Source organism: Larus michahellis, chromosome Z, assembly GCF_964199755.1.
Source record: "Larus michahellis chromosome Z, bLarMic1.1, whole genome shotgun sequence".
NCBI lineage: Eukaryota > Metazoa > Chordata > Aves > Charadriiformes > Laridae > Larus > Larus michahellis.
In genome coordinates this window covers 49,999,937-50,072,025 of record NC_133930.1, presented here as the reverse complement: position 1 = coordinate 50,072,025, position 72,089 = coordinate 49,999,937, and the positions used below count along the sequence as shown (strand labels likewise).

Below are 72,089 nucleotides of genomic sequence, written 5' to 3'. Positions count from 1 at the left end.
TACAGTGAGGTCAGCAGTCCTCCTGACAGTCCTTCGACATGACTCTCATGGTTAAGGACTCCACGCCATGCAACTGTTTGGCTGTCATGTTTTTCATTTGTTTTTTTGGCTGCACCACATGAAATCAATTCCAAGCAACAAAATAAAATCTTTTTGAAAGCAGAAAACTGTCAGAAGTTTTATGTACGTACTACAATTCTTTTATTTATAAGAATACATATTACAATGACAAATAAATGCAGAGTCCAGAAGGGAGTGCTGAGAATTAAGGCTCAAAGCTTCTGGGCCTTATCTAACCAAAAACATGCAAAAACACTGAACCAGTTCTATTTCTCACTCTGTCTTTTAAAAGGAAGTAATACTAAGCAACATCATAGGAATGCTGCAAGCTTTGGTTACCTGATACTCTGAAGAGCTTCAGTATTCTTAGAAGCATCAAAATGTTCTTATTTCTTTTAAGATTAAAAATTCCCTTTTTCTTTAAGAATGTATGTCTCTCCAGTAGACAAATTGGCTCCTTATGGGAAAAGCGTGTGCAAGAGGCAGTGAACACAATGGCATAAATTAAGAGTAATGTTAAGGAACCTTACAAATGATTGTAAAACAGTTAACAAACGTGATCTTTTGCTGTAGGTTGTTTTCTGTGGTGTGTTTCCACTTAGCAGTCAGGTTGCTCATTGCACTCAGGCAGAGCAGTTCTGTTGATGTGTGTTCCCTGAGAAGCCTGACACTGAGAGCAGGGCTTTGTCTAGCTTAGAGACAGTTGCACCAGCAAATGCACCAGTTTCACCTCGGTGCAGCATATTGCACTAGAAAATTGCTCAGCAATACATCAACATAATTACAAGAACAACTGCCTCTAACTTATCCACAGCTGGAAACCTCATGCCACATTATCTAAATTTTATTCCCTTAGACCATCGCTCTTCAACATTTTTAATTGATAGATCACCTAGCCTTTTTAAAATACATGCACAAAACTGCATGCCTCTCCTGTTAAGTACCAGGCAAGACAGCTGAGGATTGCTGTGTATCATGTAAGTAAATAGAAAGTTATTACTTTATAAAATTGTGGTTTATCTCAAAATTAGAAACAATTAAATCCAGAAGACCAAAAAAAGAATGTGGTGCTTGGGCTGGGACGCAAGAAGATACCCACAGCAATCATGAATTAACTCCTAGCTTTCCTTCAGGGTACTTGCTATTTCTCTGATTGCAGTATTTTTTACAAATTATCTTCTCCTGCCTTATGAGTAAATTGTGACTTATGGACAATGGGCTAAATAACACTGCAGATGTACTTATGAGCTCCCAACAAGAGAAAGAAAGTACAGTTAGCATCTGAAATTAGGTGGGAGTGGGGACAGGAACTTAAGCCTGTTGGAGGGAGGACAGCAAGGAATACAATTACAAACCATACGCAGATCCTTAGTGTGAAAAATAGTGAAGGTATTGTTGGCTTTCGCCATAATAAGGCTATAAATCTTTGACTTATAAGGATAACTAACCTTTAGTAAATTAGGAAACATGAGAAACCTCAAAGAATTGGCCTCGGGCTGGGTATCGTGCTGGCCAAGACTTTCTTCTTTCCAGTAGGTATTATTTCCAGCTTCACTATAATTGCTCACTAGCCATTTTGGGGAAAGGGGGACAGAGGTCCATGGCCAGCTTTCCAGGCCAAATGGTCCTCCACACACCCAACAGTTAAACATATTAAACATATTGTCTACAGATTTTCCCAAGGTTACAAACTCATTTTCCCATTTGAGGGAAAAATTTGTTGCAGGGACTATTGCAGGGGCTTGTGGAACCGCGGTTAGAAAGATTCCACACTTGCTCCCCAGATCCGGACTGTCTGGTCCGAGTTCCACACACGCAGCAATCAAGCCCCAAACCCGCCCAACCAAGCGGTACTTACAGTCCTGTTTTCTTGCCTGGGTCTTCGTGCACAAGAATTATGGGCTACCGCGGTTTTTCCTGGGGAGACTTACCCCTTTTGCTTTATGAGTCCCTCCTCTCATGGGATTATTAGCTTGGAGTCTCAACAGGCACCGGGAAGTCCTCCGAGCAGGCCGCCAAAATCGGTGGGGTGCACGTCCTGCTCGGGGTCTCGGAGCCCACTGGGACCAAGTGGATTATCCCGGACGAGCCCCCAAATTGTAACAAATAGCCAGATCCCTTAAACAGAAATGGCCCTTATTTTATTATAGGGACTAAGTCAATAAAGCAAAAGCACAGCGCTGGGTACATGACTCAAGTCAGAGGCACACCAGCTAACACTTCAACCATGTCTTATGTACATTCAATATTGCATACGTATTCACTATTTTAGACAGAGTAATTGTTTATAATGACTGATTTTTATTAGTCCTTTTTCTCTTCTATTTGTGTGTTTCCTTCTGACAATTGTTTCTGAGGATCGATGATCTTCAGTTCCCTTTTCCCATGCATCTGTTTCCTTCTGGTAGGATCGATTATCATCAACTCCCTTCTCCTATGCATCTGTTTCCTTCTGTTAATCACTTGTGGAGTCTTTTGGAGAAGTTCTCTTTTGTTTCTCTCGGATGTTTTTCTTCATGATGTTTTTCTTCATAGTTGCTGTTAGTTGTTATCTTTGAGGTTTCTCATGTTTCCTAATTTACTAAAGGTTAGTTATCCTTATAAGTCAAAGATTTATAGCCTTATTATGGCAAAAGCCAACAATACCTTCACTATTTTTCACAACCAGAACTCAACAAATTTTCTGTACCTGCAACTTAACATGGATATCCTTATTAAGTATGCTGTGAATTTACACATTCATTTTCACTAACTAGGTTGGCTGTATAAAATGTTACTTTGTTAATCACTAGCAACTAGTGATAGTTTTTGTCTGGTAAATATTTTTAGAACTCTTTTTTTTCAAACTGAAAGGGGATGTTCAAATAACGAGTAGTGCATAGAATGGTATTAAAGTTCCAGTAAAAACGCTGAAGGTATACTATTGCAAGGTATTTACACGATCATGCACTACAAACAGAAGACTGGAGCTAGTTTGTTCTGAATGAGACACCCTCGTGGGAAATGGGAATCACAACACAAGCAGTGGAGGCAGCCATGACCACCCCTGTTGCAGGAAGCTACCAAACAGTACTCTGCAGTGCCTCGCAATATGTGAATCCGTCGTTCAAAGTGAAGTGCTATGAATGCTCCAACCTTTAGGCCCTTTCAAACAGCTTAAATCACTATTATATTTCATATTCTATTATTTTAGTAGAAGTTTAAAGAGGTGATAATTGTATTCTTCTTCCTTAATTGGTGACATGAGATCTGTAAGGTTAGGGATACAGAGAAGTCAACACAATAAGGACGGCTTTTCTACTACCCTACTAGTAAGCTTGAGGCTAAGCTATGGCTCAGTAAACTTTTGCTTCACACCAGAGAAGCAGAGGAACAGTAGCACCAGCAGCAGATAGATTTAACTGGATAAGGGCAATGCTAGCTGAAATTCCAACAGAGAAAATATCTGGTTTCCAGCTGTAATTTTTGATATTCACATTTTCTGTTTCTTGAGCAAATTCAGGTTTAAGTAAGTATGTTCTGCCTTCCTGGCCTTTTTCTTTACTTCAAATTGACTCCTATATTCTTTATTTCATCTATTAAATTATGCAAGCTGCTGCAAACTCTTGAACTACAGCCATTTGTGGTTGAGTGATTGTTGTGATATAAAGTGAGGAAGCAGTGCCCACTACAGTTGAGTTTTGATTTCCATCCTTCACATGTAGCCAGTAAATTCACCTGGGGCTGAGTTTATATGAAATAGGATCTGTGTTGATAACTGTCAAACACCATCTTCCTTATTTCGGTTTAAGTTTGAACTCTTGCAGTTTCTGGCACTGGCACCAGTAGCTAACCTGCCATTTCCTGCCGACAAGGATTCTTCAGCATTTTAACGTGTTGGTTTTTTTATTATTCATTTCTACTACTCTAAAACCCATAGAGAACATAGGAGATATGCATATCTGTATACGGTAGAGACAATTTTAAAATACAGAACAGTAGTAATTAAAAGTTTCCCTTATTCGTTGCAACCTGGATCTTTCTTGATGAAGCCATACTTTGATAACGCGGTAATTTTCACCATAATGTTTCTTTTCCTTTGATTACCAACTGGTCCCAAGATGTAAACACACACAAAGGCCTAGTGATAGATATGTGAGTGTCTTGGAAATATGGCATCAATGTCAACCTTGCTGCATGCCTGAAGCACCGTTGAACACATTATTTCCTTACAGAGTAACTGAAGGCACAAGAATCTACTGGAACTTCTTCTAACTCATCTCCCATAGGAAATCAGCTAAATGAGTTTCTGGACCTCCACAGGAAATCAGCTAAATGAGTTTCTGGACCTCTAAATAGTGGTCCGATTTTTTTACAGCACTGCTGTGAGCCAGCAGTATTTCCCTTGTTGCCTGTGTATGCATTCTCCTCGATGCTAACATGCCTCTTCAGACTGAAAGCATATACCATTCTGACTTATGAATAGGTGTTCCAGTTCCCTTAATTGTCCTAATGGATCACTTCAAGACCATAATAATGGTCAAACTTTCAATATTGTCCCACAGATGTAGCAGACTGTATATTATGATCTGAATCAAATGTATCAGTACCATAATTTCCGATATTCTTAAATCCCTACAATTTTCAAGTAGGAACGTAGATTTACACATTATGATTTTTGTAAAACTGTTAAGCAGTAGAATTCCATGCTAGAGGGCTCCCTTAGGCTAAAAATACCCCAAACCAATTAGAAGTAATTTTAAAAGGACACAAACATGGAATTGTCAGTTTTGAGTGAAATGGTTAAAGGTCTCGAAAATCCTACAGTGATTCAGAAAAATAATTGTCTAAATTTGCTCTTCTGACAAATCACAGCATAACAATGTATATTATACGTATCTTGTGAAGTAACTGGTGCAAGAAATGGTTAGATGCTGATCCTGGTTATCCTTAACAATAATTAAATAAATTTAATTAAATAATAATTAAATTAAAATTTAGAAGATAAATAACTGGGCCCAGTATTAATAGGTCTCATCTCATTCTTATTATTGATATCCCATGATCCCAGTGTTCCCAGTTGGAGTGTAATTTGTGACTACATTAAAAAGTAGGCATTTTTCATTGTCATATTTAGATTTTGAGGTAAAACAAGACTAGATTAGGTAGGAAACAGAATTTCTATTTAAAAGAGATATATCAATGAATGGAGCACCTTGATCCGATGTATAAATGTTGACTATCATATCGGGTATCGTACTGGTACATGTATGTAAAACATTCTACTGTCTGTATTTTTTGTGAAGTCTATTCCCAACTGCTTCTATTTGCTCTACAATAAGGGTTTGCGGAGATATGTCTATATGGAAAGGGTAAGACAATAAAACATGGAATGGTCACTTTTCCACAGCAAGGTGCATTATTCACTCAGATATACAAAGCATTCCTGAATTCCATTCCTCTCTCAGATCCCAGCTGGAGGGTTCTCTGTTATTCTTGCATTTTTAATGAAATACAGAGATCACTTTAGTAGCTCTGTTGATGACCAGACAGCCATGTGTCTCCAATTAACAATAAGTGGAGCTATTGTGCATCCTACATTTTGCAATATGGAGTTCCTAAACTGAGCAACTTTTATAATTGATATAGAAGTTGAAATAGGCAATACCACAAGGGAAAATGCTAATGCTCAACTGACTTCTCCCTAGTCCCTGCCCCTGCTATGAGGTAATTTCACTTCACGCAGCACAGAAAAACATTCAAGCCAATCAGTTATTACAAATCACCAGGAATACGATTTTTGAAAACATCTTCTTGTTAATCTTCCAGGTCTTCTCTGACTACACTAACTCCTTAATGGTAACTCTTGCTACTCATTAGCAATAACATTTTTACAGTTTTTAAGTGGACACCTACCTACGTTTGCTTAAATTAGCTATAATATATTCAGGGACTTAACAGTAAAGCACCTTGTAAAGAAATACCCCAAGACTCCTTTGAGCGGAAAACCTAAATTGATGTTTACCCCTGGCTGAATTCCAATAAAAAACAAAGGTAAAATGTGCATAACACCTTCTTCAGTTCACAGTGAACAACACTTTGTTCCTGAAAGATGACTCTCATATTTGCATATAATCTACTTGACAGCTATAAAAAATAGAAATGATGGAAAACACACCTTCATCACTGTATAGATAAATCTGAAATAAATTCATTACAAATTTTTTGAAAACTCAAGCATATCACTCTTATGACTGTACACAAACTAAAGACAAATCAAATTGAAATTAGCTTCCAAAACTATCGGTCAAAAGTGGGAAATTGCCCATATCCTGCAGCTGTGGATCACAGAATTACACAAAATTGTCTTTAAACATTTTGGCCTGAACAGTTGCACTTTACCACTCATAGGCATTTAGATAACATGGGGTTTGGAACTAGATGATCTTTAAGGTCCCTCCCAACTCAAATCATTCTATGATTCTATAATCTCATAGACTAATGTTTTAGTTTTTGTCATTAATTTTTGCTGTATGTTTTTATGTGTTACACAGCTCATCCATAACAACAGTCTATACTGCTTGATGCAATATCAAATTTTGACCTTTGCTACTTTTGTCTATGGAATTAAGGAAATGGTCTAACCAACGTGTATGTTCTTGTCTGACACAAAAAATATGCCCTTCATGTGGTATCCTCTGCAAAGTCATATCAGTGTGAGTGACCACTGACAAATAAGAATGTTATATAAGTAATGTACATGTTATACTTTCATTATTTTCAATAATAATTTCACCTTGAAATTATTGTAAAGAAGTGTTTTTTATTTGGAAAACAGCACATGCTACATCTTTTGACATGGATGCTTTTAGTAAGGAATGGATTACCTACCATCGAGGAAGAAAAATTCCTTGAGCTCCCAGCTCACCATCCTTTCTTCCCATCCTTGCTGAAACATGTCAAGTTTCTCTGCTACAATGTTGCAGAAAAACCCAAACCTCAATTATATATTATAAAAGGGATTATGAAAAACTAATTCTATATGCTAGAGAGCTGGCAGCAACAGCAAAGTGTTCTAACTACATAGAATATTTCCACAAGCATATATGAATACAGCAGGCTAGCAAATAATGACTGTTAAATGGAACCACAGAAACATAGTAGCATAGAATAGTTTTGGGTTGGAAGGGACCTTTAAAGATCATCTAGTCCAACTTCTCCTGCAATTAGCAGGGACATCTTCAACAAGATCTGGTTGCTCAGAGCCCCATCTAACCTACCTTGAACGTTTCCACAGACAGTGCATCTACCACCTCTCTGGGCAACCTGTTCTAGTGTTTTACCATCCTCATTGTAAAAAACTTCTTCCTTATATCTATTCTGAATCTACCCACGTTATTTTAAAACCATTACCCCTTGCCCCTCGTTCTTTCTTCACAGGAGAGGTGTTCCATACCTCTGATCGTTTTTGTTGCCCTCCTCTGGACCTGCTCCCAACAGGTCCATGACTTTCCTGTACTGACGACTCCAGACCTGCACACAGTACTCCAGGTGGCGTCTCACCAGAGCAGAGTAAGGGGGCAAAATCACCTCCCTCGACCTGCTAGCCACGCTTCTTTTGATGCAGCCCAGGATATAGTTGGCATTCTGGGCTGCGAGCACATACTGTCAGCTCATGTTCATCTTTTCATCCATCAGTATTCCCTAGTCCTTCTCTGCAGGAATGCTCTCAATCCTTTCATCCCCAACCTGTAATGATACTGGGGGTTGCCCTGACCCAGGTGTAGGACCTTGCATTGGGCCTTCTTGAACGTCAAGAAGTTCACATGGGGAACCTTATAGTTGGTGCCTACTACAAGCCACCTGATCAAGGGGAACCTACTGATGAAGCCTTCTTACTCCAGCTACAGGAGGCATCGCGCTTGAAGGCTCTCGTCCTGCTGGGGGATTTCAACCACCCCAACATCTGCTGGAAAAGTAACATGGCGAGCTCTAGACAACCCAGGAGGTTCCTGGAGTGCCTTGACGATAAATTCCTAAGACAGGAAATAGACAGCCCTACCCAGGGGGTTGCCATACTGGACCTCCTAGTCACCAGTGCGAGTGAGCTTATAGGGCATGTCAAGATTGGAGGCAACCTGTGCTGCAGTGACCACACACCGGTGGAGTTCACGGTCCTGAGGGATACGTGCCAGACGAGGAGCCTAGTCAGGACCCTGAATTTTAGGAAAGCAATCCTCTGGCTCTTCAAGGAGTTAGTCAATAGGAGTCCCTGTGAAACGGTCCTCAGGGAAAAGGGGACAGAACAGAACTGGCAGATCTTCAAGGACACTTTCAATAGAGCACAAGATCTCTCGATCCCCAGGTGTAAGAAATCAGCAAGAAAGGGAAGGGACTGGCATGACTGAGTTGGGACCTGCTGGTCAAACTAAAAGGCAAGAAGGAACTGCACAGGCAGTTCAAGCAGGATCAGGTGTCCTGGGAAGAGTATAGGGATGCTGCCCGGTTATGTAGGGATGAGGTCAGGAAGGCCAAGGTGCAGCTGGAGATGAACTTGGCAAGGAATGCTAAGAATAACAAGAGGGGCTTCTACAGGTATGTCAACCAGAAAAGGAAGGTTAAAGAAAGCGTATCCTCCCTGATGACCAAGAATGGCAAACTAGTAACAACAGACAAGAAGAAGGCTGAGGGTCTCAACAATTTTTTTGCCTCGGCCTTTGTGAAAGACTGGAACTTTAGAATAATTGTCTCAAAGCTTGCTTAAGCTTCTGCAAATTGACAGCAGGCTTGCGGGCTGGTAAGAAGCTTGCTTGTATCTATTTAGCACCTTCTGTAGACTATCCTCTTGCTTGCCAGTCACCACCCAAGACTGCCATCAGCTGAAGAGGGTGTGTTGCCACCCCCCAGCTGGAAAGAGTGTAGGCCTCTGGCTATCAAAGTGCCAGACTTGTATCTCAGCTTGTGGCCAATGCTGTATGTGGTTAGAAAAACACTCTCTTAAAGACGACACATTACATGTTTGAACAGGTAAAGGACTATGGGATGCCTGGCAAATAGACTACGTTGGCCCATTCCAAAGGTCTAACAGGAAACATTATGTACTAGTAGGGGTGGAAATTGTGTCAGGCCTGGTGCAAGCTGAGGTTTTTTCCCGTGCGACGGGAGAAAGCACTGTTAAGGCCTTGCAACTGTGGTTCAGTACTTTCCCTAAGCCACAGTCTATCCAGTCAGACAATGGCTCCCACTTTACTGCCAAGGTCATACAAGATTGGGCAAAAGAGAAAGGAATTCAATGGATGTTCCACACTCCGTATTATGCTCAAGCCAATGGAATAGTGGAATGCACTAATGGTCTTCTCAAATGATTCCTCATGCCCCATGAGTCAGGATCGGACGAGCGTCTTTGGGAAGCTGTCACACACATCAATAGTCAATGGGGGACAAACAGGTGTCTGAAAATTACAGCCTTCTGCCCACAAGCCCCTGCAATAGTCCCTGCAACAAATTTTTCCCTCAAATAGGAAAATGAGTTTGTAACCATGGGAAAATGAGTTTGTAACCTTGGGAAAATCTGTAGACAGTATGTTTAATATGTTTAACTGTTGGGTGTGTGGAGGACCATTTGGCCTGGAAAGCTGGCCATGGACCTCTGTCCCCCTTTCCCCAAAATGGCTAGTGAGCAATTATAGTGAAGCTGGAAACAATACCTACTGGAAAGAAGAAAGTCTTGGCCAGCACGATACCCAGCCCGAGGCCAATATTGCCTGAACTGCACCCAGCTGGGTGGTACTTTCATGGGAATTAGTAGATGTGACTGGACCTTCACATAGGCAAATCATAAGCCTCCTAATAGTACTTACGTGGTATCCACACAACAGGCCCACGGCCTCGCAGTCAATGGTGTAGCCAAGGATGCCTAATGGGCTTGGGTTAATGAAGCAGGGCATGAGAAATCATTTTCTGGCTTCTGGTCTCCAACTAATATGACCAGAAATGAAACTCATGGAGAGTGGCCATTTACTACAAAACTAAAAGTAACAAGTAAATGGAGGAATAACACAGGTGCCTGGTCATGTCATGTTGCGGGCCTTGCCTTTTTCCTTGGTTCATACGGGCCATGGCTAAATCTGACAGTCCTCAACCCTCTAGGGATGGGCAACTCAACTTATTTTCAAGTGCCCTCCACTCCCACCAGTTTATTTGAAAATGGTACTAAAGCCCTAAAACGCCACTATTGGATTTACGGACATTGCGCATATAAAGTGCTGCCAGCAAATTGGACTGCAGTATGTTATGTTGGAATAATTCGCCCCTTGTTTTTCTTACTCCCTGAAGATGGTGGTGATAATTTAGGCGTTAAACTGTATGATGATCTCATATGAAGTAAGCGATCTATTAAAACAGGTCTGACTGCCGGAAGTGGACAAAAGTGGGGCCCCCAGCGAATCACTGAACATACGGGCCAGCCACCTGGAACCCCCATGAGTGGATTAGTGGCGCTCGAGAACCTAGTTATAATCTAAACCCATATAATTCGACTGCAAGCTGTTTTAGAAATTATTACTAATGAAACTGCTCGCGCTGTGTATCTATTGGCAGACCAAGCCATGCAAATGCGAACTGCAATTTTGCAACACCACATGGTTCTCGATTACCTGCTAGCTGAGGAAGGAGGTGTTTGTGGTAAATTAAATGATTCGAACTGTTGTTTAGAATTTGATGATAATAGTCAAGTTGTTAAACAAATAACCTCTGGAATAAGAAAACTGGCCCATGTCCCTGTTTAAACCTGGAAAGGTTGGGAATTTAATCCCTTCTCATGGCTTCCAGGTGCCCCGTGGGTTATGCGTGTCCTGTTTTATATGTTGTGTGGTATAGCAATGTTGTGGGTTTTACCATGTATTGTTCCATGTTTAATACAATTAATTCAGCGTGTTGTAACCAATACACAGTTTGCTGCCACTCCACCACCAGATGGTGTCAAATATATACATGCAGTGTAACAGCCGAAGTGTTCAGTTGTAGAAATTGCATGACCAAATGCTTTTTTCCTGCTTTATTATCTTCTCCCTCTATCACCACCTCGGACCCTGAAGACAGCAACAGCAACCTTTGAGCCACAGGGTGGTGTGAAAGACTGGAACTTTAAAATAATTGCCTCAAAGCTTGCTTAAGCTTCTGCAAATTGATGGCAGGCTTGTGGGCTGGTAAGAGCTTGCTTGTACTTAGCACCTTCTGCAGACCATCCTCTTGCTTGCCAGTCACCACCCAAGACTGCCATCAGCTGAAGAGGGTATGTTGCCCTCCCCACCCCCGGCCCCGCCCCCGCCTCCCCCCACCCTCCCCCCGAGCTGGAAAGGGTGTAGGCCTCTGGCTATTAAATTGGCCAGACCCTGCCTACTCCAGAGCCCACCTGGGGCTGCGCTGTTAACTCCAAAATTGCTGAAGCACAATGTCTGTACTGAGCCAAGCACTGCCCAAGCACCAGGAGGCAGGAAAAGCTTATACAGGGACTGTGTAAAATGACAATTAGCTGGGCAAAGGCCACTGTCACACTGGTTGGTCAAGCTACAGACCAACCTGGGCTACCTGGACTATAACTGGAGCAGTGACCCACTGCAATTTGGGAATTGGGACTGAGACCCCCACCACCATCAACCATGGATCAACAAGATGCCGCTGAACTTCCAGAAGACCACTGAGACATTGTCGGGCCTGTGGTGGTGACTATACTCTTGCTACGCTCTGTAGTACTGCTTCTCCTTTCTGCCTTTCCTCTACTTGTGCCTTTATCGCTTGTCTCTGTGACTATTGCTAGGGAATAACAATAAACCTGCAGTGAGCAGCATCTGAGCTTATTTGTGTCTTAATCTCACAACTGGAATTATTGTGAACCTCTCCCGGGCCCAACATGGTCGAACTGGGAGGTAACAATACCGCCAGTGGCTGACTGGGCAGGAAAGCCACCAGACTGTAATACACTCCTGTCCTCCCTCCTCTGGCACTGAGCTGTACAGTTGTGAGCAGCCTACAGGGCAGATAAGGCAGCAAAAACACCTACCCCCAAGATGGTCTTAGCAGGAGCTGGAAGCTCCCCAAAGCCATGAACAAAGGGAGCTCTCTGTCCTTTTTCACTGCACACCCTGGGGCTGAGCTCCTGGCACTATTCCTAGTCATAGAGTGACTATGCACGAGTGGGCAGAATGCTGGTGGTGGCTGAGGAGCAGCCAGTTGAGATGGAGCTGGGAGGGGAGGGAAGGGGGCAGGGGCTGTCCATGTTGATGGAGGGTGGCTGCTTTGTAGTGCACTTGGATGTCTGGACAAGGAAGCCACCAGACCACTGTGGTGGTGCAATTTCCCACCTCCTTCAGGCCACCCAGTGCTTGGTGTGATTTCCCCCACATCTGGGCTACATAACAAGACCAGAACATTACCTGAGACACCTAACGGTCTGACACAAAAGAAAGAAAAAGGTGGAGAGTAATAGACCAGAAGATTACAGCAACCTCTTCTTGTACCTGGCTCCCATGACTCCTATCATTTGGGAACAATAACAATAATGGATCACTTCTGATAATATATGGATTGTGGCCCAAAAAGCAAGATGATAACAGAACTTCAAGATCTAGCAAGTTCAGGGCTTGTGCAATTGGTAGAAAGTACCAGAATATCCCATTGTCTGCGTTAGGATGGAGTGTAAAAGTACCTGATGAAAGTCAGTTATCTCAGACCCTATAAGTAGCAATTCTATTGAGACCCGAAATGAGCTCTTCTGGATCACAGTTGGCAGTGACCAGCATCTCCCCTGAATCGGGACGCTCCTCTGGCAGACACCTCAAGGATTAAAAGGCCAGGGCGAGGCAACCCTCTTGAGTCTCAGTTATTGTTCATTGAGGAATGTCGATGCATTGTATTTACTTCGAGCTCAAGAAATTAGTGTATGCTTACAGAAAGAGTGGAAAATACGAGCAACAGGAGAGCGATGTTCCAATAAATTCACCCACCTTTTGCAGTCAGCACCTTAGGGACTTTCTATTGCTTAATAGCCCTTAATGGAGTTTTATTACACAAATTTGTGTAATTGCCATTTAAACCACTTGTACTTTTGAACCAAAATATCCTGTGGAAATTAGGTCCATGATTTAATGAGAATTTGCCTATAAAAAAACCATTTGCTTCTGTTTGTTTTAAACTTGTTTCCTGATCATTCGATTAAGTGCCTCCTCTTCCTGCATTATAAGAATTTTAAGTAATGATAAAAGACACTTTCTCCATACCAGTCAGGATTTTATAATTGCTGTCGTACCATTCCCTGCTCTCAGTTATCTCTGACACACTGAAGCCATTCCATAACTCTGCTCATCTCAGTCTCCATGTTTTACTTTTTTTGTGGTTTTTGTTAATTCTGTTTTGAGATGGGTATGAGAACATCATAGAGACTTCACGGATGTATGATATGTTGACATAGTATTTGCAACATTTTCCTTACCTAGTTATTTCCTAATATTTTCAAAATGTCTGTTTACCTTTTTAACCACTTCTCAGAATTCAGAAAACTGTCTGTACCGTTTCTAGACTCTTTCCTAACTACAAATAGCTAATTCAGAGATCTATAAACCCAATGACTAATTTGAATTCTTTTCCCCTCAATTACCCATCTTCATTCATCAACATTTTCAGCTGACACTTTAGCATTTGCTCAAGTTCATTATATTTTTTACAACTCCTTGTTGTTTTGGTCATGCTGAATAGCATTCTGTAACAAACTTTATATCTTCATTATTAATCCCCCTCCAGATAGTTTAAAAATATTGCTTAGGAATATTCTAAAAAGCATAGAGCACAGAACTGAGAGGAACTGTAATAGTAACATCTCTTCACAAACTGAGTATTTATTCCTTCTTTTTGTTTCCAGTTATTTGGTTAACCAGTTCTTAATAAATATGATATACCTTGCTGAACTTGTGAACAAAACCCTTCCAACTTCAAATTCTGTACAGCACAAGGACATAATGACATGAAATTACTAGTCACTGTGTATAGATCCTGAATCAACAGCCATAGAAGGTGATCGAAGACTTTCTGTTGATTTGTTTATGAATTGGATAAAATAGTTAAGTGATATATGTAAATATTGTAACGCTGAAATTTTCAAAACACAATGATGATTTCAAGCAATACTTTTTACATGAACTTGATGTGGTAGCCAGAAACATGTCTACCTACAAGAGCCGATATATTAAGCCTATAAATTCATACCTTTCTAACAGAGGAAGGTGTTTGAAATAAAAAAAAAAAAATTCTCAGTATTTGGAAGCCTTTTAATTAAAAAAAAAAACAAAACAAACAAAACACACCAAAGCTAAACACACAAAACTGTAAGGGATGAAGTCCCTTGGTTTTCAAGTCAATAAAAAAATGGTCAAGTCTTCAAAGGCGCAAAAATGTTACTGTATTTTGCAGTGGTGACTACTTTTGAAGAAATTAAAGGTTTTGTACGAACTTCTATGCTACCAGAACAAAAAAAAGTGGAAAGGAAGCATGAAACTCTATACACAATTGGCTTGGGCTGGCTAAGGAAAGTAATTTTAAAGAATACATGTTGATTTACTAAACCCTATATAATAAGACAGAAAATTTTGCATGTCTATTTAATTCATGGTACTCAATTTTCCTCTTAAAATGCTGATGTCTACTCTAAGCAAGACAGAGCTTCAACGAAGAGACATGCTTTCAATACAGACATGCTTTCAAGTTAACATATGCCCATTTGCTAAAAGAGAACACGTGTTAAATTGCTGTGCAACATACCATAGAAGATAATTTTCACAATGTGCTATATTTAGCAAGTATATCTTGTTATACACTGACAAAATAGATACACAGCAAATAGAAAATGGCACTTTAAGTGAACATTTATTATTCTAGCAAACTGAAAAGTTCTGATCCTGTAAACAGCTTGGCACTTAGTGGAAAACACCTAAGGTATCAGGGAACACAAAGGCTTGACCCCAGTAACATATCAAGATGGAAGGAAACATTTGCAGGATGAAAGCCTCTCAGCATTGGCCATGCACAGACGCTCTGATCTCACTGGCAAACAGCTTACTCTGGACAGGCAGATGGCCTGCTGGACTGATTTTTTATGGTCTGTTAGCAGTCATAAGCTTTACTGTCAGCACTAAATTACCTTACACAAAATGTGTGCACATCTGCTCAACTGAGATACACACAGCTCTACTTCTTATGATAACTTATGATACTTTTGATAACCGGCTGGCCTTGTAGTACCTAAGCGCAAGGAAACCGAGCTCACAGTTACACCTGCCCAGTGACAACGGGCCAAGGCGTCCAGCAAGGTTTAACAAAGCCAGATAAGGACAGCGGTTTGGAAGAGATTCAGTTCCCCAGAGGGAAGCTGGGAGCTGCTACCGGGCGTAGCTCTGCGAGGCAGGATAAAGCTGGGCGCCTCAGCTGCTAACAGAGCATCATCCCTCCAAGCGGCCGAGCAGCTTCCGGCCGCCCGAGACAACTTCCGCCACCCTGCCTGGGCAGGGCGGCGTGCCATGGTCATGTGATTCCCCGGCGCGGCGGCGGCAGCCGCGGGAGGCCGCCCCCAGCCTGCTTCCTAGTAGCAACTTCTGCGGCCCGGCCTCTCCGGGAGGATGGTGGCAGTGAGATGAGCCCCGAGTCGGAGCCGCCGCCATCTTCGGCCCAGGAGGAAGAGGAGGAGGACGTGCCGCCGCCGCCGCTGCTGCCGCCGCCGCCGTCGTCGCTGCTGCTGCTGCTGCCGCCGCCGCCGCCTCCGCTGAGGGAGGGCAGCGGCACCAGGCGGGGCGGCTGTATCATGCTGGTGAAGAGGGTCGGCCTCAAGGTGGGCGGTGGCGCGGTGAGTGCGAGGCGGCGCCAGGGTGCGGTGAGCTCCGCCGGAGGCCGCCAGGTGCTGCCGGCCCTGGGGGTACCGCCGCGGGGCGGGCGGCCCGTGACGGCCAGCTCCCTCCCCCCTTTCCCGCCCGTGGGTGGCCGGCTGCCCCCCAGGTGCCTCCGCGGCCCCGGGAGTTTTCTGGGAGTTGGGGTGCGGCGGGGTGCCGGGCTCCCGCCGGCTGTGCCGCCTCGTCTGTGCCGGCCCGGGGCACTCGTCACTAGTTTATCTCGGTCAGAGGCGACACCTGTAAGCAGGTGGTTGTAATAAGTTTTCCTTTAAATATATAAACGCAAGGTACCTGGAAGTAAAGCTTAGTTTTCCTTTGAAGTTCTAGGACGTGCCTGTTGGTAAATATGCAATTTTAATAATTTACTAGTCTTTCTTGTCCGTCTCTCTTTTTGAGAAGGCGGTATTACTTCTCAACAGAAACGTCTTTTGAGTGGCTTAAGCCTTTCCCTTTGAACGTGTACACGCTCACAGGATGCCTTAAAAACACGCTTCCTGAGCTTTCTGCAGTAGATAGGGACAGGCGTCTTGTTTCAGGCAGGGTGGTCCCAGCTGAGATAGTATAACCCATCCGCTTTTGTCGGTAGTGAGCCCAGAGGATAAAGTAGGACTAGGGGAACCCAAGGGAGCACACAAAGTAACAAAACAGATGATCCTGGCATTGGCGGTGTTTGAAGGGGTACAGATACAAAACTAGGTGAAGTCTTGCCATCATAAATCTCTTTTGGCAAGTTAAAATCATACAAATTTTATTTGCAATCTGATTTACTGGCTATTAGTACTTTTTTAGACTATATTCATGTTCTGGTGTTCCTGAATAATGTGTTTAATATTAGTTTACTCACAAAATGAGATATGCTGAAAGCATATCTCATGCCAAAAGTTTTAAAATGATGTTTGGTTTGTCAGGGAGCCAACATCACCTACATGTGTCACCTACCCTCCCACAGATAAACATCTCTGCTATTGGAGAGAGGATAGTTTACTGATTTGTGTTAATGTGAAGTGAATGAAGTTGTAATATCTTTATCTGAGCATTAATAGTGTTGCATTAATGTGATATCATGGCTAAAGCTCAAGAATGTAAAAAAAATCTTGAAACTATCTGTCTGATATCAGTAGGTTCTTTGTCCCTTACTCATATCTGATAAGGGTGTTAAGGTACTTTTAATAAGTGATTAACCCAGAGAAGATGTAAAAAAAATGTTCTTCCATGGAATTCATTAGTCAAATAAGTTATTTCATGTAAGTTAATTCTGAAGTGACTGCTTCACGCTTCTTGTAAGCGATGACTTCAGTATTTGAGTCTTCCAGTTCTCTTTTTCCAAAAAGCAGGGTGGACTCTTTCAAGAAGTGCAACTGATGTCTGCTGTATGGTATACTTGTTCTTCTAGGATTGTGTGCAGCAGCTGCTGTTTAGAACTCCAGATATATATGATGCAGTAACCCAATCTGAAGTCAGAATAGGAAAGTAATGCTAGAAGAGGCCTTTTAACATCTTAGTTAAGAAATGTAAGCTTTCAGTTTTATCAGTACAGGTGATGTGGTGAAAGAAATAATGGCTGATGCCATTATATGAAAGAGAAACAGATGGATTTATTTAAATATGAAATGGACGGTAGAGGTAGGGAAATTTAAAAAAAAGTCAAAAAACTTTGATTTCTTTTTCTAACTTTAGGAAGAGTCAAAGTCAAATGGAAAATAAATCTATAACTGACAAAGGACTAACCTGGGTTTTTTTTATTAATGGATGGGATGTTTGTTAAAGGTGGATGAAGGATTAAAAGAATGCTTTTTAGTACTTAAAATATGCTGGTTTATCAGTTTGAAAATTTAGCTTCCAAATAACATAAATTCTTAATTTATAAAACGATCTCAGGTTTTGTTTCCTTGTGTTTTTTTTTTTTTATCCCCTGCCTCCTAGCTGTGCCTTTTAAGGGACTTCGTGTTCCTATAATGTGTGTCTTACGAGGGAGAGACATGGGGCTCTAGATTTATCTTCTGCTATACATTGGTATAGCAGTAGCACAACTGCACTTAAATCAGCTTAGGGTCTGCTTCACAATTCCTGACTGAACAGTCTGTTTCCTGCTTTGTTATTGCAGTTCCTACAGCTCCCTGTGATTCTCATGTGGCTGGTCATATTGCTAGAACTCTCTGCCTAGACTCTATTGAAAGAGCTTATTCAGACTAAAATGAGAGGCTGGATCATGGCTTTAGATATAACTCTTTGATATCAGTGGGAGTGCATCCCTGGCATTCAAAAATGAAAGCTTGTCCTTTGGGCTGCTGATGAAGAAATAAATACAGAACTGAAATTTTGGTGAGCTGCTTCTTTGGTTTGTAAAGGACGTTTTAATGATAATTTTTATTCTGATTCTTCTCTGTCACATCGGATTGGTAGGGCAAAGTGAAAGAGTGTGACCAAGTCTGTCAGGTTGTGCAAGGCTTTCTTCCTGTACCCCTCCAGCGTGGGAGTAGCAAGCTTCTGGTTTTCGTTATGAGTAACTAACTTCACCCTGTTGAATGCATTGGCTTCACTGAATTGAAGGACTGAAATATAAATACTGAACAAATCACTTCTTATGAATTGACTCACTGGCTCAAAACTAATAAGAACAATTGTATGTTTGAGTAAATTCCACTGGAATTAAATCAGCTTCCATTGGCTGTACTACCCTGATTTCAGTGAGCCCCAGTGAGCTTCAGAAACTGAAGTAAATGATGCAATGGACACTTTGTTACTGGTTATGCAATCTTGTTCCATCTGATTTATGAACACTGGTGGTACAAACGTTAGTGTGACATTCAGAATATTCATATCATGTACTTAATTTCTGTGTAACCTATTGTTAGTAAAGTAATGCCACACTAAGGAAGCTTTTTAGCAAAATACAGTACCGTACTGTCTAAATAAAGTGCTTTTGTGGGACAAGTCCCCAAACAGGCTGTCTAAGGAGAAAAAACACTTATGTATGTCTTTGAGAATTAACCATACATTGGTTTCAGGTTCTTGGACACTGTAAAATGCCTCAGCTATTGTGAAGCGTGGGACTTATGTGTTTTTTTAGAAACATAATGAAAGCATTCTGAAGGTTAAAATTGTACGTTGGTCAGAAGGTTGCCAGCCTTTATTCATTAAACTGTTTTAGACAGCAAAGCACAATTGGTGTATACCCCAAGAGTGACAGGTTTTTAGTCTTGCTGCTACCATTTTTGTTTTTAATACTTAATAAAAAATATAGCATGATGGAACTGAGGCAGTGTAATTAAATATTGTGAGACTTTACTGAAGCACCTTTCAGTCCAGTAAGCTGGTGTCTTAAACTTCCTGCATGTAGGATTTAAATTGAATTGCTAGTAGTAAGCACATTTTTCAAATTGTCAGTTTGGGTATTTAGTCCTGGTGGCAGCAAGGACTGTTTGTGGGGAGCACTGTTTTCTCTCACACAAAAAAACTTTTTCCTGTTAAAACTGAATAATTAGAGATAAACAGTGTTGCCTTCTCAAGGTTGCCAGTATCACTTTGAGTCTTCCCATCATGTTAAATTAACACTGAGGTCTGAACTCTGAACCATTACCACAAGTGATTAGCTGCTGTCTTTAAAAACAAATCACTCTTGCTTATATTCATGCTGAGAGGACACTTTTGCTGTTCTGAGCTTGCTGTTGCTGATCCTCCAGGTTCTAGCAATCTGGAAGGCTTTGTGTCCAGAGAGAAACATGCTAGGCTAGAATATTGGAAACTCAATTGTGGAAATAAGACTTGGTATTTTAGTACTGAAGATCCAAACTTAACCACTAGGCAATGAGTTTGAGTAAATATCTATCCCATGGAGAAGGACGTGAATTAACTAAGCAGTCTGTGCTTTTTAGAGGAATTTCTCAGTGTCTTACATCTATCTACATTTTAGGAAGAAAACTTCAGCAATGGAGAGATCAGCTTGCAATTTGATGTAGGATAATAAGCTGGTTATATCTTATTTCTGTAAGAAGTATTTTAATTAAGCAATGCAGTACTGTCTAAAGCTGAGCTTTCAGAGTATGGCAAGGCATATGGTGATTGTTTTCTTGGATGCTCTTCCTACCCTCGATGGCCTCAGCCTCAAAGAATGAACCAGAAATGGTGTTTTCATGTTTTACACTTCTCAGAAGATTCCTACTTTATAAGCTTGTCCAGTCTAAACTTAAACAGGAATGTGTTCCCAGCAGAAAAGATGGTGTGGTGAGACATTTTAGACCTTGAGAGTAAATTGTGTGAAGTGCCATCCAATTTAAACTTGCTCTGTTGGGTCCTGCTTTACCTACTGTCTTGTATTTTAGTATAAGAAGGCAGTGACAATTTTTTTCCCTTCACATGCTTCATGTCACTCCCAGTTCAATAAGTCCCAGTTGTATCTTTCTGCAGATGTTTTGACTGCAGGTTGGGAGAACCTACTTCAGCATTCCTCCATACCTTTGGCAATGTTTTTTGTCCTTCCGTGGGCCTCTTTCAGTTGTGCTTCTGTAATATGGGCTTTTCAGCAATGTGTATTGCTTAAAGCTTCTGAACAAAGCAAGGAGTCATGGGATAAGAGGGATGATCTTTACATAGATCTACTAAAAATGGTTAGAACACCAGAAGCAGAGGGTTAGCAAGGCAGGCACATCACATGTTTATGCAGTAATATAAGGATAATTTTTTCCTCCCAGGGTGTATTTTTGTATACACTTTTTGTAACCCACTGCTGAATGCTAAACTTGTGTCTCTTACGGAACTGTTTTCTCCAGGATCACGTTCCTAAGTGGTAGTCATGCTATGTGTGGAATCAAAATAGTTTTTTCGTTATTTTATTGGTGAAATTTATCTACATTAATTTTGATCTGCCATTTAATTTATTTTACTGATTCCATCAACTTCTGATGTTTATTACCATTGCCTTCTAACTTTTACTTTTCTAATGTGAATTGTGTTTTGTCATCAGCAAACTTTCTCTTTGCTTTCACCCTTTTTGCAGCTCAGTTATGAATGTGTTGAACTACATAGACTCTAAGACAGAGCACTGGGACTCATCTGATAAATTCCCTCTGCTGTGAAAAGAGATTTTTCTTTTAAAAAAAATTATCCTGTTTCTTTTCTTTTATCTTTTTCACTAATTTTTTTTTTACTTTTAATTCCTGTGAAAAGTTTGCACCCTTTTCCTCTTGCTTTAAGAGTCTTTGGTGAGGGTCTTTGAGTATGTTTACTTGAATTTTCAAAACGCTTATTAACATGATCTCCTCTATCTGTACGTGTTATTTTGAGAACTGCAGGAATTTTTTTAAGGCATGGTCTCTCTTTACAAAATCTGTGCAGGCTTTTCCATCTTGAACAAGTTGTGGTTCTAATACTCTAGACCAGTGCAATATGATTTACCCTAGCTTTTTTTTTTTTTTCTGGAGAGACTGCATCACGCTGTTACTGTCCAGATACAGATCAGCTTAAGGTATTTCTTTTGCAATTAAACTACAAGTTTGAACAATGTATAAGCTGAATTTAGTTATGATTTTTGATTTATGCTCCAGCTCACAAAGCATCTAAAATGCTAAAGGCTGTGGTGGGTTGGAAAGTACTTCACTTGTGTTTAGTGTGTTCTTGCACTGCCTACAAGTTAAATGTGTTAGACTGGGCTTTGTGCATATAATCACTTGGTGATTGCTGCATGTGACAGAGGCAACGAAGGTCTTTAAGGTGCTTTTTACACTTGAGTGAATTCTTGCCATTTTCAACAAATGGGGTATTTGTGGGGAACGGTTGGAATTAAGGTGGTTGCTAAATACTTCTGATTGAAAATTAAAGACAGTAGACACTAGGAAGAGGTAAACATGCAATATGTCTAGAGGGAGCTATCTGGGTAATAGGTGTGGAAGAAAGAGCATCCATAATGTGGTGAGATGGGCTGGTAGCATAATATTTGTGCTAGAATAAGCTAAAATGATTAAATAGTGATGTCGCGGAGCATACCAGGAAAAGTTTGCATTTGAAATGATTGAATTTTGGGGGGAAACTAAGAAAATAGCAGTGAAGGTAAACATGGAAAAGGAATGTGCTTTATAATTTAGCATGAACTTCAATGTCTGAATGATTCATACATGAAAGCATGTTTCTCAAAATGTTTTACTGATTCTGTTAGTTCAGTTCTTTGTTTTCTTCAAAACATTAGAGTTGACATAGTGGACTGCAGTGCAGGTAGCCGTGTAAAAACTGTACTTGTAGCAGTTAATTTTTGTAGGTGGAGAATGTTACTGTAGACAATTTTTAAAAAAGAAAGTAACAAGTTTCTTCATACTAATGCACTTGAATTTTACTTTAAATACTGTAGAAGGACAGAGAGTACTGTTTGCAAAGTCATCTCTGTACTGGAAGTAGAATAAGCAGCTAGCAGGCTCTCCTGAGAGAGCCTACTGCCTGGTGGTAAAGAAGTCCCCGGAGGAGGGTGTCAGGGGAGAAAGACAAGTTCCTGTGATTGTCTGTTTAGAAGTTTAACGTGAGCTTGGCTGTTACCTGCCTCAGAGGTAACAGGATTACTGGAGAGGTACTTCAGGGAGATCTCTTCCTTCTCGGGGCAGGATAATCTATGAGGCCTGAGCAGGTTGCCTAAGGCTTTTCCACTTGGGTATTGAAAGCCTTTGAGCACAGAGAATGCCCAGTTCTGTGGGCAGCGGGCTCTGCTACACCCTCGTGAGAGGAAAAAAGTATGCTGTATTTATCCAATCAAGTCTTTTTTTTTAATCTGTCTAGCAGGATTATATGGCCCTCATAAAAAAAAAATGTGGAAAGTCTGAAAAGGCACTCTGGGGGACTTCAGGATTTGAACAGTTACAAGTGGTTTTGTTCTGAAGTAAGTGCATTGCTTAAGAGAAATAAACAGTTAAGCATGTTTGAAATTGGATGGTAAGGTGCTTTTGCAGCCATTCAGACAATTTTAATTGTTAAATTACAAAATTCTTACAATTTCCCCCTTTCCTTTTTCATAATCTTATTGTCTTTTGCATTTCTAGGGCATGGTTCCATATGAGGCCTCTAGAGCCGACAGCATGGTGTTACATTCTTCTTCTTCTTCTCCTTCTCGACAGTTTTTATTGTCTTCTAGATGAAGCATTTTTCCAGGGTATAGGGGAGGGTCTACTTCCACTCGTTTCGTTAGGGCAGTTTCAATTAATCATTGAACTAATCCTTGCACACAGGGAATGATACAGCATCCTACAGCCGCTAACATTCCCGCTACCATTATAAGAGAAGTCAATATTGATACCACCATACCTTTCCATTTCCCAAACCAGGAATCCAGCCAACTTGTCAGTGAGGTGTCTATTCCAGAGTTCTCAGCTAACTCATCAGCTAGAGTGGTGAGCCCTTGAAGGACTTTAGTTATAGTACTATCTGGAGCTGCATTGTTGAGGATGAAGGTACAGCACCGATTCCCTAACATTACACACACACCTCCCCTCTCTGCTAAGATCATGTCCAGAGCGATCCTATTTTCCCATGCCATTCGGCTGGTTGCATCCAATTGTTCAGCTATTCCTTTTAGTGCATTCCAGGTATAATTAATAAACCTCTGTTGGTTATAGTAAATATAATTTATCCAATCTACATTTTTGTTTATAGTTACCCACCAGAAAAAGACAGATTCGAATCCTGCTCCTATCTGATTCCTTGCTTTGTGCTCATCTGGGACTCCTCTAGGGACTCCAATGGAATCTATATATATCCGTTCATCAAAGGGTACACCCACACTTCTTTTTACTCTATTGCCTGAGCTCAGGGTTCCTGTTCCTTTTTCAAATGCTAGGGTGAATAGTATTGCCAATTGTACCATTCCACATGTACCTTTCCAGTTAGCCGGCAACACAGATTGCAAGGTCTTCCCTCCACAATACCACCAGAGATCCGCCCGAGGCACTCATATCACTGAGTAGTTTCCTCTTACATCCTTGGTCACATTCAGAGTTTCAGTGCACAGGGTAAATCCCCCCACAGGTTTGGCAGCATTCACACCCTGCCGTGAGAGGCACGCTGTATGGTTACCAATTGCTGTGGAAAATGCTGGTGGCACTTTAACATCTCTAGACTCTAAGGCAGGAAGCAGCAAGGAAAGTGAATGACAGGTCTCATTTCCCCAGGCGGTCTTTTCTTGGTATAATGCTGTCGTAGACCACATCCCTACAGAATCTTTCATCCACCCTAAGGGAAAAGGGACGATCTGTGCTGGGGGCCTTCCTGAGGCACAAGCATAGCAATTGCTTTGGTTCAAACTACTAACAGTATATTTTACCCGTTCTACCCAAGCATTTGTCTCACCGTACCCTGTCTCAATCTCAAATGTTTGTCTAAGATCTTTAATCTCAGTAACCGTTACCAAGGCTAGATCATTAGGTGGTTCCCATTGTTGTATTACTGGGAGTTTAGTAGTCATAGTTGTCCCTTCCATTTGACTGCTGTTTTCCAGTACAGCTATTCTAAATCTTCCCCTTGGGTCTCTTCCAGACACATCTGCTCCTATTCCATATATTAGGTTAGCCATATCATCCCTCTGGGTTATAGTTATCAACAGAGGATTACATTCTAAAAGGCCACACTCTGGGGAAGGTGATCCTTTGTAAAAATATATTTTCTTTTTTGAGAGGGTAATAGTAAGAAGACTTAATCCACTTGTCATCAACGGTCCACTCTCCAATTTGGGTGGTCCACCACACTTCACTCCATTGGTCACAAGGTGCAGCCTCATGATATCCCTCTGCGACCCTCCAAATTTCTGGGCACAGGTACTTGTTTTCACCACTCAACCATCTTTGGGCCTCTAGATTCCCAAACTTCAGTACTTGACGGGCATCAAAGCGTACAGTCTGTGGGGTATCTCCTTTAGTGATATTTATGATAAGCCTAACCGGGTAATCCTGGGTGTGCACTTCGTATGTGATCTATGCGTACACTCCAGCTTCCTAGTGGGAAGCTCAGTACTGCCCCTATGACCAGTATCATCGCAAAATGCTTCTTAAAATTCATGGCATACACAGATTTATGTCTCCCAACTGGATCATCCCGCCTCAACCCACAGCTCATTGTCTCTTTAGGGTTACTCGCAGCGGGCTGTCAGTAGAATGTACAGTCCACCATTCTACTGGATCTGTTGGCGGGGGTTCAACTGGTCCTTTTAGCCGAGTGTAGTGAGTCCATCCTTTTTCTGCTGTCCTCACTGCAGTTTCAGTAGTGAGGAGTACTTGGAATGGTCCTTCCCACTCCGGTTGGAGCTTACTCTCTGTCCAGGATTTGACTAGTAGCCAGTCCCCTGGTTTATACGGATGGACGACAGATTCCAATGGCGGAGATTGAGCAAGAAGGCTTTTAGTTCTGAGGAAAGAGAGAGAAGACAACAGCCCCGGTATATATTTCTTAAGGAACATGTCCTTGGTTTCAGATGTGGGCACACCTTCCCTACTTCCAGTGTAAGGTAGTCCAAAAAGCATTTCATAAGGTGAGAGACCAGTATCTTTTCTAGGGGAGGTCCGGATTCTCAATAGTGCTATTGGTAAGCACTTGATCCATGGCAGTTTTGTCTCAAGAACCAATTTAGATAGTTGCCTCTTAATGGTTTGATTCATTCTTTCAACCTTTCTGGACGATGGGGGATGCCAAGGAGTGTGATAATCCCATGTTATCCCTAAAGTATCCATCACTCCCTGTAGCACCTTGGAGGTAAAATGGCTTCCTTGATCTGAATCCACATTTTCCACTATTCCATACCTAGGAACTATTTGCTCTAGCATTATTCTTATCACTCCTGCAGCTGTTGCAGAGGCTAAAGGATAAGCTTCTACCCACCCAGTGAGGTGATCTACCAGGACTAGGAGGTACTTAAACCTGCCTATGGGTGGCAGTTCAGTAAAATCAGCTTGTATACTTTGGAATGGCCTTAAACCTGGTTCTCGTCCCCCTGAAGGCTGTTTTCTAAGGGTCATCTTATTTATTTTCTTACAAATGATACACCTGTCGCAGATTTGCTTCGCTACTGTGTAAATGCCAAAACATCCATGCTTCCGCAAAACTATATCACACATTGCTTGCATTCCCCAATGGCTTCCCTGATGTAACACTGCCATTATTTCTCTCATAGTTTGTTTATTAACCATTTCCCTTCCATCAGGCAGAATCCATTTACCATCTTTCTCCACTGCCTCTGCTTCTGTCATTGCTTCTTTTTCTTTTTCCGTGAATATCAATGGGGTTGTTGTTGTCGGTACTTAAGGAACAGATTATAAATCTGAATGGTCTCCTGCCCCAAGGCCACCTCTTTTGCCACCTTGTTGGCTAATCTATTTCCCCTTGCAGTAATTGCATTGCTCCTCTGGTGGCCTTTAACATGTACAACTGCTATTTCACTTGATATTAGTATATTTGCCAACACCTGTTTTATAAGTGCTTCATGTACAAGTTCTTTCCCTTTGCTATTTATTAGTCCTCGTTCCCCCCAAATTTTACCAAAGGTATGTACTACCCCAAAGGCATAACGAGAGTCTGTATAAATTGTTCCTTCCCCTTCTCCAGTTAACTTTAGTGCCTGGTTTAAGGCATACATCTCACACGTTTGAGCAGACCATGCACTAGGTAATTTCTCAGATGCTTTTACTTGTTAGCTCACTCCATCCACCACCGCATATCCATTACACCTCTTTCCTCCTGTCACTTTTGAAGAACCATCTACAAACAAATGTAAGACCTCCAGACGGGTTATTCCCTTAAGTCAGGTCGTATCTTAGTCTGGTACTCAATTACATCTACGCATTCGTGTGTAAGTTCTTCATCCTTTGCCTCTACTTTTCCTTTCCACAAAAAGCTCGCTGGGTTAAGGCGAGAGCTGGTAGTTAAAATCAGATCATCCTTTTCAATTAAAATGGCCTCATACTTCAGTATTCTTGAAACAGTTAGCCATTTTCCTGTGGTTTGGGCTAAAATGGTTTTGACTTGGTGGGTGGTGCTAACTTCTATCATTCCCCCACAGGTAAGCTTCCTGCTTTCTTCTACTAATAAAGCAGTAGCGGCTACTGCCTGCACACATTTGGGCCATCCTTGAGAAACTGGGTCCAGAAGCTTTGACAAATATGCTACTGGCTGTCGTTTATCCTCCCATTCTTGAGTTAATATTCCCAGTGCAGCCCCTTTTTCTACAGTCACAAAAAACTGAAATGGTTTCTGCAAGGATGGTAAAGCTAAAACTGGAGCAGTTATTAGGCTTTGCTTTAATTCATATATCAAATTCTTCTCTTCCTCTGTCCATCTTAATATATTTGGTTCATCTACTAATAACTTAGAATACAGTGCTTTAGTCCTTTGTGCATACCCTTCTATCCACAGCCTGCAGTACCCGGTTAATCCTAAAAACTTTCTCAATTCCTTTTTGATCCTTTCAGGATCAAATCCTTCCTTAAATCCTTTCAGGATTTATCTTGCGGCTTCCATCACTAATCAAATGTCCTAAATATTTCACTTCTGATTCTACATACTGTAATTTTGTTTTTGAGACTCTTAACCCCTGCTGACCTAAAAAATTTAATAACTTGTTGGTGGCGTCTTTTACTTTGTTTTCTTCTTCTCCTGAGATTAACAAATCATCCACATACTGAAGCAGGGCTATTCCCGATGGAGGTTTGAATTGTTCAAGCACTTGTTCTAACACTTGCCCAAACAAATTAGGAGATTCTGTAAATCCCTGCGGTAACACTGTCCATCTATATTGTTGCTTTCTCCCTGTGTCTGGATCTTCCCATTCAAATGCAAACAGATCTCTGCTCCCTTCATCTAGTGGACAAGCCCAAAAAGCATCTTTTAAATCCACTACACTAAACCATTTATGATGAGGAGGAATTTTACTCATTAGGGTATAGGGATTTGGGACCACCGGATGTCGTGCCTGCACTATTTCATTAATCTTTCTCAAGTCTTGCACTAAGCGATATGAACCATCCGTTTTTTGCACTGGCAGGATCGGAGTGTTAAAAGGGGACATACAGGGTTCTATTAACCCATCTTTGGCTAGTGCTTGTATTACTGGTTGCAGCCCTTGCCTTCCCTCAAGGGGAATTGGGTACTGCTTTTGTCGAATGCATTTGAATGCAGAATGAGTTTTACCCTGAGGGGTTCTATTTTTAACCCTCCTCGGTTCCCTTCACTCACCCGCACCTCGGGACTTATCTTTTGCTCATCCTGTTCTGTTAGCAACTTCATAGATACCATTGTCTGTCCTCTTAAAGTTTCTATCTTTAATTCTAAACCAGTGATAAAATCCCTACCTAGGAGGTTACTCCCAGCTTCTGGTATGTATAACAGAGTTCCCATCACTTTTTCAGTTTCGCTTCCCACAATCATGGGTTCAAAAACAGGGACTGAGAGACCTTCACCCTTTATTCCTGACACAACTATTCGTTGATTAGACAATTTTGCCCCTTGGGGTATAAGATTCAAAGAAGTTCTAGAAGCTCCAGTATCGACTAAGAAGACTGCTTCCTCTTCCTGAGGTCCCAGCTTTAAATTTACCAAAGGTTCCCGGTGGGACCTCGAGCTGGGGAACCCTATGCTACATAATCAAAATCCATCAACGACAGCACTCGTTCCTCCCTTCTGAAGTAGGGCACTCCCGCCTGAAATGGCCTATTTTCCCACAATGATAACACCGTGCCAGTGAACCCCGAGCTGCTGGTAGGAGTGGTCGGGGCAGCCCTCTTCCCCGCTCTCTTCCCCTGTTATTCACCCCTCTTCCTCGCCCCTAAGTTTCTCGCCTTTGAGTTATTACAGGATCAATCCTTTGTCTTACGACTTGATCCACAGTAGATACCATCATTTTTGCTTTCTGCTTCTGTTTTTCCTCCTACCTTTTGACATATACCTACCATATACCTCAACAAATCTTCTAAGGGTCTCTCGCTCCACCTCTCCATTTTTTGTAGTTTCCCTTGTATATCTGGCCAGGCCTTCGTGACAAAGTGAACTTTTAATAATCCCTGTGCTACTGGGTCATCAGGGTTCATGCCTGAATATTTTCTCATTTGATCCCTCAGCCTTTGTAAGAAGGCAGAGGGTGTCTCATCTTTTCCTTGTTGTATTTCAAAAGCTTTAATAAGATTTTGCGACTTAGGAGCGGCTTCTCTAATGCCCAAAATTATCGTTTCCCTCAGGTCTTTCATATTTGTTCTGTGTTCAGGATTATTGTTATCCCACTGGGGATCCACATTTGGGAATTTCTGTTCAGCTGGCACTACACCCTGAGCAGGTGGGTTTCGTTTTTCCCATTCCTGCATAGCAGCCCTTCTAATCATTCCTCTTTCTTCTCCCGTGAACAAAATATTTAAAATGGACATGATTTCGGACCAAGAATAAAAACTTGGCCCTAAGAATTGATCTAACTGTTCGGCTACCCCTATGGGATCCACAATTACAGATTTCACCTCTCTCTTAAACGCCCTCACTTCGCTACTTGTTAGTGGAGCACTAACGTAACCCACTTCTCCTGCTCCTAGGGGAACCTCCCTTAGGGGATCTGCAGTTATCTTGCTCCCGCTTCCGACTGTTCTTTTTCTGAAGGCAAAGGGAGATTTAGGATGTCTTTACAACATTGCTCTATTTCCTAGCTCAATCTGGAGCATGCTTTGGTGGGGGTCACGCTGGGGACTTTCACTTGGGAATCTTCCCGAGGTGGCTCTTCTCTCCTGGGAGATTGGGGCTCCCCCACTTCTGCAGCTTCACTGGGACCTGGGAGCACTGGCACTGGTGGTGCTTGGGGTGGATTATAAGGGGGTGGTAAACAATCTAAAGGGTCTCAGTTTGTAGATTCGACCTTTGTGCTATCTGATTTATCATTAGGAGTCTTATTTGGAAACATATAAAGTGGATATGGATGACTCCAACTCCCATATCTACTTATTTTAACACAACAAAATGCGTATTCGCGTTCTTCTAAGGAGACAGGTTCCTTACTATTTACGTATACATTTAGAGTCTGGCACACCCGAACTTCATCAGACCCGAATTTGGGCCAAAACACACTAGGAGGTCTTATAGGCTCCTTTGTCCAGACAAAACAACAACATTGTATCACTTTCTTTTTGTCCTTATCCCTTGTACAAGATGGACTATTCCAATATCTCAACATCCTCCCTAATGGACTGTCTGGGGGAATGTTCCCGGGGTCTTTCCTAGTATCCCCTTTCCCATCCCTAGGCCTAGAATCCTTATTTCCCATTCTGAACAGAGACTTTTCTTACACCCCTTCCTTTCGCTTCGTCCTTCTCCGGCTGTGCCCCTTGCGGGACTGCAGAACCGCGGATCCGGACTCCACACTCGCTTTGTACCGCAGTACGTCTCAGTCACTCACACACAAGTCTCTTAGAATGTCCCGACCACCAAGGCAATACAGTCCGATTTTTCTTACCTTGGTCCGTGCACGGAGTTGCCTAGTCGTGCTGTCTGTGCCTACTGCACCTATCCCTTTTCCCCCTGTAGTTCACAGAGTCTGCCGTCCAACTGGGTCTCGAGATCTTAGTCGATTCCTCCCAGAATCCCTGCCGACGATCCACGAGACCGTTGAAATCAACAGGACGCGTCTTCCCATCCTTCGGCGACAGGGACTCCCAAGAAGATGACTTCTTATCCCAGACGAGCCCCCAGATTGTGAGAAACAAGTTCCGGTCTGAATGAAATAGGCTCAGGCAGAATCCTCTGTGAAGCACGTTTTTATTTATGTTCTTGCAAGAGTGGGTGACCTAGCAAGTAGGCACACCTTCAGTTCTTGAAACATACCTTTCTGTTTCCTAATCCTGGCCGAATTTTTCCCTCCCCTGTTTCCCATTGGTTAGGTACTCCAGGGTTCACAGTCTGTCCGAGGCGCCTAAAATTCTTCCCGCATGTCCTGCCACCCTTTACTTCTCTTTATGCTACACCTACAGGGATTATCTGACTAGTTTATTTCCTTCCTTTTTAGTAACAAAAAGATTGCTCAATGTCATTAGCCCTGGTTAAATGTCTGACTACCCTTCTAGACACTAATCTGGTATGAATCAGTTTGTCCTTTTGTCTGTGTGATAAGAGATGTTCTACAAGCCTCTTTGTCTTAGTCATTCCCTTATCATGTCACCTCTGATGGAAACGGTTTTTCTCCTCTGCAAAAGCAATACCTGCCTTTCTTACCTTACTGATAATATATTGTAGTTTTTCCCCCTTTTCTATGAGAAATAGCTCGACAGCTGGATTTATGATCTTGACATCTTCTCATGGGTTTGTTATAGTTGAATTTAAAATAAATCGAGTCCGAAATAGATTCAATAAATATTTATTGAGGTAGGAAGGCAAAAGCAGCGCTGGGCGGCCGGGGAGTCGCAGCTCCACCAAAGGCTGGCAAATTCAAGCAAGCTGAGCAGCTCTTTTTATCTTCAGGGAGGTCAGTTTCGACATCTTCGGTACACCCCTCTGTAGCTTCTTGCTTGAGGTAGTTTAGATAAAATGTCGGTCACAGAATCAGCTCAAAACAATACATTCCGATAACATTGTGGTTAAGCTTTTTGTCAAACAGGAGTTCCTATGTTGATGTAGCAAGATAACATTGTGGACTTGTCTCTTCTGGTTAAACAGGGAGTTCTCAAGACTGCCACAATGGGTTCATTCCTCTTGCTTAACTTGTTTGATCAGCAAATCACCTTTAGTTACTTATTACAGGTTTATTGATGTTCAAAAGCTGTGTTCTGCTTTTAAAAAAAAGAGTTTGTATTGCATCCCAGTAGTTCTCCCTGTTGTCTTCAAATTAACTGTTGGGTTTATTCTGCACGCAAGAAAGGCAGAAGAAAAAATATTTTGGGGGTATGGAGGCAAAGAAGCATATAAGGAGCAGAAGTGTAAAATTGGAAAAATAGTACATATTTTGTTAAAACTCCTAGGATTTCAGATTTTATAATGATGGCCTTAAACTTTTATCGTTAAGCATCTGAGATTACGTAATGTTTTGCTCATTATTGATTATGCAAGTATTATACCTTGACCAGCAACTGCATTTGAAAGCAATCATAATGTTCATATGTAGTTTCTTAGCCCACATACTGTCCTGTTGTATGAAGATCTGTGTGGATAGAAAATAAGCCCATAACAGATTTTAAGACTTCCCTGAGGGCACTTAATTTTTAATATTAACAATTTAAAGTTTGAGGGTGCGGGATGATGAAAGCAACTTTTAGGTTGACCATATCTGCACTATTTCTGAAATTCTTTTCAAATTCTTTATCCATAAAGAATTCATTATGTTGTCCCCATATTGTCTAGTTCAAGAAGCCTAAAGCTCTTTGTGCTTCAAGTTTATAACCATTTTTTTTGCATGTGTGTCTCAAATTCATTCTTTATGTAAATTGCATGCAGTTGTGTTCTTTTGCAAAGTATTTTTTCAATATAGAAATGAGCCACACATTACTTCTGGGTTAGCTTCATCTTAAAAGCAAGTGTGAAAAGGTTTTAGAAAGCTCTTTGATTTCAAAATGAGTAAAGAGGTTTTGTTGCTTTTTTTTTTACCTGTGGTCCAGGCTGTGTACATGATCAATCATAAGCTACTTTCTTTTCTTGAAAATAACTTGATATTTTATTAAAAATTTGAAAGCTTTTATCGTAAGAGTGATGAGCATCTAGAAGTAACTATCTGCATTGGTCCATTTGACAATGTTAGTGAATTTTCCTGATACAGACATTTGCACAGGTGTTCTTCAGTTATCTAGACATTAGGGCTCTGTAAAGAAAACTGAAAATCAGCTACAGTCTAGGTGAATCATTGATCAGGTAACTATTAGTGTATCTGATATGGAATGCTTGACTTCATTTTGACTGGTGCATGTTCCGTTCAGGATTTAAATTCTACTTTTCCAGGTTATGTCTTGAACCCAAAAGGCTATAGAGATTTCTGTTTTTTCAGTAGTTCAGTGCAAATATCTGTAAACTGAATGATACTGCTAAAAATGATTTGCAGACTGTTTTAATCTCCAGGAGATACTCATTTACGTTCAGTACAGCAAAAATGCTTTTCTTTCACAGAAATTTTTGAATGACTTCTGAAGAAAAAAAACATGCATGTCTTTTTGAGTATTTATGTACTTCATCTTTCTGGTAAACCACATAAATCTCAGATCAAATTTGCATGTAATAAAAACATTAAAAAGACCCAAAAAAACCCCCAAAACCCAAAACAAAACACTGCAAAACTTTAGAACTGTTTGCTGAAGGCAAACCAGAGGTTTATGCTCCAACATCATGCTAAGTGATACGGGTTGGGGCGGGTGGATTAAAGTAAAGTAGAGGCAGGAGAAAAGCTGGCGAGTCCCTTATGTACTCTCTATTGTAAAATTTGCCTGTTCCAGAGAAAACCACTGTGGAAGGGATCTTCAGACTTCACCGAAATCTGTGTGAAGTGCTAGTCTGACTGACATACATCTTAGCGTAAAAATACTCTTAAAATTGTTGTCCTATTACGTTATGTAGAAGTATGTGCAGACTTCTTATATGAGGAATATTTTTTTTTCTCCCCATAATCTTTGGTATCTTTGCTATTTAGAGATTAAAAGTTCCATGGTAACCTATGGAGAAATTTTAATAATGCTTGAAAGTTATCAGCCTCCCAGAGATAATCTTTGATCTATGATATTATCATATTATTTCCTAGGGGTAAGGGAACTGTTTCTTCAGATCCTCAAGCTCTGAAGCAAGCTGCAATGTAGAAAATAATTTGACTCTTATTAGCTAGAAAAGTGCTGTCTGATTATGTTTAGTTTGCTGCTATGAGTTTTGATAAACTCTGATAGATTTAAAAATTATTAGAGATCTGGGCACTTCGACTGTCCAGGCAGTAGGGATTTCTTTAAAAATTGTTACTATAGGTGGTTAGTTTAAATGAATCTTGTAATACAAGTGTTTTCTAAACCTATAATTATGTCCAATCTAGATGAATGGTACTGAGTAGGTGAGAAACACCAAATGTGTCTCTGCTTTACTTTCGTCACAGGCTGTCTTTGACTTTTTTTGGGTTCAATGGGAAACTCCAAGTTTCATGTTCTACCTACTTTCCACCTGCTGAAATCACACAATCTGGTTGGTAACGTCACTAGGTTACATCAGTTCAGCTGAATCCTGCATTATCAAATTGCTCAATATGCAAGAGAAGCATCCTTTTTTACTTTGGGTAAACTTCCAAGTATGTGTAGGAGTACCAGATGACAGCACTGTATTGCTCCTTTCTAAGAATTGCCAGTCCTATGGGAGTGTAATGCCTTTGGATTGGCTAGAAACACTGAAAAACAGTTTTCTACAGGACAAGTGTTAGAGGAAAGGGAAAGTGTAATTTTAGAATACAAAAACTTTGTAGCAGTTACTATGGCACGGCGCACATAGAAATGAAAGAAAGCATCAATTGTGGTTTGATCTGCTTTACCCAAGGGTTCTGCTGGGTTTGTCTAAATAAAAAGATTCTATCTGTCTCATCTGGGATCCAGTCCATGGGTCTGGAATGGCAGTGGTTTCACAGCATCGTGAGCACATCCATAGTTTGTTAATTCTATTACTTGTTGACCAGTGGAACTGGGTCTCCAGTCTATGGGCATACACAAGCATGAAATCAGTGGATCAGCATTCGACAGACAGATGGCATAAGCTGCCCTGTCTTTTCTCATAGTTTGGCAGTTTCAAATACAAAAATCAGTGCTCTTCTGATTATGTACATTGTCATAATTTTGTTGTAATGGTGATGTAATCTTCATAAAGCAGATCTGTTTTATTGTTTCTTGTGGAGGTAGCAGGGAGAGTTAGCCGTTTTGTCATGCTGCTATAGAAGGGTTGTGAATAGTGCTCGAGGGGAGGAAGCCTAAAGGCACACTGGAGATGACAGCAGTATAGGACAATGTCAGGAATGGGGAAAGCAGTTCTCTTCAATCAGCAAAAGTTTGAAGGAACAAACTTTCTCACGTTCCCTGGAGATCTTTAGTTGCTTTGTAATAACTTTTCTCCACCCTTGTTTGGCTTTTTATTGTTCCCAAGGGCTTGGTAGTAGGTCATCCTGAAAGATGGTTATGCTTAAAATATGTTTGCAAGAGATCTTTGCACGCATAATGAACTGTATGTGTACAACCACTGCATCTGTTTTTCTTTCTTAGCAACAAGGTATTGATCGGCCAAGCGTATACCATGCGGTGGTCGTCATATTTCTAGAATTCTTTGCCTGGGGACTCTTGACAACCCCAATGCTAACGGTAAGTATCACTGATCAGCTGTTGTCTTAGCAGTAATAACAAAAGTTAATTTGCTAATTCCTAGGGATCGGAGTTTGGTTTTACAGTTCCTGCTTACCTCATTAACTGAATTCCAGGAGTCTTAGCATTCAACACTCTGCAATAGTAGTATACTACAGCTGAGATCTGGACTGCTGGAAGACTAAGATATAGTGAAAAGTAAATTAGCAAAACATTGTACTACTCTTTAACTTTTATTTGCCTTTTAGAGTAACATTCATTTAGCACATTGATGAAAGTGTCTCTGTAAATGCTTGCTTTTTATAAGACTTCATAGTTCCATTAACCTTCCAGCCTTAACAATTGAATAAACTATGCATCTCATAGTAAACTTTGTACACTATTGTGGGGTGGCTGTTTTGCCAGCATGTAAACTGAAGTAAAATATAAAGGCTTTCATCTAAGATATGGATTTTATAAGTATTTAATCTGTTCTGGAATGGAGTTATTTTCCAGATAATATGAGTGTTTGGTAATAGGACATGAAACCTTTGATGTAATGACATGGGTCTTATTCGTTGGAATCAGGCCTGCCTGAGAGAAGCAATCAGGAGTCTGTTAGTGCAGTTTTTCATCAGATAATGTCTGAAAGTACTTTGGATACATGACGAGCAAGGTCTTGTGGGATTGGAACACCTTGGAGTTAATTATTTGCCTTTCCCAAACTCCAAATAAAATAACTCTTGAAAGGTGTTTGTCTGACCTTCCTAAAGACAATCACTGATCTTTTTAACATAGCTTAATAATAAGCAAGGCCATATAAACAGTTAACAGATTACCATAAAGTAGATGTCTCATCTTGTTATGCTATTTTGCTAATGTTAAAATATGAGGAAGCTTACTGGGTGGCCTTTCTGATTCTTTTTTTTCCTTTCCTTTTTTTCTTAACCACAATGCTCAGCTTCAAGTTGCCCTAACTCGACGCTTCTTACTGAAAAGGATAATGTAATAATAGCAATTCTTAAGCAATCTTCAAAAAAAAAATCCCACTTTAATAAAAACTGTATGTTAGGGGGGTTCTTTCATGGTGTACTCCAATTGAAATAGTTCTGTATGAATTTATACTGTTAGTCACATGCAGCTGAAATGTTAATTCTTGAAATTAGTTTTAATCGTTGCCCTCTGTCTAATGGGAGTGTTATGAAACACTTCTAATTCTTACTTTGCTAAAGTAAGCTAAATTCTTACTTTGACTGAAGTATGTGGATTCAGTACAGTCAAGGTCTTGAATGTCTTGTATTTTGAATATTGTATTCCTCTCGTGGTCTTGAATACTTACGAGGCTATTGCATTGGATTCAAAACTTAATTTAAAGCACTGAGTTGCATATAATGGTGTAACATACCTTATACAGGTGTAAATTACTTACTTCTGTGTTCCTGAGGGTGATCATCTTTATTTGTAATCAGCTTTGCACACACTGAAAGGCTGCTGTTTGTTTTAAATCATTTCAAATCTGGTTTGATACTTTGCACCCTTCTGTCTTGTCGTAACTCAACCTGGCCTGCTGATCAGACAGCAGTAGTAGTACTAGGCATGTAGAGCTTTGAAATCAGCCACCTTGCTCATAAGAACTGCCAGCTGCCCGCAGGTTTATCCAATGGGAAGCACAGAAGATGAGACCAAAAGGGAAAAGGGGTGTAAATAAGCAGGATTATCTGACCAGTAGTTAACATGGGAACAACTACCTCTATTAAACCTATAATTTGAGAATCTCAGTCATCCTTGAAAAATGATGCTGATAACTTTTCAGTGATACTAAAGTATTGCTTCAAGCTAGTGGCTCTCTCAATATGCATATAAATAATTTTTGTAGTTGTTCACACTTATCTATAGACAAAAACAGCAAATGAATCTGAAGTGTGTGTGCATACACACTTTGATCATTGCGATAGCTTTTTCAATTGACACAGTAGCACCTGTGAGGCCTTTTAACTCTCTTGCATATTTATGGTAAATCCTTTTAGTATAGATTAACATGCTTGCCCTTGAATTAAGACTGCTGGTAAAGCACCTTAAATTAATTTATAGCTGTACTTAAAGGACATATGAAGCACTCGTGACTGTTGCTGGTATTTATAAGCATCTGCTTGTTCATTGGAAGTGTTTCTAATGGTATGACTATTGAACGTGTCCGATTTGTTCAGAAATAGTTTTCTCAGTGCCTTTACGGGCAGTTGTGAATATAGCGCTGTTTTTTTCTTTGCAGTTATCAGAATCTCGTTTTCACTCCTAATTAGTAATGATGATTGAGTCAATCATTGAAGGAACTATCTACCTCAAAAATTCTGTGATTGGTACCACATGGAGTGATTTTGCTTACATTAATCCCCTTTCTGAGCAAAGTACCCTGAACCAAACTAGCTCTGCAGTACTGTGTGGTTGTATGAACAGAGGGATTTATGCCAATAAATTGATATTAAACCTTGTCAATATTTTCTCATGAAGAGAAATAAAAGTGTAATTATGGGATAATATACTTTAATAAGTCTCAGTAGAGCTATCCTGTTTCATAAATCAAATTTTAAACTTTGAAACAACTTTCTCCTGCCTTTTCTGACTCAAATATTGCTTTTGTCCTTTGTCAGGTCTTACATGAAACATTTTCCCATCATACATTTTTAATGAATGGTCTTATTCAAGGTGTTAAGGTAAGAATTTATTTTTAAAAACTTCTGACCTAAATATTTTGTGTGTTTCTATATCATAATTTGTCTCTCCTTCATTCTCCATAAAAACATTGAAAACACTGAGAATATGGTTCATTCTTAAACCATTTTTTCATTGTAATGATTGTATTCTTGGGTGTAGTTCAAGATTTTCTGCTAAATGCCAGCATCTTGGAACAAGTGGAATATTTCTCAGAAGCTTAAATTTCTCTCATTTGAATAGGTACCAGTCGTAGCTATTGTGATCTTGATAAGCATCCTTCTGAGAATGGAGCTAGGTTTTTAATGGCTACTTCGTAATGTTAGTTGATTTATATCAAAAGCAGATTAATGCAGCCATGATGATACCATTGAGATAAAAAATGAAGCACTCAAAACACTGTGATTTTGTCCAAGATGTGGTATAAAAGCTAATTTTCATCAGGATCATTTATTTTTTTTTCCCCTGGTCTTTTTTTATCAATTTTTGAGCATTTTGTGGTGGTCAAGATATTCAAGGCAGCTTATAGCTTACTTATACCATGCAGTCACACAGTGGCTTTGCTGGATTGTTGCCACAAAAAAAAAGCTTGCAAAATTTCTCCACCGTAACTAAAACTTGAAAGTCTCTTCTTTTGCTAAGTGTCTTACTGATAGGCTTCAAAGCACTTACTGTAACTTACAACTAAGTTAATTTATAGCAAACAGAAATTACTTAGCATGGTATTCTGTTACGAATCTAAAGTGTTGTTTTTAGCTGTAAGAACATGACATCTTTAGGATGGACTTGCTGTCTTGATATCTTTCATGGTGGATTGTCTCAAACTGAAAGAGGGAGTTAACTTTGTGTTGTTCTCTTAGAAAAACAAAGGTCATGTTCCTTTTGGTGTTTTCTTTCGACTGTTCATTCACAGTTAAGTATTACTATGAGTACCACTCATAGCGATACTCATCATGAAGGGAGTATTCCCCATATATTTTCTACAGAGCAGATCTGTAGAAAAGTGCATTGATATAATGGTCTAAATGTATCTATTACTCTAACAGGTGTAATGAACAGTGGAGCATGGACCAGAGTGAGCTTGCACTTCAGTGTCCAATATTTTCTTTAAAATGCTTATGTCAGAAGTGACAGCAGAACATGTTAGTTGATATTCTACTGAAGTCTGACTCTGAGGAGCAAAAATATTAATTTCAACTAAGGCATCGAACTTTCCTGGGATCTGATGGTCTGGCTTTATAGCTGTTGCTCTCAATTTACTTACTGAAATCATTGGAATCGGAGTTGTTTACTGGGATTTAGCAGAATAGTGATTTAGCACAGTAGTTGTACACATATGTTAAACTTGAAGGTCAGTGTATTTGTGTAGCAGAGGCTAGCTAAAGTTAGCTGGAGTAGACTTCCAGGGTATTGAGGTGCTTACAGAGCCATGTATTTACTAATGTTTGGCTTTATGGCAGAGTTGGCTGATGGGAGAACACTATACTAATTAGGAAGGCAATGCATCTGTTCTGGAGGTTTTGCATTTAACAAACCTGTGAAAGGCTTTGCTTATTTTAATTCTGTGTGATATAGAACAGATTCGAGGTCTAGATCTAGGACTTTATAAAATGCTGAAATATCTAGTATTTGATTCTTAGTCAATTTTTTCCATGACAACTGTACCTGTAATGTGACTTTTGCCACTGCAATATCATCGTGGTGTTCTACTGTCTCAAGTTGTCAAGCTTGCTCAAATGGTCCTCATTTGTAGATCCCTGCAATCTACAAATGTTCTGTACATCACAAATGTATAGTATAAAGCAGTAAGTGTTCTGTTTAATTTGTTTCAGAGAACAGCTTGGTTACACGAAACTCTCCCTTAAGATAGTCCAAATTGGGAGGGAATTTGGTTTTGGGATCTAGCACTAAGTCTCATGATAGAGGCTATGAAGGTAACCTTTGTGAAACTAAACTGTAGATTTTGCAGATCTTTAAGAAGCTTTTGCAGTCTGTGGTAATTATATGTTGAATCAAATTGATCTTGAAAAATGCATGCTTCCTCTTTTTTTTTTTTTAATGCACTCAGGTTTAATAGATTTGAAACAAAACATGAGTCGCAGAAAAGTAGAAGAAATTGTGTACAATTACAGTTATCTGCAATTTTGTGTTTAATTTCAAATCAAATCGCAATTTTAGTCCTTTTTTATGTTGTGGTTAAAGTAAAACTTGGAAATATAAATATAGACATATTAATTGTTTTTCTTCTGTCACAGGGTTTTTTGTCCTTTCTCAGTGCTCCACTAATAGGTGCTCTGTCAGACGCATGGGGAAGAAAATCTTTTCTTCTTCTTACAGTTTTCTTCACCTGTGCCCCAATTCCGTTAATGAGGATAAGTCCATGGTAAGTGGTACAGACTGCAGTAGTGAGCTTGTCAGTATAGCAAAAATAAAGTCACAGGTGTAGTTTGGGGAACTGGAAGAGGTACAATAAGACAAGAGAAAGCCACTTTCCTTTCTAGATGTGACTGCATTATTATGGAGCTTTTCTGTTTAAGAGGTGTTAAAACTGCACATCTTTAAAAGCAGAAATTACAGAATGTGATTTAGTTACTGTATTCACAAAAGTGTAACAGCAATTGAAATGATTTTGTAGCCCTGTCTAACTCAGTTTTAAGCTCAGCTGTTAATTTATTTTTTTCCCCCCTGAGGACTGACAAAGCTGTAATAAACATATTTTTAAAGGTAAATGCACCTTAGAATTTATTGACCACAGAAAACAGTAACTGTTTCAAGTGAGATCATCTAACTCTTTGACTAGGTAACTTTAATGTCTTTACTGAGTGGAATTGACTTAGTTTCAATTTCATTGACATTCATTGTGAAACTTAGGAGGATTATGAAAAAAACTTTGTGTACACTGAATGCATTAAGACTTCAGCTTCCAAAGCATTTCATATATGATGGTTTATTTGTTAATTATTTAAGAAACTGAGTTCTAAGAACATACCTTTTTCATAACTTAAACTTGCTTCAGCTTTGAGAGTGTGAAAATGTATGGGTACCATGTCCTGAAGGGGCCACTTCTCCTTTTAGGCTGATGTAAAATTAAAATTTAAAAATCAAAAAAAATTAAAGTGCTGTTTTCCGGTATTTAAGTGAGGCTGCATAATCATTCATCTCCAGTAAAGTTCTACGTTAGTTCTTGAGGAACGCTTCTCATAGATGAAATAAAAACTTCCTTGATTAGTAAGAGAAAAGCAAGAGGTCTTAGCTTAAACTTTCTAATTGTTGCTTTTAAATCATTAGGTGGTACTTCGCTATGATTTCGGTATCTGGAATCTTTTCTGTTACCTTTTCTGTAATATTTGCCTATGTAGCTGATGTAACCCAAGAACATGAAAGAATTGCAGCCTATGGACTGGTAAGATGCGCTAAACTTGGAAGAAAAGGTCAGATTATGACCTCCATATTGAACTTGTGTTTTGATGCACAGATTGTTTCCTGATTAAGGTACTGACGTTGATGGAGAAAGGAATGAACCATACATCAAGGCACTGTATTAGATTGGGAAATCTAATTCAGAGTTTTTACTGCTGTACAGACTACTCTGTGCTTATAGGAACAGAAGAAGAATTTATAGAGGGCATGTATAACAAAACATGTTTTAAATTTTGCAGGTAGAACAAGAAATGTTGTTAAAGGCAATGCAACTTATTTAATACTTGATCTGGCAATATCTTTCCACCGTCTGTAAATTGCACTTTCAGTTTATGTGACTTCTTTTTAATACAGAATGGCTTTTTGTATAGTCCAAAGGGGCCAGAAGGGCAAAAATGCATAATACAGTATTTTTACTAACTCAGTCATAACCTTTCTTAATTAGAGAGGAAAATAGTTCAGCTAGTACAAACTACTAATAATATAATATGATACAATATAATAATATAATTCCTGCTTAGTTTGCTTTCCTGACTATCTGTATTGGTTTAGGAGACCCATTGGTAGATGCCCTTAGCCTTTGAATATCATTTATCCCTTCATCCTCTCTGCGTCTGTTATCACCATACAGATAGATGGATAGATTGATTTATGGCCTTGGTTTCTTGGCTGACTGTGCTGTACTTTGAGATCTTAAGGTTTCCCTTTATTTTTAGCCTTAGAGATGTATGAGTCATCAGATGATGATTTAACTGTTAAGAAAATAAAGGACTTAATTCTTTTGTACAAACTTGTGTGTATTGTAGCAGAGCTCAAAACAGGTTTATAAATTCTGGAATTCCCTCTTTATTTCTCCTGCCCCAAAAGTCTATAAGTATATTTGGAGCATATATATTTGCCTGCCTTTAAACAGTTTTTTGTTAACAGAAACAGCTTTATCTAAAATTCTATAAAGTGATAAAGTGCAATTGTTTTAACGAGGCCTGTATCTCTTTGTAATTAGTTTGTTCTACCTTTTCCTTAGGATTTTTTTTCTAGCTTGGTATAAAGCTATATATCTAGTTTATGTTCTTATTTTATAAAATAGTTCTGCAGAGTGGTTTTTATTTTGGGGTCTGCAAAAGAGTGTTAATTAAAAAAGCCAAACTAGCTTTATTCTAACATTTTCTGATGATTTTTATAGTGAAATTTAACTACTGCACTTGATTTTTCATCATGTTCTGCTGTATGTGAATGTACTAAGTGATCTGTTAGTAGCTGCGTGTCACTACAACATAGTATGAAGCAATACAGTAGTTGCTGAAGTTATTATCATAACTAGTGATCTCCTAGTTTGCTGTGCTATCCAGTGGTAGCTAGTACTTAAAATGCAAACTGTAAACAAAGGCAGTATGTATTAATCTATGTATTACCCAGAGTGCTATGGCTCAGGTTCGCTTAGGCATTTAAATGTGGTGACAACTTTTTCAGTGAAATCTCATCAAACATAATTGGAAATCAAAAACCCTCTTAGTCTATTTGAAAGTAAGAGCCATTTTGCTTTGAGCCAAACTTGTTCTTTGACTGCAAATCTTGTCTTACATGGTGAGCTGTGGAGGAGGCTGGAGAAACTTTATTTGGACCCATATTTAATGTCATAAGTGATTTTTTTTTTTTAACTTAAATTTTGACTGGTGTTTTTATAAAACCATACTTCTGTGGAGGGGTGGTGGTGTTGAGCAAGTTACTCTACTTTTTTGCAATGGCAGAATAACCACTTTGACAAGTTTGTAAACTGTCCTTGTGCCTAGGTATCTGCCACCTTTGCAGCAAGTTTGGTAACTAGTCCTGCTATTGGAGCATACCTGTCTGCCAGCTATGGAGATAATCTTGTTGTACTGGTGGCCACATTGGTGGCTGTGGTGGACATCTGTTTCATCCTGCTAGCTGTACCAGAATCTCTGCCGGAAAAAGTGAAACCTGCTTCATGGGGAGCTTCTATATCATGGGAACAAGCAGACCCTTTTGCAGTAAGATGCACTTCGATAAATAATTAATAAATAATTGATGATTAATTAATTATTAATAATAATAAATAGTATTTTGTAAGCTTGAGAAATCTTTAAGCTTGTGGGTAGCTTGAGTGTTGAATATACCATAATCTCTGTTCTCTGCTTTTTCACAAAAAGATCTAGCTACATTTAAAGACCAAAACCACACCAAACTTCATGGATTAAATGATTCTTGAATTATAAACAACGTTTGGTGTGACATCCAAAATGTTTTACTTTTCTAGCTTGCTTGTTCTTTTCTATTGTAAGAGAAATGCTGAATTCTTACACCACTACAGACCCCAAAACCTGATATCATAAAACTTTTCCATATTCATTTTATGCTTTGTACTTTTGGTTGGTAATATCTTTCACCACTCTTGAATTTCACTTTTTGTTACATTTGTTTTCTTTTTAATAGAATCATAGAATGGTTTGGGTTAGAAGGGACCTTAAAGATCATCTAGTTCTAACCCCCCTGCCATGGTCAGGGACACCTCCCACTAGAACACATTGCTCAAAGCCCCATCCAGCCTGGTCTTGAACACTTCCAGGGATGGGGTATCCACAACTTCTCTGGGCAACCTGTTCCAATGCCTGACCGCCCTCACACTAAAAAATTTCTTCCTAATTTCTCATCTAAATGTCCCCTCTTTCATTTTAAAACCATTACCCCTTGTCCTGTCGCTACACTCCCTGATAAAAAGTCCCTCCCCATCTTTCCTGTAGGCCCCAGTACCTTAAGGTACTGGAAGGCTACTATAAGGTCTCCCCAGAGCCTTCTCCTCCAGGCTGAACAACACCAAATCTCTCAGCCTGTCCTCATGGCATAGGTGCTCCAACCCTCTGATCATCTTCGTAGCCTTCCACTGGACTCATTCCAACACGTTCATGTCCTTCTTGTGCTGAGGACTCCAGAGCTGGACACAGGACTCCAGGTGTGGTCTCACCAGAGTGGAGTAGAGGGGTAGAATCCCTCAACCTGCTGGCCTTCTTTTGGTGCAGCCCAGGATGCAGTTGGCTTTCTGGGCTGCAAGTGCACATTGCCTGCTCATGTTGAGCTTCTTGTCCACTAGCACTCCCAAGTCCTTCTCCTTGGAGCTGCTCTCCTCCAGCAGCTGCAGCTGCATTCTCTGCCCAGCCTGCATTTGTGCCTGGGATTGCTATGACCCAGGTGCAGGACCTTGAACTTGGCCTGGTTGAACTTCATCAGGTTCGTACGGGCCCACCACTCAAGCCTGTCCAGGTCCCTCTGGATGGCATCCCTTCCCTCCAGTGTGTGAGTCATCAGCAAACTTGCTGAGGGTGCACACAATCCCACTGTCTGTGTCTCCGACAAAGATGTTAAATGGCACTGGTCCCAGTACTGACTCCGAGGAATGCCACTCGTCACTGGTTTCCACTTAGACGTTGAACCGTTGACCAGAACCCTTTGAGTGCAGCTATCTAGCCAGTTTCTTATCCACCAAGTGGTCCATCCATCAAATCCATGCCTTTCCAATTTAGAGACCAGGATGTCGTGCAGGCCAGTGTCAAATGCTTTGCATAAGTCCAGGTAGATGAGATGGGTTGCTCTCCCCTGATCTACCAATGCTGTGGCAACATCATAGGCGGCCACCAAATTTGTCAGGCATGACTTGCCTTTGGTGAAGCCATATTGGCTGTCACCAGTCAATAGAATGTATCTATGAAGCCTAATTTTCCTACAGGCTTATATAGGAAGGGTTAAAACATACTATGCAGTCTTTCTTGTATCTTGTTCACTTATTCATGCTTACTCAGCTAATTTGTGTTTGTGTTACACCTTGCTCTCCTTAAGAGAGGAAAGAGTGATTGTTCTTCATGAGATCCATTCTGCTGGGAGCTGGCTGTGAATGTTGAGTGATGAGTGTCATGCTTGAAAGTCTGCAGTTAAAGAATTTGTTTTCCATAATTTATTTGTTACTTAAACTGATACATGTTATGGGTGAACAAATAAAGGAAATGTACAAGCATAAATACTCATAATTTGGGAAAAGAAACAGTTGTAAATGAGCTGTATTATTTACTAGCATCTTTAAGAACAGATTGTTACAGAGATTGATTAGACGATATCATGCATTTCCCTAAATATGATATGATTCTGTTTTACGTGAATACTTGTAACCTGGCACTGAACAGTAGCTTCAAAAATCAAACGTAAACTTTGCAAAAGACTTGGATACCACAAAACTTATATAACAGAAGTTTCTAACTTAAAATTCAGCTTAACTGTTTCCGTGTGTGATTTTTTTTTGACTCATATGCATGGGTAAAAAGTGGATTTTAAAAAAGTGAATATACCTTCTGCTTTCTGTATGCTTTCATTAGACTTTATATAAATGTTCCAATACTTGTTTTGCTTCTTTGTTTTACAGTCTTTGAAGGTTAGAAAAGATTCTACGGTTCTCCCGATCTGCATTACAGTGTTTCTCTCCTATCTGCCTGAGGCTGGCCAGTATTCTAGCTTTTTTCTGTACTTGCGACAGGTAAACGTTTGTTCTTCTCTGTGGTGTCTTCTCATCTTATTAAGGATGTTTACATAACTGTTACCCAAAACCTCTTTATTTTTTTGAAGACTTTGCTCAGAAACCTGCTCTCTGGCAGAATACAGCTTTAAAAAATGAAGGCATGGTACTTTGATAAGCCAAGAACTGAATATCACTTGGCTCCTGATGCATAAACCCTGCCATAGCTTAAGCTTGTGTTACATAACATTAAGCAGACTTTTGTTCCCATTCAGTCCAGTAGTTTGTATGTCTTGAGGTGGGATCTTGCCTGTTGAAGAGCTGTTGTGTCTGTGGGAGGGGATAGAGGACTTCAATTTCCAGATACATAACGTCCTCTGCCTCCCTTTTTTAAGACCTTTTTTTTTTCTTGTGTGCATTTCTTCACAAGCAGTATAGTTAAGGATTATTCTTGAAAGTGGACACTTCTGTATGGATTTAGATTATAAGCGGGGATCAGTGTTTTCTTTGAAGAAGGTATCTCTTTGCTAGTGATTGACCTGGATTGTGTTTGGCATTTGTTTTATGTATTTTCTGGTTCTCTTCAGATCATAGGTTTTGGATCTGCTAGCATTGCAGGATTTATAGCTGTGGTAGGCATTCTGTCTATAATAGCTCAGGTAAGCTTTATTCTTTCTAGTGTTTCATTAAACGGTACAAACGGAATGCCACGTCTTCTGACTATTAAGCTTGTCTGTAAACCATGTTATAAAATGCCAATGCACCTTTCATTCACTAAAGGCTCATATATAGTCTACGTAAATGTCTTGCTTTAAATCTGCTTTCCTTAGAAATACTAGACCTGGACATCAGAAAACAAAACTAAAATTTGCTAAGCTTAGCTCAGTAAATTTGCTGGAACTATGGCTTTAAATGTATTAAAATAATGTGGGAAATTCGTTACTTAATGCAAGGCCTTCTCAAAGGGGAATGTGTTATTTTAAGCAAAAGTCATGCTACTTGCACCTATTCAGTTGGCCTATGCTATCAAACTTGCCTACAAATGATGCAGGTAATTGACACGGTCTGTCCACGGTTGCTTAGGCTCAGCGTGGAGGCCGAGGAACTGTGAGGACTTGGTATATTGTTTTCATACGTCTTAATTGGCAACAGTGAGCTGGTTTTTGGACAGGTCCTTTATGCCTTTTAGAAATCAAACAGCTTTTATGATGTGCTCTTTGGTATCTTTATGGGACCATTTGTCTTCCTGCTGTGTTAACAGGAAGAGGAATGGCACGTACAATGTGCTGTAACCTTGTTGCCGTCCTTAGCAGAGTGGAGGTCTCACTGTGAAGCAACACATTCTCCGGCGTCAGTTGGTGTCCTTTGTTATTAATACAAGTCATTAATTTAATCCTTACTCTGTGGTTTGGTCTGGTGCTTTTCTGTGCCCTCACATTTGCCAATCATGCTTTATTCAGACCAGTATTTTTGCTAAAAGTCTCTAAAATGCCTGCCCTTCTGGTTCCTAATTTTCAGTGTAAAATTAGGAAAGTCTGTGTTGATTTTTGAACTCTTTGAAGTGTGCAGCTTATTGAAATAAGCTTTGCTTCATAAATACCAATTTGTATTGGTGTGTTGGATATCTCCAGATAAAACTGATCACATGTAGATAGAATTACTGGGATTTTTTGCTATATAGCTTTCAAACTGGCTTAGTCTAAGAATGAGAAACAAGAAGAATACTGTGAGGAAGATGTATGTGAGAGACAAGTACACTCTGCTCTGTGGTCCTTCTGGTTCCTTTTCTCTGGCCATTTACTGATACGTTGCCGAGTTCCTCATGTTAAAGAAAAACATGTGCACTGTTAACTGAATGAAGTTGTCTGTATGGATGTTGCTTTACTAGGAACAGTCTCCTCCTTGCCATGAGTGCATTGCTGTTGTATCTGAATTGGGACCTCCTTCCCTCTCAGCAGTAACACTTCTAATGATGAAAAACAGTGGTCTTCCTTTAGGATTAGTTTCCATGTACAAATAAAAATTTGAGTGGTGTAAAGGTAATTGGTGATAATTGGTGTAAGTGCTGAAAATGTAACAAAAGATGCCTAGGAATTTGCCCCAGCCAAATTTCAATGCCTATGGTGATGTTGGAAAAGCAGCAGGATTTACTTCCTGCTGTTAACTGTAAATTTGGCTAGGAGTTCACCTGACCTAAAGAGATTACTTTTTTCTGCACTAACAGTCTTTTTTTTTTTTTTTTCTAGTATTTGTAGATACTGGTAAATTCAGCCCGTATCCAGCCTGTACTATCTTAACTATCAAGTTAAGAAACTTGATACCAGCATTTATTGTGGTAGTCTGTAGTCTGTAATGAGACACAATTGTAGAGGTGGAAAAAAAAGCCTGTTTACAGTAGAAACATTAACTGAATATGGTCCATAGGGAAGGCAATACATATGCTTCTCGATGTCCTGAAGTAGAAGCTCTTCAATAGTTAAGAATGTCTGTACATCAAATATTGATATGACTAGTCTGCATTTTGAAATTAATACAGGGGAAGTAAGAACACGAGTAGTGTGAAGTTCTTCAGCAGTTGAAAGGTCTTCTGAATTTCTTGGTGTAGAAGGAGACACTACTTTAGCAATCTGGCTTTTTAAAATAACTCTGGATGAACCTATTTCTCTTGCAGACTGTGTTTCTCAGTATCTTGATGAGGTCGATAGGGAACAAAAATACAGTTCTCCTTGGCCTTGGCTTTCAAATCCTTCAGTTGGCTTGGTATGGTTTCGGATCTCAGTCTTGGTAAGCACGCATTTGCATAGGTATATGCCTGTTAAGGAACTTAAAATGTTTTTCCAAGAAATTTTACCACTTAGTTCTGTCATCATGAGTATTTAAATGTTCTGTGAATTCTCATTTGCATTACTCTACCAAAGTGTAGTCTGTATTTTGTCCATGTAGGAATGATAGCATTTTCCACGTATGTAGTGTAAGTTGCAAGCTAACAGCCCTTTTGAAAAAGAAGTCTTTGCCCTGTTTTGGTCCACTGAGTTTTATGTCTACAAAAGTGGTTAAAACATTTTCTTAAATGCACAAGCTAGTAAGTAGTATGTTCTCTCCGGTAATTCCGCTAGATCCATTCTAATCAAATTCCGCTAGATCCATTCTAATCAAATTCCGCTAGATCCATTCTAATCAAATTCCGCTAGATCCATTCTAATCAGTTACTGGACCTCTACTTTTTTCTTTTTTTTCTAACATGTCATTCTCAAACTGTAACTATGTTTGGTCTTGGAAACTATCTAAAGCCTCTGTTTTTGGAAAAACTGTAAGTAAATTGAAATAGAATCATAAGCTGTAACAGCTTTTTATTTACAATGTTTGTTCTACAGACAGTGATGAATGCTTGTTCTATCAGCGCTTTCTAGTGAGTTATATAAGGTAGAGAACTGCTTTACTGGGCCACCCTTGTAAAGTTGTTCCTTTGTACAGCCTTTGGAGAGGGAAAGCCTGTCCCTCACTTCACTCCCACTTCCTTCTTTTCCTCTGCTGTAATAGCTAGGATAAAATCAAAAGTGATTCTTTCCAAGAAGCTCAGGGTAATTTGTGAGAGGGGAGTAGGAAGAAGGCCCTGACCAGATAATTTCCAGTCTTTAGATACTTTTAATAAGAGTACTTTCAAAAGGACATTAAGCCTTAAATGAAGGTACCGTCCTTGTGGCCCTTCTTGAGGGAGGTTGGGAGCAATTATATGGGCAGTCTCATTTTTAATTCAAATTATGATTTAACATAGGATGATGTGGACAGCAGGAGCTGTAGCAGCAATGTCAAGCATTACATTCCCGGCAATCAGTGCTCTGATTTCACAAAATGCAGAGTCAGATCAACAAGGTGAGTATTGAATGAATTTCTGTTTCATCGTCAGACTGCTTTCTTGGATGACTTTTCTGTCTAAAAAGCAGAATACTTACATAGGTGTACTTTTCAAATATGTTGATGAGTAATGAGTTTCTTTGGTAGTAGCTGTGGAAGCCTGCCTATCCATGTAGAAAGGAAGGAGGTACACAAATTTATCAAATTTGCATTGCAAAATACATAGTTTCTGTCTGACCAACTGCTTGTCTTCTAGCTTCCTGTAAAAGTACTACAAAAGCAACAAAAGCATATGTGGTAACTTTCATGGTTCTTCCGTCCTCTTTTTTTGTGAAAACTAATATTGTCTTAAGTAGATAGTGAGTATTAATGTAACAATACTGTCTTTTTACTGGAAACTAAAAACACATTTTACCAGATTAAAGTAAGCCTATACAAGAAACTCTATTCTGTGTGGAAAGGTTGGCCTTATTTGCAGTAATGCATCATATCTTCAAGGAATAGAAAAGGAAGCTTAAATAAACAGTTGATCTGAGAAGACAGAAAAATTCATTGGTATTAATGTGAAGAAGAAGGAACAATCAGAAATAAATCTTCATTTTAAATGAAGTGAGGGAAGGCATCATCACAAAATATAACGCTGGTGTATAATAACTGAATTTAATGTTCTTTTTTAAAAAAAATCCTGTACTTATGGTTTATACGTATCCGTCTTGCTTTAACAGTGTACAACTTGAACGTAGATAATGGGAGGTACAAAGGAGGTGCAGTTCTGGGAGACAGCTTTCAATTGAGTTTGAAAGGTGCAAAAGACAATGTTTTATGTGGCTTTTTTAATCATTCCTCTCCCCAGCTTTTGTTTCTAATAGAGGCATTTAAAAGACTTGCTTTCTATTTATGTCATGAAATTAATAGTTTAGTTAAGTTGATAAAGTCATTGATCTTTCATTTTACTTAGAGGAAAGTACTGTTAGTAGCTCAGGCATACAATAGTTTCTAGAGTGAAGTTTTGCCACCTAATGGCAAGAAGATTTCAAGCTTACATGTCAACATATGACGAAAACACTTGGAGAACTTTGTTTGGTGTGTTTTCTTTCCTTCCGTTTTACAAGTTACTGCCTGAAGAAGGAAGGGTATACGCAGACTAGTGACATTGTAAAAGTAGTGTTCTGTAGAATTGTATCTGTAAGATCATCAAAAAACTTCTTATACTGTTGTCACAATCACTTAATGAAGTTGAAACGGAAATACACATGTAAAACTTTGATTAATCAAGCTTTTAAAATAACCTAATGTAAAACCACAACCAATTCTGAATTTATTCTGAATTTACTGCAGCATACTGCTGATTTTACTGCCCCAAATAAGTTAGCTGGTACTTAAATAAATCCTGATATTAGACTGGTGAAGGGAAGAAATCTGTTTGTGCATATTTTGCCAATAACAACCCTTAACACATAGATACATTACTCTAAATTTCAGTTGAAAATAAATTGAGCCAGTAACCACTGCTTTGGGTGGGAAGATTAGATTTGCACATAAACTTGGTTACTCATATCACTTCCGGTAGCATGAAAGTACAGTGACAGAAGTATGATCGTGCCGGGGATTATTTTAATCTAGAAAAGTTGTCTTCAATGTATTTCTTCATATTTTAGTATGTACAAATAATTGAGACGTGCTACTTTGGAACAGCAATTAGAATACACTCAGAGATGTTGGCTCTGACGGTTTAATTCTTGATTTAAAAAAAAAGTCATATTCTTATCTTTTTTCTTCTTTAGGTGTTGTCCAAGGAATAATAACTGGAATAAGAGGTCTTTGCAATGGCCTGGGACCAGCACTGTATGGCTTTATTTTCTTTCTCTTTCATGTGGAGCTCAATGAATTGCCACCTGATCAGACTTCTGAAAAAAAGGCAATGCAAGATCCCAGTGATGAGGTAAATTTTAAGATTTGGTGTGAAGTTTGCAGTGTAGAGCTCAGAAGGATAAAAATCTGTCATTTTTGGTTGATTTACAATCTTGATATCTAATTTTTGCATTACTTAATTCTCAGTTGTCACTTTATTGAACTATTAAGATAGCTCATAATTTAAATTTGATAGTAAATATTTAGTTTTATAACTATATATAATATTTAGGGTTTTTTTAATATATAATATTTAGTTTTATAACCATAACAGTATTCTTTGGTTGAATACTGAAGTATTCTAACAGAACTGGTTAATTTCTTTTGATGTGAATCTACTCAAAACACAGCTGTAATCCTAAATTACAGCAAAATATTAAATTTTGACAATAGGAAGGTCGTTTTTGTAACTCAGTCAGTTGTACCAAGTTTATCTTTGAATCTTATAGCAAAAGTTTAATTATTCATGTACACAGTAATTCAGTATACAGTTGAGATACATTTTTTTTTAATTTTTTTTTTTCAGTGGCAATAACAGTGCTGTTCATCACTGATATCCAATCCTATACAACACTTCTTTGAACTCCCTTCAGTCTTTTCTTGTATTCTTTACATCTTTGTTTCAGGTCTACATTTTTGTCTGCTTTGTTGGTTTCCCATTTGGCTTCCAAGATACCAAATCTATGCTTACCAGAGCTCAGAGACCCTTTTTTCTTTTTAGCTTGAATGCTGTGATTTCTTCAGCTACAATTTCATTGCTTTTTCAAAATTCTATGAATAGACTTTTCAGAGAGATTATGATCTCTTAGATTACCATTAAGCTGTTTAAGAACAGATTATCTGAATATGTAAACAACTGGTGACTGTTACTGTGGAAACAAGTGTTTGTTGTTCATCCCTGAGTCTGTGCATCTTTCCAGATATTAACTGTAACCAGTGCTTGAACATATTGCTACTGTACCTCTGGTGAGGAGGTCCATAACTTGTTCAAGCAAACTGAGTAGAGATTTAGAGTAAAGGGGCAAAGACACTTTTTTTGTTGTACAAAAAGGAAACTGTAGTAAAATAGGGGAGAACCTTTATAATCATGATATCAGGTTTTCGAGAGCTTCGTCGTGCTTCCACTAGTTAAAATTTAAACCATGAACTCAGTTTTTTAAATGATCAAGTCACGTAAGCTTTTCTTAGGGGAAGGGAGTGTGTTGGCTCTTTGACCTTGTACACACATTTCTGTTACAAGTAATGTCAGTATGTTCTGTTACTTTGAGAATATCCATGTGTTTTTATGTTTGTTGAAGTAGCCCAAAAGCATTACAGTGGAGCAACTGACTGTTCTGTAATTTATAAATGAGTCAAAACTTCTGTTGTGGAATTTTCTAAAACTTGCACTAGAAGAAATTCCTGCGCTGAAGCCTAGTGTATGAGCTTCCTTATAAAATAATGATTTTTCTAAGCTATAAGTGTAAATTAAACTGTTGTTTCAGACATCCTTGTTTTCTTGAAAACCTATTTAATAAATAAGTAGACACTTTTTTAGTTAGCAGTACAGCAAAATCAGTAAGTATTTGCATAATTAAGATTGCTTTTTATTCTAATTTCAGTGGGACAGTTTTTATGTTTAATTATGTATGTACTCATAAACTTTGTTAAATGTCTGTAACTACATCTCTGCCTTTTAATAGTTACCGGGCACCTAACACTTAAAACTATAACTAGGGGCTCGTTTTTGAGGCTTTTAAAGCCAGGAAAAGGGGCCAGCCCGAGCTGGTACCCGGCCCTTCTGGGGGGCGGGGACAGCTGAGGAGCCGAGGGCGGAGCCACCACCCCCGGCGGCAGATTTAAACGAGGCGTAAACACGCTAACGGTCATTTGCCGAGGAGATCAGCTCCAGTGCAGGTAAGTCTGTGCTGGGGAAGGAAATCGCGGCAAAGAAACGGCCAGGGGCTCGTTTTTGAGGCTTTTAAAGCCAGGAAAAGGGGCCAGCCCGAGCCGGTACCCGGCCCTTCTGGGGGGCGGGGACAGCTGAGGAGCCGAGGGCGGAGCCACCACCCCCGGCGGCAGGTGTTAACGAGCAGAGGGTGGGACCACTCTCCCCCCTCATAAAAGAAACCCTTTGGGAGCGCAGCGACCAGGTCGCTGCGCACTGAGCAAACACTGAGTAAGCGAGCTGCAAGTGGGCGTTCCCTGGGTGTGACCCGAGGTATTACCCAGGTGCACCACAACGAGAGTGTACTTCCTGGGCTGGAGAAGGGGGTGGCCAAGCAGGGTGTGACACACCAGTCCAATCACAGCGGTCTGCACAGCAGTTCGTGCAGGACAGAGCTGAAAGACTGCTAACCCGGCTAGGTAGTGATGGTAACTACTCGCAAGATGACTGTGGCGTCCATGAGCTCCACAACCACCAGGTCTGATGCCGCCTCTCAGACGGAGCTCTTGTGGGAACATGCTACCACACAGACATCGGGCTGTAGGGTATGCCCTGCTCTTACGCCAGTGTCGGATGGCAATGATGGGCATACCTGTAGGAGATGTGCTCAGGTAGAGGATCTTCTCCAATTAGTCATGGAGCTCAGGGAGGAGGTAAGTAGGTTGAGGAGCATCAGGGAATGCGAGAGGGAGATAGATTCCTGGAGCAGAATCCTGCATCCCATGACAGAAACCCAGCAGGCAGATAAAACCCCTGCAACAGAGAGCTCCATGTCCTCTCTCACCTCAACTGAAGGCGGTAACCTGGAGGACAGGGGGCAATGGCAGGAAGCTCCTGCGCGGCGCAACAGGCGCTGCACTCGAGACTGCCCGATGACTACCCCATCTTCCCAGGTGCCATTACTTAACAGGTACAGTGCTCTACAGAGGAACCTGGATGATGACGAGCACAATATTTCTCCTATTTCTCCTACCCTGGAGCCGTCAGCAAGGTCTAGTCAGACCTCCCCCTGCATCAAAACCTCTGTGGTAAAGAAGAAAAGACGGGTCCTTGTCATAGGTGACTCATTACTGAAAGGAACAGAAGGCCCAATATGCAGGCCGGACCCGGTACATAGGGAGGTCTGCTGCCTCCCTGGGGCCCGGGTCAAGGACGTGAAGAGGATGCTTCCCTCCCTGGTACGGCCCTCAGACTACTATCCACTTTTGCTCTTTCAGGTAGGCAGCGACGAGGTAACAAGAAGTCGTCCAAGGGCAATGAAGAAAGATTTCAAGACCCTGGGACGCCTGGTCAAGGGATCAGGAGCACAAGTTGTGTTCTCGTCTATTCCCCCAGTTGCGGGGAATGATGAGGGGCTAAATAGAAGGAGCCAGCAGATCAATGCCTGGCTTTGAGCTTGGTGCTGCCGGCAGGACTTTGGGTTCTTTGATCATGGCCTGATCTACAAAACGCCTGGCCTGCTGGTAACAGGCAGGAATACCTTGACCTCTAGGGGAAAAAGGGTTCTAGGACAAGAGTTATCGGGGCTCATTGAGAGGGCTTTAAACTAGATTTGAAGGGGGGTGGGGATGGTACTGGGCTTGCTGGTGAGGTGCCAGGGTGTAGTTGCTCAGCGCTCGTGGGCCAGTGTGCCAGTATTTCTGAAAGCCAGAAGGCACACCACATCTCAAGGGTCAAAACTACACACACAACTCCCTCTCTGAAATGCTTATACACCAATGCACGCAGCATGGGGAATAAGCAGGAAGAGCTGGAGGTCTGTGTGCGGTTGCGGGGCCATGATCTCATTGCAATTACTGAGACGTGGTGGGACAACTCGCATGACTGGAATGCTGTCATGGATGGCTATGTCCTTTTCAGGAAAGACAGACCAGCAAGGCGTGGTGGTGGAATTGCACTCTACGTGAGAGAGCATTTGGAATGCATTGAGCTCTCACTAGGGGCGGATGAAGAGCGGGTCGAGAGCTTATGGGTGAGGATTAAGGGACAGGCAAATATGAGGGACACTGTTGTGGGTGTTTATTACAGGCCACCTGATCAGGATGGGGAGACTGATGAGGCTTTCTACAGACAACTGAAGGTAGCCTCACAATCGCAGGCCCTGGTTCTCATGGGGGACTTCAATCACCCCGATATCTGCTGGGAAGACCACACAGCCAGGCATGCACAGTCCAGGAGGCTCCTCCAGTGCATTGATGACAACTTTTTGACACAGGTGGTACAGGAGCCAACAAGGAGAGGAGCACTTCTAGACCTGGTACTGACAAACACAGAGGGATTGGTGGAGGACATTAAGGTTGGGGGCATCCTAGGTTGTAGTGATCATTAAATGATTGAGTTCAGGATCATGGGTACTATCCACAAAACAACAACAAGAAGTAAAATTACAACCTTGGATTTCAGGAGGGCTAACTTTGACCTCTTCAAGAAACTGCTTGGAGAGATCCCGTGGGCTAGGGCTCTGGAAGGCAAAGGGGCTCAAGAAAGCTGGTTGATATTCAAAGACCACTTCCTCCAAGCTCAGGATCGGTGCATCCCTAAGAGAAAGAAATCGGCCAAGGGACGCAGGAGACCTGCATGGTTGAGCAGGGAGCTTCAGAAAAAGCTCAAGTGGAAGAAGGAAGTTTATAATAAGTGGAAGAAGGGACTGACCCCTTGGGAGGATTACAAGAATGCCACCAGAGCGTGCAGGGATGAAACAAGGAAAGCCAAGGCCGCCTTGGAATTAGACCTGGCTAGGGACATCAAGCACAACAAAAAGAGCTTCTACAAGTATATTGGAAGCAAAAGGAAGACCAGAGAAGTTGTAGGCCCACTGCTGAATGAGGCAGGAGTCATGGTGACGGAGGATGTGGAGAAGGCAGAGTTACTGAATGCCTTCTTTGCTTCGGTCTTTTCTGCTCGGCCCAGCCCTCAGGAGTCCCAGGCATTGAATAAAGTAACAGGGAAAGAAGACTACTTCCCTTGGGTTGAGGAGGAGCGAGTGAGGGACCAATTAGATCATCTAGATATTCACAAGTCCATGGGCCCTGATGGGATGCACCTGAGAGTGCTGAGGGAGCTGGCAGAAGTCATTGCTGGGCCGCTCTCCATCATCTTTGAAAAGTCCTGGAGAACAGGCGAGGTGCCTGGGGACTGGAGGAAAGCCAATGTCACTCCAGTCTTCAAGAAAGGCAAAAAGGAAGAGCCGGGGAACTACAGGCCGGTCAGCCTCACCTCCATCCCTGGAAAGATGATGGAACAGCTCGTTCTGGGTGTCATCTCAAGGCACGTGGAGGAAAGGAAAGCTATCAGAAGTACTCAGCATGGATTCACCAAGGGGAAATCATGTCTGACTAATCTGATAGCCTTCTACGATGGCATGACTAGATGGATAGATGAGGGGAGGGCGGTAGATGTGGTCTACCTTGACTTAAGCAAGGCGTTTGACACGGTCTCCCACAGCATCCTCATAGGGAAGCTTAGGAAGTGTGGGTTAGATGAATGGACAGTGGGGTGGATAGAAAACTGGTTGAAAGATAGAGCTCAGAGGGTTGTGATTAGGGGCACAGAGTCTAGTTGGAGACCAGTGACGAGTGGTGTTCCCCAGGGGTCAGTACTGGGTCCAGTCCTCTTCAACATATTCATCAATGACCTGGATGAGGGGATAGAGTGCACCCTCAGCAAGTTTGCTGATGACACCAAGCTGGGTGCGGTGGCTGACACACCGGAAGGCTGTGCCGCCATACAGAGAGACCTGGACAGGTTGGAGATCTGGGCAGAGAGAAACCTTATGAAGTTCAACAAGGGCAAGTGTAGGGTGCTGCACCTGGGAAGGAACAACCCCATGCACCAGTACAGGTTGGGTGCTGACCTGCTGGAGAGCAGCTCTGTGGAAAGAGACCTGGGAGTCCTGGTGGACAACAGGATGACCATGAGTCAGCAATGTGCCCTTGTGGCCAAGAAGGCCAATGGCATTCTGGGGTGCATCAAGAAGAGTGTGGCCAGCAGGTTGAGGGAGGTCATCCTCCCCCTCTACTCTGCCTTGGTGAGGCCGCACCTGGAGTACTGTGTCCAGTTCTGGGCTCCCCGGTTCAAGAGGGACAGGGAACTGCTGGAAAGGGTGCAGCAGAGGGCTACAAAGATGATTGGGGGACTGGAACACCTCTCTTATGAGGAAAGGCTGAGGGATTTGGGTCTCTTCAGTCTGGAAAAAAGACATCTGAGGGGTGACCTTATCAACACTTATAAATACTTAAAGGGTGGGTGTCAGGAGGATGGGGCCAGGCTCTTTTCAGTGGTGCCCGGGGACAGGACAAGAGGCAATGGGCACAAACTTGAACATAGGAAGTTCCACCTAAACATGAGGAGGAACTTCTTTACCCTGAGGGTGACAGAGCACTGGAACAGGCTGCCCAGAGAGGTGGTGGAGTCTCCAACTCTGGAGACATTCAAAACCCACCTGGACGTGTTCCTGTGTAACCTGCTCTAGGTGACCCTGCTCTGGCAGGGGGGTTGGACTAGATGATCTCCAGAGGTCCCTTCCAACCCTATGATTCTATGATTCTTAAGTTCAAGTCTAATATAACAGTGGAAAGGAACTCCACAATTTGAATATTATGTAGCTTTAAAAATTGGTCGAAGTAAAATGAGTGAAAGTGAAAACCAGGCAACGCACCAAGACTGGACAAGGAAATTAGCAAATGTGTAGAAGCCTATCTTACAACACTAGTACTAATACTTTGCATTTGCAAGGCCCAAATGCAAGCTACCTGTCTCTCGATTTTGTTCAGTGTTTTAAATTGGTAACTAGGAGTTGCTTTACAGATACAAGTAATTTGAAAAATGCTAATAACAAGTTTAAATGGTGAAGTACCTTGTTTTAAAAGGTTACTGGATGTCAGTGGAACGGCAGTTAACTGATATAATGTCTTTTAGTCTATGACAAGCATTGTTAATTTTTTTTTTTTGACATAACAGTGCATTGAGAATGCATGGTTACTGTGCTGAACCTTAATCAAACCCAATGTGCTATTGAGGTGAATTAAAACCAGTTCTTCCTCCTTTGTTTCCACTACTGTAATACTGGGTGTTAGTGCAAGGAAATAGATTTTTAAGTTATTATCAGAAATAGGTTATTTATATAGGTATTTTTCAAATTATTAGCGTGAGGGATAAATTGGTTTGTGTAACTTTTGACACATTTTACTTTAAGAGAAAGCCATTTAAAAAGAATATTTAACTAATGAAAGCTGGTTATCATCATAATTTAGAATTTTAACTTTCAGATATAAAGTCTTCTGTGTTCACTGGTGGACAGAATGCTAAAACAAATTGTTAGATATAATGGTTTTGTAAACCTTCATATTCAAACAATGATGACAGGAAAGTGGATGCAAATTTCAGTTATTTAAGGTGTAGAGTAAATGGAGGAGAAAACATTGTCGTGGTAATTCCTGGTGGTTGTTTTTTTAAACAGCTTGAACTTCTTTTTTTTTTTCTTTTTTTTTGACTTGCCTTTAAGTATTCATTTATGTTACTCTTGAGTACTAGGAGGACTAGAGGAATAGGATTTTACTGAATATCACTTTTTTTTTTTTTCCTCATGGGAGGGCTGCAATGTTACCACAGGTCACACTTCTAATTTTCTTCCACCAAGCAAAACATCTGATGCACCAACTCAAGAAAGATTGTGTATGTGCTCTGCCAAGCATAAATAGTAGAAGTTAAGCATATCTGTCTTAATTCCCATTTAAATAACTGGTTTTGAACCTGGAGAGCCTAAAGAGGAGAGTGAGGTTGCACAGGGCACCCTTACAGCAAACAGTACATTCATAGGCTGTGTTTGGAGAGTAATAATAACACTTGGCAATGCAGTGAGCAAGGACTGCATTTCAAAGCTTCTTACTCCCTTCAGTGAAACTGCAATAGTGGAATATTCAAAAGCTGCTCAGGTAAATCAGCTGTTATACTACAAGTGAGCATATTAATATGTGGAAATTTATTAAGTACTTGTGGACTTAGCAGCACTTGAAGATTTCAGTAATGTTGTTAATATAAATTCTGTTAATATTATTATATACTTTAAATTTAGACATCATCAGCTGAAAAATTAGGCCTCTGCTTGTAGCAAGAGTTGAAGCAAGGAAAATATCCTTTTATGGTATGCTTAATTTCAGATACTTTCGCACTTCATATTAGAATAATTTACTGCATTTCATTTGGTAGAAAAGTAGTGCACTGGACTGACAAATTTAATCTTTGGTTTTGTTTGGTTTTAGTTCACAAAAATACAGAAAAGTTGTTTAAGATTTAAAAAAACAAAAAAAAACAAAATTGGGGGATTGCTACACTGTCTTTTGTAGAGTTTTGTCATCAGACTTAGCTGGTTTAAAACACCTTTCTGGTGTTTGTTTTTAATTGTGGTTTTGAAATGTGTATAAGTTGTATTTTAAGTTTTAAAATAAACTGCTTAGAAGCAAAAGAGAATAACTCCAAAGACCCAAGTTATCATACATGCCAGCAACCTATCTGTTCAGTGAGAACAGTATGTACTGCATAGCCTGCCTTTCCTCACTAATGTATTAGTTTTTTGGGATATTTTTTTTTTTATTCAGCTAACTTGATTCTAAAGTTTGCCACCCGTGGAAGCAAGTTGAAAAAGTGAAATTAAGTGAAAAATTTATTGAGCATTTGTACTTCTGGATGTTGAAAACTTACCCTATGAATCTTCACAGGAGTCTTGCTGATTTAACAGGCATGTTGCCTAAAGAAAAAAAATAATTACAAAGAAGCATTCGTCAACGTCTGTTTCATCTGCGGGGCAGTTCTGTTGCCAGTTGATAGTTTGCATATTTCTGTTTCTTAGATCACTGTGCAGACCAGAAAATTCACGTTGCAGTGCACATATGAACTAGTTTGCATAAACTTTATAGTCACTATAAATACATCTCCCACTATCTCCTGCCTTAATATTATATTTCTTAATGCAGAAGTCAATGTCTCAAACTTCATGAATTCTTTGATGTGCCTTGTTTCCCCGCAGAGATCAATCGTTTCTGGTCCACCCTTCCTGGTTGGAGCATGCATTGTTCTTCTGGCTTTTCTAGTCGCCTTATTTATTCCTGAGCACAGCATAGACAACAGTACCAGAAAACACAGCAACAGCATCAGCAGTACTCTAAGTAACAACCTAGACCAAAGTAGTGAAGAGGACATTGAACCACTGCTGCAAGATAGCAGTGTATGAAGGCTAACTTCCAAGGAGACTATGGAAAAAATTCATGCACTGAACTGTGGCTGTGGAAGTTTGATGGGATGTACAGGATATCTGGCCTCTGAAAGGAAGACAGCTGTGTACAAGGGAAGGTCACATGCTGTATGATACTTGAGGTTGATACAATACTTGCAGGAGCATTTGTTCAGCATGGCAGGTGACAACTGGGTGTGATTCTACCCAGTATTGGACTGCAAATGCTAGGTCAAATCCTGGTATTGGGCAGAAACCCGAATATACAGACATAACGGAGTTTTTTTTAAAGTTTGAATGTTCAGTTCCCAAAGTTGTATACAAAATAATCAGGTTTGAGGCAGAGCTGTTTCTGCCACTGCTGTTAAAGGTTGTTTTGCCTTTCTTAGCCTTTTATCTGCATGTATGCCACATGTAGCCCTCACAATGTGAGGGGGACTGATGTATGTGATCTGTGTATCTGAAATAGTGGTTATCAATAAAAGTACATTTTCTGAAGATGCATTCTCAAATACTGTTTAGTAACAAGAAGTCCAGTAGTTACCAGAAAGCACTGATGAAACTGAGATCACTTCTGAGGGTGTATGACACATGACAGTCATTACCCATAAATGAAGGTTATATTGAAGTCTTAAACCCATGTTCCAGAACAGTCAGTTCTGAGCAGTTAAAGCAAATCCAGATGGCACCTGAGAGCACTGGTCACATTAATGTTTTGCTGATAAAAAATAGAACTTTAATTGTAAAATGAGCAGTGTCAGAAACATGGACACTCCTGACTCATGAGGCAGGAAAACCAGTGGGTGCCAGAGTAGTTTACATCAAGAAATATGCATATTTATTGCATTTTGTCACTTTATCTGTCATATGAAATAATCTTTCCTATTAATTCTTTTCACCTCTGCCTTAACTGCTACATAGCGTTCAGTTATTAATCATATTTAGCCTTAGGATCAATGTCTTACCTGCTGAATCTCATGGATATATTCATATCAAATTTCCTTTCTAAAAGATGGTTCAAAGAAGTTATGAATGGCTACAAATGTGCTAATTTTTAGAGACATTTTATGAAAAATACAGATTTATATGTATTTTGCTGCAGCGTAAATGGATTGTTAAACCCAACTTTAATGAAGTACTCCTATGAATGTTTTATATGTATGCAATATATGTAGATATTTGTAAGGAGTTTTAATTTTTCAGATGGGGTGCTGTGTAAATCATGTATTTATAAATGTAATGAGGGTACTGACAGATACACAGTTTTTTAAAAGGACTGTGGATTGACTGAAAAAAATCTTAAAAATATATATTTTGAAACTTGTTCCACGGAGATAACAAACCTTTTGTACTATGCAGTATGGTTTTTAAGTTAATAAGCTTCCTAATGCATAATAAATCTACTTAAGCTTTCTAGGTTTTACGTGTTTTCTTCCAAGTTTCAGTATTGTGTCTTCCCTGCTTCAGAACAGAAGTGGTTTAATCCTAATGTTGGATCACAGTACCTGAATTCCTGTTGTACTGCTGTGTTGTGTCTGTGTCATTGAGCATGGTGAAAAGCATGCTTTGCTCAGAAGTCCATTTGGTGTCTGACATGGTGTCTACTGGGGTAGAGAAGTGGAAAGAGTGAAAGGGAGTCAGTGTAAAAAAAAAAAAAAAAAAAACCTGACTACTGATCTGAATAGCTCTACAGAATCAAGATGCTTTTTCGGATGAGGCTTAGGTGGTGTTTTTAGAATCATAGAATAATAGAATCATAGAACCATTTAGGTTGGAAAAGACCCTTGGGATCATCAAGTCCAACCATCAACTCCACAAAGTTCTCCCTTACACCATATCCCTTAACACCACAGGGATACTTTGAATTACTTGGAATCCAAGCCTGAGCTTTTATGCTGGATATTTTATTTTTGCTGCAGGCCAGACTGCAGTCAAGTAGGTTTTGCCTGATCCCAGCGTAGAATGTCTTAAACTTGATATAGAACTTAAGAGATCATACAGTATGTTAGTGTTAAAAGTAGCGAGTGTCAAATTTATTACTGATAATAAGTATTCCAGCAATGGATCAAATATGAATTTTTATAGTAGAATCACAGGATGGTTGGTGTTACAAGGGAACTTTAAACATCACAAGGCATGGACATCTTTCACTAGATCAGGTTGCCCAGAGCCCTGTTCAACCTGACCTTGAATGCTTTCAGGGATGGGGAACCTACCACCTCTCTGTGTCCACTCTGAACTTACCCTTTTCAGTTTAAAACTGTTGCCCCTTGTCCTGTCATGACAGGCTCTGGTAAAACATATCTCTCTCTTTCTTACAAGTCCCCTTTGTATATTGAAAGGATCTCTCCAGAGTCTTTTCTTCTCCAGGATGAACAATCCCAACTCTCTCTGTCTGTCCTCATAGGAGAAGTGCTCCAGCCTTCTGATCATCTTTGTGGCTCTCTGGACCCTCTCTAACAGGTCTGTCCTGTGCTGGGAACGCAGAGCTAGATGCAAAAAAATATTTTGAGCATGCACCTATACTGGTATAAATTTATAAATTCTATTAATGTACTGCTGTACTAATAAAGTATAATATAAAAATAAATGAAAAAATGTAAGATATAGATTAAGTAAACAATTTAAAAATATTTTTATTAGTGGTACAAAGTAACTTTCTGCTCTTACTAGAAAATTAGTGACTAAGTGATGCTATGGAATGTGCTTTGTTATTTTTTTACAATCTTTGTTTAACACTGTCATACAGAGATTCAACTGTCTCGTTCTAAATTCAATTTATTTTGACACTTGGTTTTAATGGCTGTCATTGCTGAAAAAGATACCTCACAAAGATACATAGATCCAAATGGAAGAATGGATACTTACTAAATAGTGAGGCTCATTTATCAGTCCCATCCACCAATTATGCAAAGGTGTTTGTTGAAATTCAGCTAGTAAGTTTCCATCTTGCTTGATGTCAATCAGTTTTTCTTGCAAGCTAACTGGAAGGTCTTGAATTTTTGTGGGTTTTGTTTAACAAATATTTTGAAAACCCACTAAAATTCTTCATTTGAAAGATCTTTTAAACAGGCGAGAAGATTGTTTCTGAGTTCAAGTGTAGAGGTATGAGAGTTTTTGTAGGTGATAGTTTTGCACCACTTTTTGCAACAAAATCACATGATGGTGGAAACATTTCCAAACTTCTGTTTTCAAAGTGCTTTCTCCATACAATGAGGTTTTTTAAAAAAGCAGTTATTTTCTCACTTCTTGTAAAAATGTCATCTTTACCTTAGAGAGACAGATTAAATATTTTTCTAAAATATTGGCCTAGGTAGCATAGTACTGACAGGCCCTTTTCATCACAGAAAAGGTCATCAGATTTGGAGCACTTGCTTGTCTTTCTGTGAAAGAAAAATGCATAGTCATCTTTAAGTTTGATAATTCTTTAAGCACTTTGTTATGAACCAGTGAATCTCTGTGATACAAAAGACTTTCATGGTCATTCCACATCTCTTTCCAAAGTACTGTAAAGATTCTAGTATTGAAAGGTCTTGGGTTTATAAAATGAATCATGTTGATGACATCTTGTAGCACTTTGTGCACTTCTGGCTCTTAACTTCTTTGCTGCACAAGCTTGCCCATTAGTGATCCAGTGAATTATTTGCACTATTGCTGTAACCTTTTTTTTTATTCCAGTGAAAGCAGCAACTCCATCAGTGGTTACGCTTGCACAATTTTTCCATAAAATATAATTTTTATTAAAGAAACTGTCTACTATTGAAAATACACCTTCTCCAGTACATTTTTCCTTTAGTCACTCACAAAAAAAAAAGTTGTTCTTCATATATTTAATCATTTAAAAAAACTAGCAAGATTTGCTGAAACATATTAGGAACTCCTATACTTTCATCCAATTGTATAGGACACTTCCCACACCCTATAACTTGTTCTAATACTTGTTTATTCAAATCTTCAGCAATGTTTTCTATGGAATTTTGTGAAGTACTGGATTGAGTATCATTTGACTTCAAACATAGCTGAAAAAACTTCTTGTCATAGGTGACTCATTACTGAAGGGAACAGAAGGCCCAATATGCAGGCCGGACCCGGTACATAGGGAGGTCTGCTGCCTCCCTGGGGCCCGGGTCAAGGACGTGAAGAGGATGCTTCCCTCCCTGGTACGGCCCTCAGACTACTATCCACTTTTGCTCTTTCAGGTAGGCAGCGACGAGGTAACAAGAAGTCGTCCAAGGGCAATGAAGAAAGATTTCAAGACCCTGGGACGCCTGGTCAAGGGATCAGGAGCACAAGTTGTGTTCTCGTCTATTCCCCCAGTTGCGGGGAATGATGAGGGGCTAAATAGAAGGAGCCAGCAGATCAATGCCTGGCTTTGAGCTTGGTGCTGCCGGCAGGACTTTGGGTTCTTTGATCATGGCCTGATCTACAAAACGCCTGGCCTGCTGGTAACAGGCAGGAATACCTTGACCTCTAGGGGAAAAAGGGTTCTAGGACAAGAGTTATCGGGGCTCATTGAGAGGGCTTTAAACTAGATTTGAAGGGGGGTGGGGATGGTACTGGGCTTGCTGGTGAGGTGCCAGGGTGTAGTTGCTCAGCGCTCGTGGGCCAGTGTGCCAGTATTTCTGAAAGCCAGAAGGCACACCACATCTCAAGGGTCAAAACTACACACACAACTCCCTCTCTGAAATGCTTATACACCAATGCACGCAGCATGGGGAATAAGCAAGAAGAGCTGGAGGTCTGTGTGCGGTTGCGGGGCCATGATCTCATTGCAATTACTGAGACGTGGTGGGACAACTCGCATGACTGGAATGCTGTCATGGATGGCTATGTCCTTTTCAGGAAAGACAGACCAGCAAGGCGTGGTGGTGGAATTGCACTCTACGTGAGAGAGCATTTGGAATGCATTGAGCTCTCACTAGGGGCGGATGAAGAGCGGGTCGAGAGCTTATGGGTGAGGATTAAGGGACAGGCAAATATGAGGGACACTGTTGTGGGTGTTTATTACAGGCCACCTATCAGGATGGGGAGACTGATGAGGCTTTCTACAGACAACTGAAGGTAGCCTCACAATCGCAGGCCCTGGTTCTCATGGGGGACTTCAATCACCCCGATATCTGCTGGGAAGACCACACAGCCAGGCATGCACAGTCCAGGAGGCTCCTCCAGTGCATTGATGACAACTTTTTGACACAGGTGGTACAGGAGCCAACAAGGAGAGGAGCACTTCTAGACCTGGTACTGACAAACACAGAGGGATTGGTGGAGGACATTAAGGTTGGGGGCACCCTAGGTTGTAGTGATCATTAAATGATTGAGTTCAGGATCATGGGTACTATCCACAAAACAACAACAAGAAGTAAAATTACAACCTTGGATTTCAGGAGGGCTAACTTTGACCTCTTCAAGAAACTGCTTGGAGAGATCCCGTGGGCTAGGGCTCTGGAAGGCAAAGGGGCTCAAGAAAGCTGGTTGATATTCAAAGACCACTTCCTCCAAGCTCAGGATCGGTGCATCCCTAAGAGAAAGAAATCGGCCAAGGGACGCAGGAGACCTGCATGGTTGAGCAGGGAGCTTCAGAAAAAGCTCAAGTGGAAGAAGGAAGTTTATAATAAGTGGAAGAAGGGACTGACCCCTTGGGAGGATTACAAGAATGCCACCAGAGCGTGCAGGGATGAAACAAGGAAAGCCAAGGCCGCCTTGGAATTAGACCTGGCTAGGGACATCAAGCACAACAAAAAGAGCTTCTACAAGTATATTGGAAGCAAAAGGAAGACCAGAGAAGTTGTAGGCCCACTGCTGAATGAGGCAGGAGTCATGGTGACGGAGGATGTGGAGAAGGCAGAGTTACTGAATGCCTTCTTTGCTTCGGTCTTTTCTGCTCGGCCCAGCCCTCAGGAGTCCCAGGCATTGAATAAAGTAACAGGGAAAGAAGACGACTTCCCTTGGGTTGAGGAGGAGCGAGTGAGGGACCAATTAGATCATCTAGATATTCACAAGTCCATGGGCCCTGATGGGATGCACCCGAGAGTGCTGAGGGAGCTGGCAGAAGTCATTGCTGGGCCGCTCTCCATCATCTTTGAAAAGTCCTGGAGAACAGGCGAGGTGCCTGGGGACTGGAGGAAAGCCAATGTCACTCCAGTCTTCAAGAAAGGCAAAAAGGAAGAGCCGGGGAACTACAGGCCGGTCAGCCTCACCTCCATCCCTGGAAAGATGATGGAACAGCTCGTTCTGGGTGTCATCTCAAGGCATGTGGAGGAAAGGAAAGCTATCAGAAGTACTCAGCATGGATTCACCAAGGGGAAATCATGTCTGACTAATCTGATAGCCTTCTACGATGGCATGACTAGATGGATAGATGAGGGGAGGGCGGTAGATGTGGTCTACCTTGACTTAAGCAAGGCGTTTGACACGGTCTCCCACAGCATCCTCATAGGGAAGCTTAGGAAGTGTGGGTTAGATGAATGGACAGTGGGGTGGATAGAAAACTGGTTGAAAGATAGAGCTCAGAGGGTTGTGATTAGGGGCACAGAGTCTAGTTGGAGACCAGTGACGAGTGGTGTTCCCCAGGGGTCAGTACTGGGTCCAGTCCTGTTCAATATATTCATCAATGACCTGGATGAGGGGATAGAGTGCACCCTCAGCAAGTTTGCTGATGACACCAAGCTGGGTGCGGTGGCTGACACACCGGAAGGCTGTGCCGCCATACAGAGAGACCTGGACAGGTTGGAGATCTGGGCAGAGAGAAACCTTATGAAGTTCAACAAGGGCAAGTGTAGGGTGCTGCACCTGGGAAGGAACAACCCCATGCACCAGTACAGGTTGGGTGCTGACCTGCTGGAGAGCAGCTCTGTGGAAAGAGACCTGGGAGTCCTGGTGGACAACAGGATGACCATGAGTCAGCAATGTGCCCTTGTGGCCAAGAAGGCCAATGGCATTCTGGGGTGCATCAAGAAGAGTGTGGCCAGCAGGTTGAGGGAGGTCATCCTCCCCCTCTACTCTGCCTTGGTGAGGCCGCACCTGGAGTACTGTGTCCAGTTCTGGGCTCCCCGGTTCAAGAGGGACAGGGAACTGCTGGAAAGGGTGCAGCAGAGAGCTACAAAGATGATTGGGGGACTGGAACACCTCTCTTATGAGGAAAGGCTGAGGGATTTGGGTCTCTTCAGTCTGGAAAAAAGACGTCTGAGGGGTGACCTTATCAACACTTATAAATACTTAAAGGGTGGGTGTCAGGAGGATGGGGCCAGGCTCTTTTCAGTGGTGCCCGGGGACAGGACAAGAGGCAATGGGCACAAACTTGAACATAGGAAGTTCCACCTAAACATGAGGAGAAACTTCTTTACCCTGAGGGTGGCAGAGCACTGGAACAGGCTGCCCAGAGAGGTGGTGGAGTCTCCAACTCTGGAGACATTCAAAACCCACCTGGACGTGTTCCTGTGTAACCTGCTCTAGGTGACCCTGCTCTGGCAGGGGGGTTGGACTAGATGATCTCCAGAGGTCCCTTCCAACCCTATGATTCTATGATTCTATGATTCTTAAGGTCTGTCTTAGTATTCTGTGCTGACCCGGTGGCTTCATATTATTATTAGCTAACATCTAGAGGCACAAAATACGCTTAAACAGCGGTTCATTATTAGCAACAGTGAATGTAAATTTGTATTTCCAATATATGTCTTAAAAATTTTCAGGTTTTTTGTCCAACTTGGTCAAAACTGATTAGATTGTCATTGGTGAGAACAAGCAACAGCATTCCCTCTTGGCACCTTTGGTGTGGGAGCAATTGCAAGACACATGATATTTTTGAGCCCAGCCCTGGAAAAAGTGAAAAAAGGTTGGTCCGAGCATGAAGTCGCCAGGAAAGCACAGAGCCCCAAGCTTTATGGGATGATGAAAGTGTTTTCCAGAGACAGTGAGAAAAAGTAACATCTTTCCCTCCTGGCATCTTTGGCATTGGAGGAATCACTGTGCTGTTGCAAATTTGGCCATGCCATAGGGAGATGGAAAAAAATTGTTTTGAGGACAAGTCTCCAGGAAAGTGACTTCAAAAGATGGCTTTGCGGATAAGATTACTGGGAAACTGTGGAGCCCCAAGCTTTTTTAGATGATGAAAGCAGTTCCCAGAGACAGTGAGAAGCAATGGTTTTCCCTCCTGGTACCTTCAGTGTGTGTGCAAACACTGGACATCTGCAATTTTTGAGCCCTCGTGAAAAAAGGTTGTTTTCAGCATTACGTCACGAAGAAAGCATGGAGCCAAAGGTCTGTGAGGTGGTTAAAGCACTTTCCAGACAGAGAGAGAACAAACAACAGTTTTCCCTCCTGGCATCTTCAGTGTGGGAGCAATCTCTGGACATGTTGATATTTCGGAGCCTGCCCTTTGAATAGGGAAAAAAGGTGGTTTTACAAACAGGAATACCAGGAAAGCACAGAACCCCAGTGTTTGTGGGATGATGAAAGCAGTTACCAGAGACAAAACAAGCTGTTTCCCTACTGGTACCTTCAGTGTATAAGCAATTGCTAGACATTAGATATTTTGGACACTGCCCCTGGGGAAAGTGAGAAAAGGTGGTTTTGAGGTGAAAATTGTCAGGAAATTGTGGAGCCCCAATGTTTGTGGGGTGATGAAAACTGTCCAAGAGAGAGTGAAATCACACAACAAGTTTCCCTCCTGGCACCTCCATTGTGCGATCAATCTCTGGACTTTTGCTATTGTTGAGTCTACTCTTTGGGAGAGTCAAAAAAAGTTGGGTATGAGGATATCGTCAACAAGTGTAGACTCCCAAGGTTTGTGGATTGATCAATGCATTTCCCCAAGAGAGTGAGAACAAGCAACATTATTCCCACCAGGCACCTTAGGTGTGGGAGCAATCCCTGGACGGTTGGTATTTTTGTGCCCTGTGCTGGGGAGAGTGAGAAAAGGTGGTTTTGAAGTGAAAATTGCCAGGAAATTGTGGAACCCCAATCTCTGTGGGATGATGAAAGAGGTTCCCAGAGGGAGTGAGAGCAAGCAACTGTTTTTCCCTCCTGGCACCTTAGGTGTCAGAGCAATCCCTGGACGTTTGCTATTTGTGAGCCCTGTCATTGGGAGAGTCAAAACTGGTGGTTTTTAGGATAACTTCGACAGAGAAGTGCAGAGGCCTTATGTTTGTGGGGTGATGAAAGAGGTTCCCAGAGGGAGTGAGAGCAAGCAGCACTTTTCCCTCCTGGCAGCTCCAGTGTGGAAGGAATCTCTGGAAGGTTGCTACTTTTGAGCTTGGCGCTGGGGAGGCTGAAAACAGGAGGTTTTGACAATGTCACCACGGAAGCGAAGAGACCCAAGGTTTGTGAGGTGATCAATGCGGTTCACAGAAAGAGTGAGAACTAGCAACAGTTTTCTCTCCTGCTATCTTCAGTGAGGGAGCAATCTCTAGTCTCAGTTGCTATTTTTGAGTCCGGTCATTCAGAGAGCCAAAAGGGGTGGTTTTCAGGATAACATCAACAAGAAAGCATAGACTCCCAAGGTTTGAGGGGTGATGAAAAAGGTTCCCAAAGGGAGTGAGAGTGAGCAACAGTTTTCCCTCTTGGCACCTTTGTTATGTGAGGAATAACTGGACGTTTGATGGTTTTGAGTCCAGACATTGGGAGAGTCAAAAAAGGTGGGTTTGAGGATAACGTCAACAAGAAAGCGTAGACTGCCAATCTTTGTGGGATGATGAAAGAGGTTCCCAGAGGGAGTGAGAGCAAGAAACAGTTTTCCGTCCTGGTACTTTAGGTGTCAGAACAATCTGTGTACGTTTGCTATTTGTGAGCCCCATCACTGGGAGAGTCAAACCAGGTGGTTTTCAGGATAACATCGACAGAAAAGTGCAGACCCCTTTAGTTTGTGGGGTATGAAAGAAGTTTCCCAGAGGGAGTGAGAGCAAGCAGCACTTTTCCCTCCTGGCACATTGGGTGTAGGAGGAATCCATGGGCATTGGTATTTCAATGCCGTGTCCCGGGGAGAGTTAGAACAGGTGGTTTTGAGGCAGAAGGCGCCAGGAAAGCCCAGAGCCCCAAGGACTGTGGGGCCATTCAAGTGGTTCCCAGAGAGTTTTAAAACAAGCCTGTGTTTTCCATTCTGGCTCCTTGGGTGTGGGAGCAATTACCAGATATATGGAAATTTTGGAGGCTGGCGCTGCGCCAAATGGAAAAGGATGCTTTTGAGGGTGAAGGAATCAGGAAAGCCTGGAGCCCCAAGGTCTGTGGGGCCATGCGAGCGGTTCCAGAGATCTTTAGACCAAGCCACAGTTTTCCCTCCTGGCTCCTTGGGTGTGGGAGAAAACTCCGGATACATGGCAATTTTTGAGGCCGCCTCTAGAGCAAGTGAGAAATTGCTCTTTTGAGGCTGAAGGCGCCAGGAAAACCTGGAGCCCCAAGGTCTGAGGGGTGATGCAAGAGGTTACCAGAGAGCTTTAGAACAAGCCACAGTTTTCCCTCCTGGCTCCTTCGGTCTGGCAGCAATCTCTTGACGTTGGGTATTTGGGAGGCCGGCCCTGGGGTGAATGAGAAAGGATGCTTATGAGGCTGAAGGCAGCAGGAAAGCCCACAGCTCCAAGGTCTGTGGGGCCATGCAAGCCATTCCCACAGAGCTTTAGAAAAAGCCACAGTTTTCCGTCCTGGCTTTTTGGGTGTGGGAACAATCTCCAGAAATATGGAAATTTTGGAGGCTGGCGCTGCACCAAGTGACAAACTGGTTTTGCGGCTGAAGGAGCCAGAAAAGCCCGCAGCCGCACGGTCTCTAGGGCAATGCAAGCAATTCCCAGAGAGATTTAGAGCAAGCCACAGTTTTCCCTCCTGGCTCTTTGGGCGTGGGAACACATTCTTGACGTTTCCTACTTTTAAAGGCAGACCCTGGGGAAAGTGAGAAAGGGTGGTTTTGAGGGTGAAGGTACTGGAAAGCCTGGAGATCCAAGGTCTGTGGGGCCATGCAAGGGGTTCCCAGAGAGCTTTAGAAAGAGCCCCAGTTTTCCCTCCTGGCTCCTTAGGTGTGGCAGCAAACTGTGGACATATGGGAATTTTTGAGGCTGGCGCTATGCCAAGTGAGAAAGGATGCTTTTGAGACTGATGGCGCCAGGAAAGTCTGGATCCCCAAGGTCTGTGGGGCCATGCAAGCTGTTCCCAGAGATCTTTAGACCAAGCCACAGTTTCACCTCCTGGCTCCTTGGGTGTGGAAGCAAACTCTGGACATATGGAAATTTTGGAGGCCGAACCTGGTGCGAGTGAGAAAGGGTAGTTTTGAGGCTGAAGGTGCCAGGAAAGCCCACAGCTCCAAGCTCTG

General features: G+C 41.1%; 1 protein-coding gene across 4 annotated transcripts; it reads left to right on the top strand.

Moving 5' to 3' along the window:
• The first annotated feature begins 14,349 nt into the window (after positions 1 to 14,349).
• MFSD14B (major facilitator superfamily domain containing 14B) lies at positions 14,350 to 62,231 on the top strand. Of its 4 annotated transcripts, none has more exons than XM_074570008.1 (12): positions 14,350 to 15,928; positions 35,156 to 35,251; positions 37,879 to 37,941; positions 40,195 to 40,322; positions 41,228 to 41,342; positions 43,150 to 43,368; positions 45,786 to 45,896; positions 46,463 to 46,534; positions 48,547 to 48,659; positions 49,651 to 49,748; positions 51,515 to 51,672; positions 60,593 to 62,231. In XM_074570008.1, exons 1-12 carry the CDS (start codon positions 15,719 to 15,721, stop codon positions 60,794 to 60,796), a joined length of 1,587 nt encoding a protein of 528 aa, XP_074426109.1. In that variant the 5' UTR covers positions 14,350 to 15,718; the 3' UTR covers positions 60,797 to 62,231. The 4 variants fall into 4 exon arrangements, with proteins under 4 accessions (XP_074426109.1, XP_074426111.1, XP_074426110.1 ...); XM_074570010.1 differs by lacking the exon at positions 60,593 to 62,231 and adding an exon at positions 52,168 to 53,298; XM_074570009.1 differs by having other exon boundaries at positions 15,596 to 15,913.
• Positions 62,232 to 72,089: the final 9,858 nt, after the last annotated feature.

Bases quoted from the DNA above. Each gene is read 5' to 3' on its own strand.
- MFSD14B (XM_074570008.1), top strand. From the start codon at position 15,719: ATGAGCCCCGAGTCGGAGCCGCCGCCATCTTCGGCCCAGGAGGAAGAG. The intron at 15,929-35,155 runs GTGAGTGCGAGG...TTTCTTTCTTAG, and splicing joins TCAAGGTGGGCGGTGGCGCG to CAACAAGGTATTGATCGGCC. The intron at 51,673-60,592 runs GTAAATTTTAAG...GTTTCCCCGCAG, and splicing joins TGCAAGATCCCAGTGATGAG to AGATCAATCGTTTCTGGTCC.